Raw genomic sequence first — 72,089 nt, 5'->3', positions numbered from 1 at the left:
CTGAAATGAGACCTGAAATTTTCTTCTTGCAAGTGGATAAGGTATAGGGATAAAAATTGTGAAAATGTTTGCATTTAATAGACCCAATATGTAAATTTTCTTTTTAAAAATTTATTACTATTTTTTTATACCCCAGGCCATGGCAGATTTATTCTTTTTTCTTTTTCTTTTTTCTAATATGTAAATTTTATTCAGTCAAGCACATTAGAAAACTGAGCAAGATTTCATAGCACTGCATAAATGCATTAAATCACATTAAAACTTGATCTTGTACTGCTTTCACTTTTGTTGTAAGTAGCCTTACAATGAGCATCCTAAAATTGTGTTACTGTAATATGTTAAGGATTATGTTGTTTGTAAGGCAAATTACTGAGGAATTTTATTCCTTTGGATTTGGGGGGACAGCTGTAGAAGGTCCAAATGTTTAATCTCTTTTTTATGATGTCCACTAAGATATCATACACATTTCTATACTCAGTCACATTTGGAGTAGTTAGCTGTGTCTTTTTATGAGTGTTTATGTTGGTAATTTGATCTCTTAAAGGTTTAGTTTAGAAAGTTTGCAAGGGTAATTAGAAACCATTACACTAACTTTTAAAATTGCCTCTTATTTTTAGTAAGTAAAAAATTAGGTTATGACAACACTTAACATAGATTGTCTAGGTTTAGTTGAAAAAATATTTTAAAAACCTATGATTGTTGAACATGCCATAAAAAACAAAATATTAAAACTTGCGACAGATTTGTCTTTGGAAGGGAAGGAATGACTTGTGTAAGTGGGAAAGGATCTAAGGAGATTAATATTAAGGGGAATGTTTGCCAGGGCCATATACTTAAAGACCTTAAACATTTGAATTAGATACATTTGGAAGACTGGTACCAGTAGCCAACTGATAATGGGTTCCTGTGGGGTACTGCTGTTGAGTTACAGGAATGTATATGAAGGCAAAACTAAAATGTGATTTGGGAAGATTTTCTGGAGTCCTGATAGAAAGAATAGAACATTACAGTTTTTCATTTTGTTCACTTTGATTTTATTAAACCTCTAAAACAAATTGATATTTGAGAAGGCGAGACAAGGGTATGTAAAGGATGTAATGGTATTTTTGCTAATAATGCTAGTGTATGTGTCCTATAGAAAGTAGAAGTAGTATTTAGGAAAAGATGAGAGAAAAAGGGATGGCTTGCTTAGTAGCTTTTTTTATGATAACACTGAAAATTTCTCTCTTGAAACTTGAAATTTTGAAGTACTGTAATTCAGTATGGGTGAGTATCTTAATTTGGAAAAAAACACTAAACTGACTTGTAATACAAAGTAAATGATAACATTTTCATTCATAGCTAAATATTAAGTAGCAGAAAAGAATTATCATGGAAATCATTTTTTGCTTTTAAACTTTCAGGTCATCTATGTAAATAAAGTCTTATGCAAGTAAAATTTTACAGAAATAGTTATGTAATGATGAAGTAATTTCAGGGCTACCCATGACATTCAATGATGGAAACTATTTTTCTGATTTCCAAACCAAAACTAACATGCATTTTATAATTTAATAAGAAATGATCACCCGATTAGGTTCAGTCATATACCCAGCTGAACCAATACTCCATATGGAACTAGAATACAAAAATACTTTGAATGGTCTGAAAGTACTATTTGTTAAAAATGTTCAGTACTGAAATATCAGTTGGAATTTTGGCAGGTGAATGTGAGAGCAGAAATTCAATATATATGTAGAATTGCCTTTCATAAGTCAGTTATTTTGTTTATAAGCCAAGTATAGTTATTTAGATGATCAAGTTTATCTGTACTAAACTTGATCATCTAAATAATTGCATGGCTGATCAAGTTTAATACAGATAAACTTGATCATCTAAATAACTGTGCATGGCTTATAAAGTATGTTATTCATGTATTTGCTTTTTAATAAAATATTCAGAACAAATTACTGGTGACTGAATATATAAAATACACTTTCAGAGAAATACTAGCAAGAGCAGATGGTGGGGACATTGCTTTGCAATAAATAAGATTAATGTGTTTAGAGCTATTAAGATTGTGAAGAGAAGTTTAGCCTATCAATAGGAAGCACACTAGTGCCTGAACCTGAATTGAGTTTTGAAAAAGCTCATTTCTTAAAAACATTCTTAGAAAATTGGGCTTCACAGAACAGATATATTTGAAAATCTTGGTTCACATACGTATAAGGAATATCCAGTTTCTGTTTTCAAGAATAGCCACTTCACATCTTTTAGGTGGCTCTCAAATGTTGGACAGGAGCAGTTGTTAGGGCTTTTCAAATGTAAGTCAGAACTGTTGTTTGGAGAAAACAATTTTTTCATTTTGTAAGATTATAATTTCTAGAAATATCTATTGAAAGGTGGAAGTTACGTTAAAGATACTAAATAAATATATTGTATGTGAAATGAATTTTAGAAATGATCACCTGTATTATTTTAATAGAATAGAACAAAAATGTTTTAAACAGTTCTTGCTTTGGAAATGGATGTCTTAAAAATTCTGATATTGCCACCATTTGTTCTATGAAACTGAAGCATATTAATAGCTGGAGTTTATAAATAAATCTGTTTTAATCATACTTTCTTTTATAAATACAGCATCACTTGATTTTAAATTAGGGATGAAAAAAGATGTTTAGATAATTTTACAGTTTACTGATTTGATTTACAATTGTCTTTTGTAATAAAAGTTGGTTTCTTTTTTTTTTTTTTTTTTCTGAGAGGGAGCCTTGCTCTGTTGCCCAGGTTGGAGTGCAGTGGCATGATCTCCGCTTGCTGCAACCTCTTCTTCCCAGGTTCAAGCAGTTCTCCTGCCTCAGCTTCCTGAGTAGCTGGGATTACGGGCGCCCGCCACCACACCTGGCTAATTTTTGTTTTTTTTTTAGTAGAGACGGGATTTCACCATGTTAGCCAAGCTGGTCTCAAACTCCTGACCTCAGGTTATCTGCCCACCTTGGCCTCCCAAAATGCTGGGATTACAGGCGTGAGCCACCATACCCAGCATGTTTTTTTTTTAAGTGGAGGTGAGGTTTTGCTATGATGGCTAGGCTGGTCTCGAACTCCTGACCTCAAGTGACCTCCCGCCTCGGCCTCCCAAAGCACTGGGATTCAGCAGTGAGCCACCGTTCCTGGCCAAGAATTGCCTTTTGTAATAAAAATAAATTAAGCATTTTACTGTTACCAGAGGTAAGTAAACATAATTTATAACTTGGAAATGAATGACGTTCAGTTCTCCTCTTGATTTTAGTCCCAATTATTTAGTCCCAATTACATTATTATCCAAATTGAAACTTGATGGACAACTGCCTGGTTTTGCACTTACTTGGAATGTATTCTCTCCTCTATTTAGCTACTTTCAATCTCATGATTTTCAACTGCTCCTAATCTACCAGCTATTAAATTCACAAGTTGTGTATGTGTTAAATTAAGTATTAAGTGATGTTGAAGCAGAATGATTGTGGAAAAGAAAGCATTTCATAATCTGTTGAAATCTGATACATTAGTCATTAGTATATTGTACTTACTATATGGCAATCAGAGATAAAGCTAAATATATATATATTTTGGTACTAACATTTCAGTATATTACCTCCAAAACAAGACTAAAATATACATAGATGACTATTACATCATGAAAAATGTGCTATATGAATATAAGATTGTTTAGTGCTGGGACTCTCAGATTCTTCATTCCATAAAGTATTCCTTGGATCTTATCATCCTTAGAAGCTGAAAGGAAAGCAATACGGAGAGAGATGGCATGCACTTTTCATTAACAAACAATTCATCTCATTAGTCCCCTGCTGCTCTGATGTACATCTCAGTGCAAAGTTGTTTAGATCCTACCTAAATGCCCTCTTTGGTTGTCTAGGGCCTGGCTATGAAAGTGGACCAGCATCACTTATATGCAGTCTCAGCCTCACCCTAGGTCTTCTGAATGAGAACCTTCATTTTAGCAAGATGCTCTGGATACGTTACAATTTGAGAAGCACTGTGTTAAAACTCTTTCACTTATGCTCCAACACTCTCCTTGGCCTTCCTTTCTCCTCTCTCATCAAAATCCATTCACTTCCCATAGGTCCCTAATTCAAAATTCACTGGTTTAGTTTTACAAAACTAATCTACTGAGCAAATATCTGGGTGCCCATTATGTGCCGGTATTAGTCTAGGTAATAAAGGTGAAAAGAACAAAATTGAGTGTCTTTAAATTCTAATGGAGGAGCTGGGTGAACAAATACATCATATAATGTGGGTTAGGGTTAAATGCTAGGAAGAAAAAGGGACCAGAAAATGATAGTGAGATGTGTGCTTATTCAGATAGGGAAGTCCTGGAAGGGGTAACATTGGAGCAAAGAACCAAAGGAGATAGGAAAGTGAAGCTGGGGGAGGAGATTCTAGGGTGCCGATATCCAACCACGAGTATTTTAAAAAATGTATTATAATTACTTTTTTTTTTTTTTGAGATGGAGTCTTGCTCTGTCACCCAGGCTGGAGTGCAGTGGCTCAGGAAGGGAAGAGATCTGTTCTTGTCTAACGTACCACCGGTAAAATTGGTGAAACCCCTTAGTGATTGCAAATCTTGTGGGGTTTTTTTGGTGTGTGTGTTTAGTACTGCATTATGCCTTCTTTATTCAGAAGTCTTGTGGCCTTACAGAAAGACCTATGTAGCAAGTTTTATAGTTAGACCTAATTTAAAATCTTGGCTTTGGCATTGAATAGAAGTAAAGTTACTTCATCTTCCTGAAGCTGAACTTCCTCATCTGTAAAGTGGTGCTTGTAAGCACCCATTGCATGGAGCAAGGGCTCACACAGATCAGTATTTAACCGTTCCAGGGAATGCATGTGCACTTTAACAAGGGTCTTATGGGGGTAAAGACACCAAAGGGGTAACTAAATCAGTGGTTCTCAGTTGGGGGCAGTTTTGCTTCCAGGGGACATTGGGCAGTATCTGGAGACATTTTTGTTGTCACAACTTGGAACCAGATTGTGTGCTACTGGCATCTAATGGGGAGAGACCAGGGATGTTGCTAGCCATTCCACAGTGCCCAGAACAGCTCCTCATTACAAAGAATTATGCAGCTTATCAGTGGGTTTTAAGGAGACCCAGCCCTCTTACCCTCCTGGGCCTGACCAGCTATACTGCTCTGTCACCCCCAGCCACACACTCTGCCAAGTGTACTGCACAAGGACCCTCACCCAGGGACCCTGCACCACTAAATGAGGTAAAATACCGACTGTGGACCAAATGCAATAAAACCTCTGTTTTTAGGAACGAACAAACAATTATGCAGCCTAGAATGTCAGTAATGCTGAGGTAGGGAAACTCTGCTTTAAAAGATAAGCCACTATTGAAATAGTCGGGGAACACATAGAGATCTCACTTTTGGAATATTTAGGTAACCTGACCAGTCACTATTTAATAAATAAATACAAGGCTAGGTGTGATTAAAGATGGGCAATTTTTAGTGAGAAGCTTTTTTTTTTTTTTAAAAAAAAAAAAAAAAAAAAAAAACATTGTGCCTATCTGATTGAATTATTTAAGCTTGCTGGGTTCCCACTGTTTTATTTTTGATTATTTTATCTGACAACTACGTTAAGGAATTTACTGCTTCTCAAATTCTAAGTTAAAATTCACTAATGGAGGCCAGGCGCAGTGGCTCACACCTGTAATCCCAGCACTTTGGGAGGCCGAGGCAGGTGGATCACAAGGTCAGGAGTTCAAGACCAGCCTGGCCAAGACGGTGAAACCCCATCTCTACTAAAAAAAAAATAGAAAAATTAGCTGGGCGTGGTGGTGGGTGCCTGTAATCCCAGCTACTTGGGAGACTGAGGCAGGGAATTGCTTGAACCTGGGCAGTGGAGGTTGCAGTGAGCCGATATCGTGCCACTGCATTCCAACCTGGGCAACAGAGTGAGACTCCATCTCAAAAAAAAAAAAAAAAAAAATTCACTAATGGAATGTTAGAAGCATCAGTAGGTTTTACTCAAATCTCTAATAAACCTAGTATATACTGGATAATTTCTGGCTTAATTATGATGACAGATTTAGGATTATGTGGTATTTAGAGTTTGAGATCAGCCTAATTTCCTTTATGAGGACAAATCTATTTGCAGTTAACTAAGACTCCTTAGTTGTGTTAATTTCATATTTATAGTTAACATTTAAAAATTAAATTAGCCAAGCAGCCAGATGTGGCACACACCTGTAGACTCAGCTACTCTGGAGGCTGAGATGGGAACACTCCTTGAGTCCAGGAGTTTGCGGCACTATAATTGCACCTGTATGAATAGCCATTGTACTCCGACCTGGGCAACATAGTGAGACCCCATCTGTAAATAAATACTAAATTAGTCAAGGTAGGGGTAGCTAATCATCAAATCCCTCTTTTATTCCAGTATTCTCTTTCTTTCTTTCTTTCTTTTTTCTTTTTTTTTTTTTTGAGGCAGAGTCTCTGTCACTCAGGTTGGAATGCAGTGACATGATCTTGGCACACTGCAACCTCCACCTCCCAGGTTCAAGCAATTCTCCCACCTCAGCCTCCCAAGTAGATAGGATTACAGATGTGTACCACCACATATGGCTAACTGTTTTATATTTAGTAGAGACAGTGGTCCACCATGTTGACCAGGCTGGTCTCGAACTCATGACCTCAAGTGATCCTCCTGCCTTGGCCTCCCCAAGTGCTGGGTTTACAGACGTGGGACACCACACTCTCTTTAAAAAAGAAATCTTGGCCAGGCACACACCTATAATCCCAGCACTTGGGGAGGCCAAGGTGGGTGGATCATCCAAGGTCAGGAGTTCAAGACCAGCCTGGCCAACAAGGTGGAACCCTGCCTCTATAAAAAATGCAAAAATTAGCTGGACATGGTGGCAGGCACCTGTAGTCCCAGCTACTCAGGAGGCTGAGGCGGGAGAATAGCTTGAACCTGGCAGGCAGAGGTTGCAGTGAGCTGAGATTACACCCTGCACTACAGCCTGGGCGACAGAGCTAGACTTCCGTTTCAAAAGAAAAAACAATCTCAGCCATGTGCGGTGGCTCTACAAAAAATGCAACAATTAAACAGGTGTGGTGCGTGCCTGTGGTCCCAGCTGCTTCAGAGGCAGAGGTGGGAGGATCGCTTGAGCCTGTGAGGCAGAGGTTGCAGTTAGCTGAGATTGCGTCACTGCACTCCAGCCTGGGGGACAAAGTGAGACCCTGTCTCGAAAGAAAAAGAAATCTCCCTGACTTCCTGAAAGACAAGTCTTATTTGATATTCATTATCTGAGTAACACCTTTATGTGGCATACAACTGTGGCAGAGTGAATGAGTAACAATTACTGCTTCACATCAGTAGGAAAGGGGAGGAGAGAGGAGCCGTGTTACATTGTTAAAAGTGGTTTATATGTAAGTTGAAACTCTAGTCCATTGATTGGAATGCTGGCTTTTGGAGCTGCATAAACAGAGCCCCCTGATTGTTGTATGCCCTATAATATGGGAATGAATGTACTAACATATAAAACATAATTCCTGAGGAACCTGGCATTGCTTATGAAAGTTCCACAGGCTGCTTGTGGGAATTGTATATTATCATTTGTTGAACACCTACTTTGTCAGAGTGATTTTGGGCTTTGCCTCATTTGATTCTGACAAATTGAAAGGCAGGGTAATACTAATCTCATTTTACAGAAGAACAAATTGGGTTAGGAAACTTCCACCAGAGAAGCACCGGAAATAATAGAGCTAGAATGCAAATGCGGGATTAGTTTGAGATCCCTGAGACTTCCCACTGTGTTCAAGATCCAGCCTGGCACCAAGTTTTGGCGTAATGGTCTCGAAAGAGCTCAAGCCCAGGGGTCCTGCAGTTTAAGTTCTAGTCCTGACTCCAGAACTTTGGAGCAATATGATTCTGAAGAAACTACTAAACCTTTCTTGGCCACCTCTTTCATAAACATAAAGTGAATATAAAAAATACTTGCCTGCCTCATTCTCAGGACTGCTGAGTGGAGAACAGGAAAATGCCCCGTGATAGGTAAAGACCTATAGCCCAAGGAATCCTAACCTGCCTGTGTTACATAAAAGAGGGTGACTGGCAGAACTGGGCTAACTGAATGTCTAGGAGTGAAGGGTTTCTATTTTTACTAATTCTTTTTTTTAATGGAATCTTCTCATGTCCTATTTGTGATTCCTCAGTTAGGCAGTGTTGATGTTATTGGCCCAGCTGTTTGCCATTTTCAGTGAGTATAGTTTGTAATGCTAATGTTTGGAATTTGCATACTGGGAAAGTTGGGGTGTTTTGCAGAATGCAAATTTTATAATACCAAAAGGTAGATTATTTTCTATTTCTGTGACCAGATTATTGTTATAGTTTCCAATGGAAAGATGAATATAAGGAAATTACTATTACCACCTTCCTCATTTTGTTTCCTCAAAACATAACAATTTATAGAAACACTTGACTCTTCTTGTCATAGCATTATTCTTGCTTAATATGTATTAATAAGTAGATAAAAGGAAATATAATTTTATCAGAAATAGACATTTTATAATGGAGTCAGGGTGGTTTATATACCATGCAGTTTGATTTGTTCTGTTTTTAGAATAAATACTTTAGAGAAAAAATTTAAAATATAACAATAGATTGAAGAATAAACAACTCTAGTGCTTACATATTAACAAGACCTACTAACTATATCTTGGAATCATATCTGATTGAGGAACATTTTCCGAAGCAGTTTAACACAGTACTTGCCTACAGAATGAACTGAGAAATCGAAGAAAATTTGAAAATATTTTTAAATTTTTCTTAACAAAATTGCCTCATGATTTTCTACTACTAGTGTTTATAATCTGATGACTGTTTTCTTCTCATTGTTTAGTTAGCTCATTTATCCTTTTCTAAATAATAAGTAGAAAGGAAAACAAAATTCGTTGATTGTATTTGGGATTTGACTTAAATATTTTAAGTACATGAATGTCAAGCAAAAAACACAATTTGAGTACAGACACTTCTAAATGCAAGCACATACTTTGTTATTACCTCATTAAGATGTAACTCATACTTTTTTATTTTTATTTTTATTTTTTTAATTTTTTTTATTTTTTTTGAGACAGAGTCTCGCTCTGCCGCCCAGGCTGGAGTGCAGTGGTGTGATCTTGGCTCACTGCAAGCTCCGCCTCCCGGGTTCATGCCATTCTCCTGCCTCAGCCTCCCGAGTAGCTGGGACTACAGGCGCCTGCCACCTCGCCCAGCTAGTTTTTTTGTATTTTTTAGTAGAGACGGGGTTTCACCGTGTCAGCCAGGATGGTCTCGATCTCCTGACCTCGTGATCCGCCCGTCTCGGCCTCCCAAAGTGCTGGGATTACAGGCTTGAGCCACTGCGCCCGGCCATACTTTTTTATTTTTAAGGATTAAACTTGACTAGTACATTTGGTGATTTTTAGCAAAAAAATAAAAATCTGTATAAGGTTAATATATTTAACAGATTTGCTTCATTGTTGACATCTCACATTTTAACATGTTGATGTATACTAATCAGTGTTTTCCAGCAGGTTTTCTGCTTCTTAAATTCTAAATTTAGCGCTGGCATAAATGTTTAAGAGTAATTTTCAGTGTTAGCCCTTTTAAATAAAAATTTGTTGGCCAGGTGTGGTGGCTCACACCTGTAATTCCAGCACTTTGGGAGGCCTAGGTGGCCGGATCACCTGAGGTCAGGAGTTCGAGACCAGCCTGGGCAACATGGTGAAACCCTGTCTCTACTAAAAAGACAAAAACTAGCCGGGCATGGTGGCTCACACCTGTAGTCCCAGCTACTCAAGAGGCTGAGGCAGGAGAATCGCTTGAACTTGGGAGGCAGAGGTTGCAGTGAGCCAAGATCGCGCCATTGCACTCCAGCCTGGGCAACAAGAGTGAAACTCCGTCTCAAAAAAAAAAAAAATGTCAAAAAGGAACAAATGAGCGTTTATTATAGTCCCCATTTCAGATATTCTATGTAGCTGAATAGATCCTAACATCAGCCAAATGTGTTAAAGATTTATACCAATAGTCACAAGGACATCAAAAGAGTTGATTGATGTAAAATCAATTCCTGCTGGCGATAAGCAGATTTTATATTACTTCCTAGTGGGTCAGTGTTTCCTTTATATACAAAGGAACAAATAGGTAAGTTTAGTGAAAGACGAAATGTTATGATTTCACTTTTCTACTAAAAAATAACTCCACTTTTAATGTTTCAGCTTTTAAAATATGACATCACACCCTTAACAGTATTTGTTGAGTGCCAGGCATTACTAGCTACTGAATAGCGTCAAGAATCAGATATGGCCCTTTCCTCAAGGAGCTTCATTAAAGTCCATGACAAAGAAGGGCCAGAAGCAGAATGTGTATAGTTGGAAATTTATTCTAGTTTAGGAATCACTGAGACTTAAAAGATGAGAAGGAGTTAGGCAATGAATAAGCATAGAGAAGTGCCAGGTTGAGAGTGGCCATGACTGTATAGTCAGTGGTGCCAATTGGAATGGATTTGCCAGGGAGTGGGACAGGACAACAGTGGGAAATGGAGTGTTGAATACGGGGGTGGAATCTAAACTAGATAGAGGGGAGAGGACAGGGGAAAAGGAAAGTCCTGAGAGACTTAGAAAACAACTCTGGTGGGAATAGATGAGGAAGCTACAAGGAGAAAAGTTGCATTCAAAGTGGAATGTCAGATTTCATTTCAGTGATAGAGCAGGTTGGAGCCTGACAAGGTCTAGGATGCACCTGTGAGAGATATGACTGAAGTGGTACAGGGCAGGATAAAGTTGGAGATAGGGTGGTCAAGATAATGAGGGACAGAGTGATGATGGATGGCTGGTCCACTTAAATCTTGAGGATACTCAGATGGCAGGATGTGGGGAGGAGAGGAGCCCATTTCTAGTGTTCTTAGGAAATGGCCAGGTCAGCCAAGAGAAGTGGTGGAGAGGGTTATAGCCAAATGCCATGAGACTTAAAAAAACTAGTTTTACAAGGCCGGGTGCGGTGGCTCATGCCTATAATCCCAGCACTTTGGGAGGCTGAGGCGGGCGGATCACGAGGTCAGGAGATCGACACCATCCTGGCTAACATGGTGAAACTCTGGCTCTACTAAAAATACAAAAAATTAGGCGGGTGTAGTGGCAGGCGCCTGTAGTCCCAGCTACTCAGGAGGCTGAGGCAGGAGAATGGCGTGAACCCAGGAGATGGAGCTTGCAGTGAGCCAAGATTGTACCACTGCACTCCAGCCTGGGCAGCAGGGTGAGACTCCATCTCAAAAAACAAAAAACAAACAAAAAAAAGCAAAACAAACTAGTTTTACAAGAGGATAAAAGAAAGGAAGTATGTGGGTTGGGAAAGACACTGACCCCACCTAGCCCCAAACTCCAGACTTTCTTAATTCTCCAAATTTCAGTCTATTGGCAAATTCTATTGGTTGGCATCTAGAAAATATTTCCAATCAGTTTTCTTAATTTCCACTGTCACTACTCAGGTCCAAGCCACCATTATCGCTTGTTCTAAGACTGTTTTAACTTCCCAGCTCATCTCCCTATTTTCATTTTTGTCCCCATACAACCCATTTCCCTCTAGAATCATTCATGCAATATCACTCTGCTGTTCTAAACTTCAGCCTGCTTCAGTGTCTTCCTACTACTCTTAGAGTAAAATGCAAACTTCCTATGAGGCCTGCAGAGCCACTCTCCTGTTAACTTTCCTCAGATTGCATGCTACTCTCCTACTCACATGGGCTTCCTCTCTGTTCCTGCAGGAAGACCAGTCCAGTACCACCTCAGAACATTGCATTTGTCACTCTTGTTCATTAGTGTATACGTGGTGCTTTGCACATTGCCTGGTATCTGGAAGGTACTTAATATTTGTTAAATGCATGAGAAAACAGCCTTCTCTTGAGAGAACTGTGGGGAGAGAGAGTTTCAAGTTAATACCAGGAGTTTGAGGTTGCAGGAGTTTAATTATGGAAAATGAGTTCCCCAGGATACAAGGGAAGGCTTTAAATGTCAAAGAGGAGTGTGGCTAGGAGAGTGGAAGTACAGAGAATTTAGGAGTTTGCTGTCGTAACAGGCTGTATAATTATGTTATAACAAGTAAACTAAGTGTTAAGAAATCAATCAGTAATCAATGTGGCTGTACTGCCAACATTTTTCATATGATTTTGAATAACTCAAAACTTTCGAAGGTTTTAGATTGAGTTAGGGCATAACTATAGACTTCTTAAATTGCAAATTATTTTTCCATATTTCCCAGGAATACTTGACTTGGGGATTTAAGTTTTGATTGGAGGTGGGGGAGAATAGTTTGTTATTTCATTTTCATTACATTAGAATAGAAGCTTTAAATTTTTTTCTGTGACTCCATGATAAATAAATTTATATCACCTATAATGTAAATCATGAATTGATGTAAAGTTTCACACAAAATGTTGTTTTTAAAATTATTGCTCTTTGATACATTTTATTCTGTTTCATATTTTTTTAAAGTGCTGGATGGGACTCACTAAAAATCAATTTATAACTTGAAAAACACTGTTCTATAAGGTGGAGAGGATCACTTGCTCTTAATGAGAAGGGGCGTATACATGTCTGTCCTGATTTTGTCCCTTCTAGAGGGGAAAGAGATAGAAAGGGGAAAAAAATTTGTGACTCTAGTTGGTTTCTTTCTTTCTTTTTTTTTTTTTTGAGACGGAGTCTTGCTCTGTCGCCAGGTTGGAGTGCAATGGTGTGATCTTGGCTCACTGGGACCTCTGCCTCCTGGGTTCAAGCGATTCTCCTGCCTCAGCCTTCCAAGTAACTGGGGCTACAGGCATGTGCCACTACACCCAGCTAAGTTTTATATTTTTAGTAGAAACGGGGTTTCACCATGTTGGCCAGGATGGTCTCAATGTCTTGACCTTGTGATCCACCTGCCTCAGCCTCCCAAAGTGCTGGGATTACAGGCGTGAGCCACCAAGCCCAGCCAGTTCTTGCTATTTTTGAATGAATAAACAAATAATTCAAAAGGCCTCTCTGTCCCATCTCCTTTTTCTTACTGTTTACAAATGTCAGATAGTTGTGCAGGTAATGAAATAATGAAATAAATGACTAATTCTTTTGTTTTAATCTATCTTCTGTCACTCTTGTTTTTATTTGAGGGAAACATATTTTATTGTCACGCATGCTGAGGTGGGCCTTCAATCTCAAAGTTACTGTGCTGTTAAAAGCTAATGTAAATTATCCTAAAGAAAGGCAAATTTTTAACATTTTCTTGAACTATCCAGAAACCATGGGACAACATTTAGAAGCAAAAATATTTTAAGTTACAGTCCTTTTGGGCTGGGTGTAGTGGCTCACACCTGTAATTTCAGCACCTTGGGAGGCGGAGGTGGGCAGATCATGAGGTCGGGAGTTCTAGACCAGCCAGGCCAACATGGTGAAATCCTGTCTCTACCAAAAATACAAAAATTAGCCGGGTGTGGTGGCGCATGCCTGTAATCCTAGCTACTCAGGAGGCTGAGGCTGGAGAATTGCTTGAACCTGGGAGGTGGAGGTTGCAATGAGCCGAGACTATGCCACTGCACTCCAGCCTGGGCGACAGAGCGAGACTTCATCTAAAAAAAAAAAAAAGTTATAGTCCTCTTGATTAACAGTTTTCACTAACAGTATAAGCTAAGATGCTGAAGATCAAATTCCAATACTTAAGCTTTAGTAGCATTTTTACTGTACTTAGCAAAACAAAGTTCAGGGACTGCTACATTTTTATGTTTCTTTTGTATACCATGTTTTTTATTGTTAAGAAGTTGGGAGATACAAAAAAAGAAATATCCAGCACTCAGTCAACCATTGAATTAATGTTTTATTGTATTTCCTGTCTGCTTTTCCTGTGCATATACTTTTTTTTTTTTTCTTTTTAAGACAGGGTCTCACTCTGTAGGCTGGAGTGCAGTGGCAAGATTATAGCTCTCTGCAGCCTTAAATTCCCAGACTCAAGCAATCCTCCCACTTCAGCCTCCTGAGTAGCTGAGACTATAGGCATGCTCCACCGTGCCCAGCTAATTTTTTATATTTTCATTTTTGGTAGAGATGAGAGCTTACTATGTTACCCAGGCTGATCTCAAACTTCTGAACTCAAGTGATCTAACTGCCTTGGCATCCCAAAGTGTTGGAATTATAGGCAGGAGCCGCTGTGCCAGGCCCCTTTTCTCTTTTTATAAAAATGTATGCGTAGGAGGCCAGGTGTGGTGGCTTGCGCCTGTAATCCCCACACTTTGGGAGGCCGAGGAGGGCAGGTCACCTAAGGTCAGGAGTTCGAGACCAGCCTGGCCAACATGGTGAAATCCCGTATCTATTAAAAATACAAACATTAGGGTGGTGTGGGCCCTGTAATCCCAGCTATTCAGGAGACTGAGGCAAGAGAATCACTTGAACCCAGGAGGCAGAGGTTGCAGTGAGCTAAGACCGAGACATTGCACTCCAGCCTGGGCAACAAAAGCGAAACTCTGTCTCAAAAAAAGGAAAAAAAAAAAAGAAAGCATAGGAAAAAGCATAGGAAAAAGTCTGGAAGGGTTAACAATGTATTATTATATCTGGGGAATAGGATTGTGGTGTTTACTTTTAAGTTTTAGCTATATTTTCTATAATAATTTGTCTACAGTGACACATATATATGTAAAAAGTAAAGAAATAGAAAAATACAAAACATCAGCAAGGGCTGGGCATGGTGGCTCATGCCTGTAATCCCAGCACTTTGGGACGCCGAGGCGGGTGGATCACCTGAGGTCAGGAGTTCAGACCAGCCTGGCCAACATGGTGAAACCCCATTTCAACTAAAAATACAAAAATTATCCAGGTGTGGTGGTGCGCACCTGTAATCCCAGCTGCTTGGGAGGCTGAGGCGTGAGAATAGCTTGAACCGGGGACAAGGAGGCTGCAGTGAGCTGAGATGGTGCCACTGCACTCCAGATACAAACAGAAAAACATCAGCAAAGACTGTGGATGTCTACAGGATGCTAGTCTGTGAGGGACAGACATTATGAAGTCAGTGTGGCAAGAATGGAGGGACCTAAGAGAAGTGTTAGGATTTGAATCCCACCTTCCCTAATGGGGCCCAGTACTTAATGCTCTGCAGTTATTTTCCATCTGTGAAATGGATTCTGACCAAGAGATTTGTCAAATAGCATGTAGATCAGTAAGTTTAAGATACCATGAGTAGTAAAGAAGCAATTCTGGCTGAGCGCTGTGGCTCAAGCCTGTAATCCCAGCACTTTGGGAGGCCGAGACGGGCGGATCACGAGGTCAGGAGATCGAGACCATCCTGGCTAACATGGTGAAACCCCGTCCCTACTAAAAAATACAAAAAACTAGCCGGGCGAGGTGGCGGGCGCCTGTAGTCCCAGCTACTCAGGAGGCTGAGGCAGGAGAATGGCGTAAACCTGGGAGGCGGAGCTTGCAGTGAGCTGAGATTCGGCCACTGCACTCCAGCCTGGGTGACAGAGCAAGACTCCGTCTCAAAAAAAAAAAAAAAAAAAGAAGCAATTCTGCCCAGGTTACCTATGCGTAGTGAGTTCAAACTTCCTTCAGTCTTTATAGCACTCGTTAAACAGATTCTTTAACAAATGGTACCTAATACCTGCTTGGCTCTGTTTGAGGTCCTTGTGTAACAGTGGTGAACAAAATGGTTAAGGTCCTGGCTATCAGAATGTGTACCTAGCATCCTTAAATCTGATTTCTGAAAAGAACATGTATTTAGATAATTTATGAATAATTATTCTGAAATAGTGCAAAGAAAAACTAAGATGCTTTGGTGAGACATCTGAACTTTCACTGTCACAGGAAGCTACAACTTCCCACAATGTCCAGGGCTGGACCTACCAGTAATTGGATGTGGCTTCTCTCTTGTTTCTTTAGTGCTTTTTTTTTTTTTTTTTTTTTTAATATAAACAAAACCCACAGCATTTTAATACTTATTTTTATATTTCCCGGAATACTCATATTACTCATACCTCTGAAAACACACGTTTAAATCTGGGTTAAAATTTAATCAAGATGTGAAAATGCTCATTCTTTGACTTGGTAATACCAGTTTAAGAGTTTGTTTTAGAACCTAGTGAGATATACCAAAGTGTTATTTATGATCATCTCCCCCAAAACAAAAGAGAAATGCTTATGGTCCCACAAAAGGAGTATGAAAGAAATCATGGGATTTTATCAGATTTCATATGTAGCCACTGGATATTATAAATATGAAGTATCTAGCAACATGGAAATATATAACAAAAAGGACAAAACTCTAAATGTCATGTATACTATGAATGCAATTTAAAATTATGTTCAGGGCCGGGCGCGGTGGCTCAAGCCTATAATCCCAGCACTTTGGGAGGCCGAGACGGGCGGATCACGAGGTCAGGAGATCGAGATCATCCTGGCTATACGGTGAAACCCCGTCTCTACTAAAAATACAAAAAACTAGCCGGGCGAGGTGGTGGACGCCTGTAGTCCCAGCTACTCGGGAGGCTGAGGCAGGAGAATGGCATAAACCCGGGAGGCAGAGCTTGCAGTGAGCTGAGATCCGGCCACTGCACTCCAGCCTGGCCGACAGAGCGAGACTCTGTCTCAAAAAAAAAAAGAAAATAAATAAATAAATAAAATTATGTTCAGGCCAGGTGCAGTGGCTCTCACCTATAATCCCAGCACTTTGGGAGGCCGAGGTGGGTGGATCACTTGAGGTCAGGAGTTCCAGACCAGTCTGGCCAACATGGTGAAACCCCGTCTCTACTAAAATTACAAAAAGGAGCCAGGCATGGTGGTACATGCCTGTAATCCCAGCTACTTGGGAGGCTGAGGCAGGAGAATCGTTTAAACTCTGGAAGTGGAGGTTGCAGTGAGTTGAGATCAAGCCACTGCATTCCAGCCTGGGCGACAAAGTGAGACTCCATCTCAAACAACTAAACTAAACTAATGTTCAGGGCCAGGTGCTGTGGCACTTTGGGAGACCAAGGTGGGAGGATCACTTAAGCCCAGGAGTTTGAGACCAGCCTGGGCAACGTAAGGAGACCCCGTCTCTACCCAAAAAAACCCACAAAAACCAGATGTGGTGGTACACATACCTGTGGTCCCAGCTACTCAGGAGGCTGAGCCCAGCAGATTGAGGCTGCAGTGTAGCTGTGACTGTATCAGTGCTCTCCAGTCTGGGCAACAGAGCAAGATCCTCAGTCAATAAATAAATAGAGAGATTAGATAGATAGATAGATAGATAAAAATGTGTTCATGTATGCATAGAAATGTTTGATTTAGTACAATGGCATTATGATTTTCTTTTTTCTTAAATATTAATCTCTAGTAATGTTACTGTAATATTTGTGCAAAAACGAAACCAACTGAGTTAATACATCCTTGCTATACCTGTTTTGGAATGATTATTGGTGTGGGCAAAAATCTTATCTGTTATATTGAATCTAGTGTATGGAGAAGGTGGCCAAAGTAAGTAAACAGCTCAAATTGAATACTGAAACTTTGTTAGCCTAAATTAGCTAGGCTTTGAATTACCATGGAGATATTATGAAATACCAGTGTGTACTATGTCTGAATATATTGAAAAGAGATTGATCAAGTATGTATTCATTTAGGTTTTGGGGATCCTATATTCAACAAATTGTGTAGATAAATACCAACACAATCTTTTATCCCCAAGATTAGTCAAAGTAGATTCTTGCCATAGATGTGATGCACCCAGAGAACCTGACTGTTGTAAAACCATGTAATATTTCAGGGAATGCAAGCAAATGTACTGCAATTAGTTAAACTAGAATTGAACCAGGAGTAAAGTTAGAGGGGTCTAGATCTAATTTCATACTTATTGCTGATGAAAGAAGGCCCTGTTAAGTAAAATATTTTCCTGATAATCTAGATATAAGAAAAAAAAATACAGAGTATATTAAAGTTGCCACATTAAAGCAAAATGAAGAAATTAAAATGTCTTTAAATTTCTACATATTCACTGTTGAATTAGTGAATTGAATATTTTTATACTGTGAAAATTAAGAAGTCTGTCAGGAAACTTAAGAGTTAATTGTTAAAGTGAGTGGACTAAGAGATGGTGCTGTAGTTGGAATCTTGAGGTTTTTAATGTTTTTTTAGTTAGTTTTAGAAATATAGCCTTATATTTTGAGAGCAGTTTGAACTTTGAACTGTCAGAGTCTGTTTTAGAATCTATCTGGGGCCAGGTGCAGTGGCTCACACCTGTAATCCCAGTACTTTGGGAGGCCAAGGTGGGCGGATCACCTGAGGTCAGGAGTTAGAGACCAGCCTGGCCAACGTGGAGAAACCCCGTCTCTACTAAAAATACAAAAATTAGCTGGGTGGGGTGGCGCATGCCTGTAATCCCAGCTACTTGGGAGGCTGAGGCAGGAGAATCGCTTGAACCCTAGGAGGTGGAGGTTGCAGTGAGCCGAGATTGTGCCGCTGCACTCTAGCCTGGGCGACAGAGCGAGACTCTGTCTCAAAAAAAAAAAAAAAAAAAAAAAAAAAGAGAGTCTGTCTGGAACGGGAGGACTTGGATCATTCATCCGAGGATAATATATCAATTGCTTAGAAAGCCTTTTACCAAATCTTATTTAAAAACAGAATTATATGTTGTCATAAAGCAGCCTAGAGTAGAAGTCTGAGAACATTTTTCTTATACTTTTCTCTAGCCAGCAATAAACTATTTACATCATCCTTAGATTCTGGTCACTCATTTACTTGTTCATTCATTCCTAAAAATGTGAGTATGGGGTACCAGGCACTGTGTCAGGTGCTGGGATACAATGATAAACTAAGATAGTCAAAGTTCTTGCTCTCCTGGAAATAACATTCTAATGGGAGTAGGCAGACAGAAAATAGCAAACAAACAAGATAACTAGATTGTGCTAAGCACTGCAAAGTAAGGACACAGGATAATGAGCTGGAGAATAATGGGGGTGGGTGCACTTTAGATTGCTGCTCTAGGAAGAGTTAAAACACATCTTGGACTGTCTCTCGTTTCTAACGCTCCTAGAAGCAGCCTCTGAGCCCAATTAGTACACATAATTGAAATGGTGAATTAGGGAAGATTCAGGTGGAATGAGGGTGCTCAAAATCTGTTAGTCAATTTGACCAAGAAACGTCTGAACCTGTAACATGATTGACTCTACAGAGACAGTCTCGGAAGGGTCTTTTAGGATGGTCCCAATTGCTTCTATTAATATCTTGGCCAGCCGGGCACAGTGGCTCACACCTGTAATCCCAACACTTTGGGAGGCCAGGGCGGGCGGATCACGAGGTCAGGAGTTTGAGGCCAGCCTGACCAACATGGTGAAACCCTGTCTCTACTAAAAAAATACAAAAATTAGCTGGACGTGGTGGTGCATGCCTGTATTCCCAGCTATTTGGGAGCCTGAGGCAGGAGAATCGCTTGAACCCAGGAGGCGAAGGTCACAGTGAGTTGAGCGAGCCACTACACTCCAGCCTGGGCAACAGGGTGAGACTCTGTCTCAAAAAAAAAAAAAAAAAAAAAGGCCGGGCACGATGGCTCACGCCTGTAATCCCAGCACTTTGGGAGGCCGAGGCGGATGGATCACGAAGTCAGGAGATCGAGACCATCCTGGCTAACACGGTGAAACCCCGTCTATACTAAAAATACAAAAAATTAGCCGGGCGTGGTGGTGGGTGCCTGTAGTCCCAGCTACATGGGAGGCTGAGGCAGGAGAATGGCGTGAACCCGGGAGGCAGAGCTTGCAGTGAGCTGAGATCGTGCCACTGCACTCCAGCCTGGTCGACAGAGCGAGACTCCATCTCAAAAAAAAAAACAAAAACAAAAAACAAAATAAAACTTGGCCATATTTTAAATGTAGGATCCATACATAAATTTTAACGCCCAATTTTTAATTATAGTCAGTAGCAAACATGTTACTTTTGGGAAGTCTCTTTTCTGACTTGTTAAGGCAAGTATGCATGGCTCTAAAATTCTACAACGCAAATTGCGTTTTTGTTTTGATGAGCTCTGTTCCTTTATTCATACATTCATTCATTCAACAAATATTTATTCAGAACTTACTAGGTCCTGGGGATACTACAGTGAACAATAAACAGCAATCTATGCTCTCATGTGATAGCCTCTGGTTATACCGCTTGATTCCTTTTCTTTTTCTTTCTGACTTATATACTGCTACTTTCTGACTTATATACTACTTTCTTACTTTCTGACTTGTATGCTGCTAATATCACGGCTTAACCTAACACCAATTTGGGAAGATAACATTTATGCGATGTAAATAGATCTATTTTATGTTCTGCTGTTCTTAACACTTAAACATTATTATTGCGAGTGATTTTTGTATTCTTTTGGATGTGGGTAATTTAACTTTTATTAAGGTAATTTTAGTATGTTAGATGCTCAACTCTGTTGGCCATTAGAGTGCACTTCTTTATTTAGGAGCGTATAACTACTTGTCTCTGACTGATTGTGCAGCCATGACATAGCTGGAGTGAGGATCCAGCTTTAAACATTGTGAGATAAATCATTTCCACAGTCTTGCTTAAGTGGCCATTTTAGTGTAGAGAAGCACATTTTCTGTTGAAAGCCAATGTGAATGTCTCCTTGACCCAGGGTCTCAACAATTTTTGAGCAATGTAGATATGATGGTTTAGAAAAAGCTCAATAGATTAAAAAAAAGATTCTGTAAAATTAAAAATTTCCCTTTGAAGAATTATTGATAAAAGCATGCATTTGAAATGATATAATTAATATATATATCAATAATAAAAATGGGGTCTATTTGAGTTTACTAAGCATTAGCTTAGCAATAGCTACATTTCTCTAGACAGATTTCTGAGTTGCTATGAACATTTTGATCTCAAGACAATGAAACCTGTAGAAGTTACTAGTTCCTTTTTCCTTTTTAATGCTCTGTATACCAAACAAAAACTGTCTCCTTTCATGCATAAACATTAATGACCAATATCTGAGTGCAAAGCCTGTATATTCAAGGTTAAAACTAATTCCCTGCACTATTTGGGGAGATGATTAACTCTTCTTGGTAGCAGACCAGAAGCAAGAGGGGCAGCCCCCACCTCTTCATCTTTCTGTGGAGTGCTGTAGGGTTGTCTAGAAAACAGCTGCTCCCCACATGTACTGGGTGTGAAAAAATCCATTTTTGAGAAACAAAACATCAAAACAAAGACCTCATAGCTGTATATTTTTCTACCTTTAGGTCCAGGATCCAAAGTCCATATTGAAATCGCTTACTTGCCTTCCAGAGCTCAGGGGTGACCGCAGGAAGTAGACCCAGAGGTTTTCACAAACCAGGTCTTCCCTGGAAATAGTAGTAGAGGCTCGAGACCCAGATCCCCATGGCCAGGTGGCTGGTTTCTTTAGGGGAGGGCCTGAGCCAAGAGTTTTTCAGAGGCAGAGCCATGTGCCTTTCTGATCTGACTATATTCTGGGCTTAGGTGAATCTAGGTTAACTTTGGAATGGTCAGAGGGGTTGAAGCAAAACTGGCATGGATATCCTGCTGGTTGTCAAATGTTGGGCAAGTGTCCTGCTCCTAATTTTTAAAGGACAAATATTTGAAATGAGCTAGCTATTTTAGATAATTTAAAAATTATTTATGTGCTGGTTTATTGTATAATAAAAGGAATATGAAATATTGTACATAACTTAAAAACAGATTAAAACAAGCCTGGCACAGTGGCTGGCACCTGTATTCCTAGCTACTGAGGAGGCTGAGGTGAGAGAATTGCTTGAGCCCAGGTGTTCGATGCAATGAGCTATAATTGCACCACTGCACTCCAGCCTGGGCAACAGAGTGTTCTCTCTACATATAAAACAGTAGGTCAACATTACAAAATGTTAAGATAAAAAAACACCCATAATACTGCCATTCCATTTTTCCTCTGTGCAAATATATTTGAACATGGTTACATTCATAATGCACATATATCATTTGTATTCTGCTTTTCAATTTAATATCATCCTCAGTATTTTCTGTATATTTTGACAGTCTTCATAATTCATTTTTAATGATAATATAGAATTTCATTAGAAAGATGTACCATAATTAACATTTTTCTGATTATTGGGCATTCATATTTTGTAGTGAACATCTTTTCTTTTGGATCATTTCTTAGGATCAGTTTCCAGCAATAAGATTACTGTGTCAAAGGGAATAGACATTTTCATGACTGATACATGCTTTGCAAAAGGTTTGGCCTTTTTCTTTGCACAACTTTAAAGGTGAATCATCAGCCATGAGCCAGTGCTTACATTTTTGGACAGTTAATTATTATTCCCATATTAGGCAGAGAGAGAAAAGCTCTGTGCACATCTGATTTTCTTCTTATTGCTTTCGTTATGTAGAGCTGACATGTTGAGAAAAATGTCCTGGCTGTGAGACATTCCAGACAACAGAGCCATCACTTTGGAAAAGTTTGGACCAATCCCAATTTTGCAATCAGCTCCCAGAGTTTTTCATATTTCTTTTGGCAAAGATATCTGTCACTGTGGTCAAATGCAGCTGAATGGTTAAAGTCACAGCGTGAGCTGATCAAGGTGCCTATTTTAGTATTAGGTTGGCAGTCTGTGGCCAGGTGTCTGAGTATTTTGAGAGAAGTAATTTTGTAAAGTAATTTGCAATTCTTAACTGTGAACAGTGTCAGAAGACTCATATGCAGGTTTTCTGTGGAGATTATCTCCCTCTTCCAGACCAATTGGAAGGTAATCATTGGTTTTTGAATGAAACACACTGGGCCAGGCACAGTGGCTCATGCCTACAATCCCAGCACTTTGGGAGGCTGAGGCAGGCGGATTCCCTGAGGTCGGGAGTTCGAGACCAGCCTGGCTAACATGGTGAAACCCCGTCTCTACTAAAAATACAAAAGTTAGCCAGGTGTCGTGGCATTCGCCTGTAATCCCAGCTACTCAGGAGGCTGAGGCAGCAGAATCGCTTGAACCCAGGAGGCAGAGATTGCAGTGAGCCGAGACGTGCCATTGTACTACAGCCTGGGCGACAGAGCAAGGCTCCATCTCAAAAAAAAAAAAAAAAAAAAAAAACCAGAAAAAAAGAAAAGAAAACACACTGATTGCAGGGAAATTAGGACACCTTGGTCCTTGCTGAATGTGTCACAGTGTCTGTACTTTGCAGCAAATTGCTTCACCTGAGTTTTTTCCCTCTGAGAAGCAAAGATATTGGAAACAGGAGTGCCAAAATCCCTAAAATTTTTTAGGTTCTTTGTCTATTGGATGATTCTAATTGCATCCCCATTTTTGTAGCCAAGGATGTAACTTCTCTATTCATTGGGGCTTCTGTCAGGCAACAATGGAAAAGAATGGGATGTGAAACACAAACCAATGTTTATAGTTTGTAATTTCTACCAGAAGATACCATGGCATATATAATTAAAACCAATGGCAAAAATTATTTTGACTCTCTGTGGCTTGAATGTACTTACTCCATCCCTGCTCCTCATGAATATGTTAAACATAGAAAAAAAAAATAGCATTCACTCTTGCCCAGCAGGTTAAGAGGAATTCAATCCATTCTGTGGAACTGGTCTTGAATTTACCGACCATTACTTTATTTGCTGACTGTAAAAATTCTAGCTTAAAAAATAGCACTCTCAGCAACATCATTTTCAAACATGAAGACCAACAGTATTTTATTTAGCATAGCATTTTGAAAATCTCATGGCAATTTGGTAAGAAAAACTTAGGCCAGTTAGGGGAGGAGTAAAAATGAAAGTGGGAATAGCATTCATTTTCTTTTTCTATTTTTTCTTTTTATTTTTTGGGGGCAGTCTCATTCTGTTGCCCAGGCTGGAGTGCAGTGGCGCGATCTTGGCTCATGCAACCTCCGACTCCCGGTTCAAGCGATTCTCCTGCCTCAGCCTCCTGAGTAGCTGGGAGTACAGGCGTATGCCACCACGCCTGGCCAATTTTTGTGTTTTTAGTAGAGACAGGGTTTCACCATATTGGCCTGGCTGGACTCAAACTCCTGACCTGAGTGATCCGCCTGCCTCAGCTTCCCAAAGTGCTGGGATTACTGGCATGAGGCACTGCACCTGGCCATTTTCTGTTAACTCTCTGAAATTAATTTTCATTTAGTCTGTTACAAAAGTAGTTATTCTTATTTTCCCCTATGAAGGCATAGAGTCAGTAAAGAGATTTATAATGAAGCTACGTGGTCACTTTAATGCATATCTTTGTAGCTGCCCATAGAAGAATTTTCTATTGACCGTGGAAACCCCGTCATAAGAAACAGGCTCAGCGTCACCCTAGCTGAGTTCAAGTAGTTTACTTAACCCGTCTGTTTCCATACTGGTAAAATGGGTTATGGTGAAGATTAGAGCTGATACAGTTTAAGCACTCAGCTACCCTCTTGCAAGTGAGGATACTATATTTAGAGAGGAACCCATTCCCAACCTCTCCCCAGGGAATAGCAGCAGGAGGGTGCTGGGTTGTAGACCAGTGTTGAGACTTGCAAGTAGTCTTTGGCACCATAGGGCCATGCATATTCACTCATCAAATTCAGCCGTGTGTGTGTGTGTGTGTGTGTGTGTGTGTGTTTGTGACCCTACTCTGTGCCAGGTACTGTTTCAGGTATTAGGGATACTGCTGTGAATAAAACAGAGACGCTGATGGAGACAAGTAATAAGTAAAGAAACATAGATGGAGATCTGTGCTATAAAGAAATAGCAGAGAGCAGGCATGTTGGCTCATCCCTATAATCCTAGCGCTTTGGGAGGCCAAAGCGAGAGGATCACTTGAGTCTAGGGGTTCAAGTCCAGCCTGGGCAACATGGTGAGACTACGTCTCTACTTAAAAACAACAACAACAACAACAACAACAAAAACAGAGTATGGAGATAGAGAATGATCAAGTGGGAGGGAATTGTTTTGGATAGGACTTTCAGATCGAGTAAGGTCAGATCAGCCTCTCATCAGAAGACACTTGTAGCAGAGTACTTACTAAGGAAGTGAAGGAGCTCTGAGTTTGTCATATGAATATTGGGAAAAAGAATGTTCCAGGCAGTGGAAACAGCATGAGCAAAGGCCCTGAGGCAATAGCATACTTAGTGTGTTCCACTAAGGAGGGCAATGTTGTGTCTGGAGTGGAGTCAACAAGGAAGAGATTAAGCTAGAGACTGAGGTCAGAGAGAAGGGTGAGGTGGCCAGATCATATGAGGCCTTGTAAATCAAGATAAGGACTTTCTTTGGCTTTTGAGTAAAATGGGAAACCATAGAGATTTTTGAGCAGAGGAGTGACATCATCTGACTTCAAAGGAGTTTTTATAGTGTGATGTGGGCTTTTCTAGGCTCAGGCAAGAGGTGGACAGGGTGAACGGGGAATAGATCTTGCAGAGCTGAGCATTCCAACATGGAGGCCTCTAGCCATAAGTGGCTACTTAAATGTAAATTCATTAAAATTTTAAAAATTAAAAATTCATTTTCTCAGTTGCACTAGTCACATTTCAAATTCACAGTAGCCACATGTAGCAAGTGGCTACAGTATTGGACAGTGAGATGTAGATCATTTCCATTGCCACAAAAAGTTGTGTTGGACAGTGCTGGTAGGGTATTAAAGGCCTTTGTAGGGAGTTCGGCTTTTACTCTGAGTAAACAGAAAGCCATTGGAGGGTTTTAAGCAGAGGAGGAACATGCTCTGACTTATGATTTCAAAAGATCACTGTTGAGAATAGACTGTAACGGGACAATGGTGAAAGCTGAGAGACCATTAATAGTCTAGATGACAGATGACCATGTCTTTGATGAGGGGGTAGGAGTGATCATGATGAGAAATTATTGGATTTTGGATATATTTTGAAGGCAGAACCAATAGGCTTTTCTGATTAAAATGATGCGATATGAGAAAACAGTGACAAAAAGGTTGTGGGTGATGATGAGAGAAGAGAATGTAAGGCAAAAGAGAAGGGATTTCTCCTTGTGGAGGAGGAGTCTCATTCACCTTGAAGCAGGAGTGAAAGCAGGGATTTGGGTGTAAAAAGATTTAGAGAGTCCTCATCTAAGCAGAAGATGAAAGAGTAAAGAGAGAGAGATGGCTGTACTGGAAGTTTGAAGGTGATGGAGAAAGTTTCAAATAATTGTTGGAAAATGAGTTGTAAAAAGAAACATAACACAGTTGTTACAGCAGGGCATGCTTGCTTGTTCCTATAGTCCCAGCTACTTGGATCCTGAGGCAGGAGGAATTCTTGAGCCCAGGAGTTGGAGGCTGCAGTGAGTTGTGTTTATGCCACTGCACTCCAGCCTAGGCGACAGAGCAAGACTCCATTTCTTAAAAATAAAACAAAAATGCAGTTGTTAGTATTGAGGGCCCATAAGAAGTTGGTGACCATGAACCTATCTATGCTTTTGATCACCTCCAGCAGAGTGTGACAGTTGTGTGCAAGCAAAGAGAAAGGAGATGGCAGGGTTCAACGAGGGCTGTTGTTTTCCTAGATACGTTTGTAGAAAAAACAGAGAAGAAGGGAGTTTAAGGGACTGGTAAAAAGGATATTGTAATAACAGACCATGGACTAGAAATTGAATAAGAAGGAAAGTGAAAACAGCTGAAGGCTAATGAATTGGGAGAAAGCAGAGGGATCAGTAGACTGGAGGCCCCAATATTTCTAAGAGCAGTTGGAGTTGTTGTCATGCAAGTTGGAAGGAAAGATGCTTATCCAAAAGCTGAATGCCTGAATCAGTAATCTTGCCGGCAGAGCTATTGTAGGTGATGACAAAGTCAGTCCTTTGAAGTCTATGCATATATATCTTCATTATAGGCTGACTTGCCAAGTCTTAGAATTTTATACAATATAACCTCACTGTGGATCTCATCTAAGCAGGTTTGGTAACCAAAAGCTCAAGAGTGTGAGATTGGGAGCCCAGAGAGCTACCCTACAGCTCATAGCCTGTCACAAACCAGCCGTGTAACCATGGACCTTGAGGAAATGAACCTTATGGTCCCTTCTGTCTCTAATCTGTGACTCCGTAGCCCCATTATAATATAGCCTTTTCCCAAACACTGACCTTCAACATAGACCCTGGGGGATTTTTCTATTAACAATTTGCAACTCTGCACATTTTTATCTGCTGATGCCTCTTGGAATATTAAATGCTTAGAAAGCTGTCCTGGGGATCACTTTCTGGAATCTTGACCATGTAGTCATCTGAGTGGGTGTGACAGGAATTATACACCAGCAGCATTTGTATCTAAGTGTCCTTCAGGCACTGGGATGGCTGCACCTTTACCAATCCTCTCCAACTCTCTCCACCTAGAAAACATTCTTTTCTCTTAATTTTGTTAGAGCTATATAGGAATGCTCCTTCAGCCGAAATGACAGAGGCTGTTGCTCTCAGAATCAAATGCAATAATGTGACCTGTAAATTCCTATGAATATATTGATATTTTAGGGATATTTGTTTATTCAGAAGAGATTCCAGACACAGAACTCTCTTCCTCTCTGTTCCCTAACCCTGCTTTTTGCCATCGTTCTTCTCTCTCTAGGGCACAGAGAGAATTAAGAACAATCTAAGGTAAATTTTTAACAAGATGGTCTAGCTTGAGCTTTGTAGGCTTGAATGATTAAATAAGTAGCAGTTTTTTTGCTAAAATAACCACATTGTTTGCAAAAGTTTTCTCCTTTGAGTTTTCTACGGTTATTACAGTGATCTAACTGCCTTACCTGCTTTTGGACTGGTTGAGCCTCTTGTGGGACAGAAAACAAAAGGGTGTTGAAATGCAAATAGATAACTCTGGGTCCCAGTCCCTGACTGCAAAAGGAAGCCAAAACTGACAACAACGTTTCCTTCTCTACGGAGGTTTGTAGAAAAGCTGTACAAAAATCTCACAAGATGTATTTCTTCTCGTGGACTGGAGTCCCAAGGTAGGTAAGAAAAACAAAACAAGATAAAAACAAACAAAGGATTCCGTACTTGGAATTTGCTCAGTACCAGTTGAATAGCTAATTGTTTCTTGTGTTCTTCCCCTCCCCCCTTTTTTTCTGCCTGAATAGATAATCCTTACAAAACATCTATTCATTCTACAAGTGAAAATTTCAAGAATATTCGATACTGACCTTGGCAAGAGTAATGGACCGAGATTGAGTGATGAATTTGTGTGTGTTGTGGCTGATGTGCATTTTGGTGCTTTGTATGCAAGTTGAAGAATATCTTAGCAATAGGAAAAGAAGATTTATGACATTTTAATTAATGAATATAATGAAGGCTAAAACTTGTAGATAAATTTATAAGGTACACAATTATTTTTATTGCTTTTTTTTTTTTTTTTAGCACAAAGGTGATTGTATTTTGTTGCTTTAAGAAAGGACCTCCTGATAATACTGGCTTGCTTTTATATTTCAATATGACCAGTTTAATTGATATGCAAACAATTATTTTTTAAGGGAAATAAAATGAGGCAGTAGTACAACTTAGTGAAGAGGACACTGTGTCAGATTCTTAATTACTAGATTAAATTTGAGCTCTTATTTGGCCTTTACTACCAACTGACTGCATAACTTGGGTAAGTTATTTGGCTCTTTTTTTTTTTTTAATTTACAAAATTAGAATGAAAACTATGGATAGTGAAAATATTTGGAAAAGCTTTTTGAAATCCCACGTGAAAGGCATCAGAAAAAAGAGTTGGGTGATTTTTTTTTTTTAATGGGAAATAATCTGATATTGTCAGTAAACCTAAATTTTTTGTATATTAATTTATTTTTTAAGCTGTTATTTAATTTCAGGTGCTTAAGAGCGCTTCAATTTGTTAATGGAAAGAAACACCATTTACACCGGATGGCTACAAAGCAACCTTATTCTGGTAAAATAATCTCTTAAATCCTTATATACACAGTCACTAACTGTTGGCTTTATAAGGTCAGTACCAGCAAACTAGCCCTGTGGCAGTTAGAAGCTCAGCATGTCCAAGATAGCAGTAACTCGAACAAACACAAAAAACAGCAAATAGTTTAAACAGTACCATTTGATTTGAATTTAACCCAATCTTAAACAGAGGACTCTAAAAAAAACAATTACCAGCAAAGCTACATTAATTAGGGAGATTGTTAGGTTGTATCAATGCAGTTTAGCTATGTCTTTTAAAAAGTGAAGATGGATTGGAAGTGGTGGCTCATACCTGTAATTTCAGCGCTTTGGGAGGCCAAGGTGGGAGGATCCCTTGAACCCAGGACTTTGAGACCAACTTGGGCAACAAAGTGAGACCATCATTTCTACAAAAAATTTAAAAATTAGCTGAGTGTGGTGGGGTGTGGCTGTGGTCCCAACTATTTGAAAGGCTGAAACAGGAGGAGTGCTTGAGCCCAGGAGGTCAAGGCTGCAGTAAGCCATGATCGTGCCACTGCACTCCAACCTGGGCAACTGAGTGAGACCCTGTCTCAAAAAAAAGAAAAACATTGAACTTGCAGGCCAACATTTATTTCTGACTGTTGACTACTTTTGAAGGAGAAAGCTTTGGACACTAACATTCTGGTCTCAGAGACCTCAAAGAAGCACAGCCCTGTAAAGAAGAAAATTCTGCTGGGATTAGCAAGAGCCTAAAGGTTTTGGGAACTTGGAATGCCAGGCTCAGTATTCCGAGTTCCAATATTGACTCTGCCTGTGAGTCACCCTGAACTAGTCACCCTGTCTCTTGTGTTTCCCCCTTTAGAGAAGAGCTAAGACTGTTGACTTTTCAGGAGTTGCAAAACATGTTACAAAAGGATAGGAAAGTACTATGCAAACATGTAAATATCATGAAATATTGTGGGGGGTACATAATAAAGATAAGCTGCATTCTTCTGATAATTGGAAGTTGATAATCTTTATGTAGAGACAGGCAGCTTGATTTTAGAATAGAGGTTAATGCTTGAAATTTTAATTTGAACAGTGTAAATTTGGATCATTATTTGCTCTGTCAGTCAATTTTGCTTACTGAAAGGAAACTCTTAACAAGTTATCTTAGTAGAATGGCTGATTTTCAGAATCAGACCCCCAGGCTTTCTAGAAATGTGTATTAAAATTTAGTAACCTCACTTTCAATTGTTGAGTATAGGACACTGTGGTTGGGTTTCTATATATATTGTAAACAAGCCAAATACACAAAGTGAACTCTCTATGGACCTTAAAAAAGTCTTAAAAAATTTTTTTTTGAGGATATTGATTGAGGCACCTATTTTGTTCCTTATTTTTGCAGGATAGCTTGTCAGTGCCCGCTTGGGTTTTTGAATTCTGACTTTTTGCTGACCGTGATTTGGCTGTCTCATTAATAAGGTAAACCTTTCTAAAGTAGAGCTCATTGCTTTTTAGTTCTTTTAATGGTGTGGCTAGCCTCTAGAGAATATGATTTTTACTCTTCATTCTTTCTGGCAACTTTATACCCTCCACTAACCCACCCAGTCCTGAAATCCTGTTGGTTTTTCCATCTGTGTCTAGCGTCTCTCTTCTGATTCCCAGTAAACGCTACTATATTCCCATCATTCGAAATTAACAACTGCTATTATTATGGTCATATCTGATTCAACTTTTTTTTTTTTTTTGAGACTGAGTCTGGCTCTGTCGCCCAGGCTGGAGTGCAGTGGCCGGATCTGAGCTCACTGCAAGCTCCGCCTCCCGGGTTTACGCCATTCTCCTGCCTCAGCCTCCCGAGTAGCTGGGACCACAGGCGCCCGCCACTTCGCCCGGCTAGGTTTTTGTATTTTTTAGTAGAGATGGGGTTTCACCGTGTTAGCCAGGATGGTCTCGATCTCCTGACCTTGTGATCCGCCCGTCTCGGCCTCCCAAAGTGCTGGGATTACAGGCTTGAGCCACCGCGCCCGGCCGTGATTCAACTTTTTAATGAACTAAAACATTGATGATAAAATCAAGTTCCTTTGAATATTAATTCCATTTCCTCCTTCTGTCCTCATGTCCCAGAGCCCATGTTCAGTTTGTATACTTTTTAATATTTTATATATACTTATATGTACCCATAGTTAATATGTAGTATTGTTTTATGGATTTAAATATACATAAATGGTTTCTTTTTTAGAGAGATAAGATCTCACCCTGTCACCCAGGCTGGAGTGCATGATCATAGCTCACTGCAGCCGTGACCTCCTGGGCTCAAGTGATCCTTCTGCTCCAGCCTCTCAAGTAGCTAGGACTACTGATGTGTGCCACTATGCCTGGCTAATTTTTTTTTTTTTTTTGTAGAGATGGGATCTCACAATGTTGCCTGGTCTCAAACTCCTGGCCTCAAGAGATCCTCCCTCCTTTGCTTCCCAAAGTGCTAGGATTACAAGTGTGAACCACTATGCCCAGCCCACTGTTATATGATTTGTTTACTTTCTCTGAGTATTGTTTTTAAGGTCTAGCCATGTTTTTGTACAGACACACGCACACACACGTCTATACATATTCATTTTTTTTTTTTTTTTTTTGAGATGGAGTCTCACGCTGTTGCCCAGGCTGGAGTGCAGTGGTGCGATCTCGGCTCACTGCAAGCTCCGCCTCCTGGGTTCACGCCATTCTCCTGCCTCAGCCTCCTGAGTAGCTAGGACTACAGGCGCCCGCCACCGCGCCCGGCTAATTTTTTGTATTTTTAGTAGAGACGGGGTTTCACTGTGGTCTCAATCTCCTGACCTTGTGATCCGCCCGCCTCGGCCTCCCAAAGTGCTGGGATTACAGGCTTGAGCCACCGCGCCCGGCCATATTCATTATTTTTAATTGCTGTCTAGCATTTTTTTTTTTTTTTTTTTTTTTGAGACAGTGTCTTGCTCTGTCACTCAGGCTGGAGTGCAGTGGTACAATCTCAGCTCACTGCAACTTCTGCCTCCTGGGTTCAAGCAATTCTCCTGCCTCAGCCTCCCAAGTAGCTGGGACTACAGGTGCCCACCACCAAGCCCGGCTAATTTTTGTATTTTTAGTAGAGACGGGGTTTCACTGTCTTGGCCAGGCTGGTCTCAAACTCCTGACCACAGGTGATCTGCCCACCTCGGCCTCCCAAAGTGCTGGGATTACAGGTATGAGCCACCACGCCCGTCTATTTGCTATCTGGTATTTCATAGCATAAATAATACCACATTTTATCAATTTATTAGTGAATATATGATTGTTTATAATTTTTTCACTAATATATAGGCAATAGTTTCTTAGTCTTGATTCCTAGATGCAGGATTGTGCATATTTTGAATATGCACAATTTAACTTTTAAGAGATATTACCAAATTGATTTTCAACTGTTGGAAAACTGTTTCCGCAGATACTTTCCAACATTTGTCAGACTTCTTAATCTTTGCCAATTTTAGGGGTAACAAATGGTTTTCTCTGGGCTTTCTAGCTTAATTTCAGTTCATCCTATTCATAGTTGCTGGCCTAATCCTCTCTAACGACAGCGCTGCTCAAGGCCTTGCCTGATCAAACACTCTCAGAAGCTCTCCCGCTATCTACTCAGTCCAAACTGCATCAAGTTCTCTGCAAGCAACCTGTCCCACCTCATCCATCTGTGCCCAGCTGGACCAGAACATACAACTTACCACTTTCTCAAACTCAGCTTTTATTTTTCTGCCTCTGCAACTTGATCATGCTCTTCTGCATTCCTGTATTGATTCAATAAATATTTATTGAGCTCTTTACTTCCTGCCAGGTGCTGGGAATATAAGGGTGAAAAAGAAAGACAATATCTAGGCACTTATGTGACTTAATTTTTAGTAGAGGATGGAGATGGGCAGAAAATAATCCAGTAAAAAAATTGAACACGATAATTTTCCATAGTACTTTATAAGTACTATAAAGAAAGTAAAATAGAATGTTAAAGAGTTTGTGTGGAGGAGTGATGGGGGTGGATATGGGGCATGTACAGGTGGGAACTTTAGAGGGGCAGGTGCTCAGTGAAGGCTTTACAGAGAAGGTTATATTCCCCTTGAGACCAGCAGTGTGAAGCTCATTCACAGACCAGAAGTATTTCTGATCCTGAGCAAGTGCAGATGCCTGCATGTAGGGGTGGCCTCGAAGGATCCTGAGAGGAACAGAGCTGCCCTTGTGGCTGGCAGTCGGGGCTAGGAGAGTGGTGGATGCTGTAGGAGACAAAGGCAGGCAAAGCCATGCCTCTCAGGGCCTTGTGGATGCTGTCTTCCAAAGCCACTGCAGGAAACCGTAGTTTGCCCTTTAAAGCCCTGTAAAGCCGTGATCAAATCCTTTCTTCATAATCATTCCTGATCCAGCTGGCTGAGCGCGCTCTTTCTGGACCACCATTGCACAGTGGTGGTTCCTCTTACGGCATTTAACATAGAACTTTGGGATCTTGATGTCTGTTCTTCCCATGAGCTATCAGAATTTGTTTTCATGTTGCTATTTTGTTTCTACCTCTACTTTATTGTCTGGTATGAGGAAAGTAGGGGGAGAAAAGGTAGAACACAGAAGAAGCCTATCTTTTTTGATTGAGTCACTTTGGAACGAACTGAGTTTCAGTGAAATAAGCTTTCCTGTTGTATATTTGAGCTGATTTTCAGTGGCAAATATGACAAATTTAATTTTCCTTAAAAATTGATAAGACCAGTTGGAGTTCTAAAAGTGATTTTTTCCACCCCTTGAAGATCTTTTCTCAGAATAGCAGTCTGTAGGCTGTCACCTAAAGTGTCCTGTTTTCAGTGCCGCACCTGCTATGAGCTTCAGCTTTTTATGAAGACGTCATGGTGTGCTATCTGTACTGAGAACCTTTCCCCAGCATCAGCCAGCTCTTGAAGATAACATTGTCTGCTAGAGATTGTCATGTATGTGGATTTTATCTCTATCTTCACGGTAATTTTGGAGTTGTGTGTTAGACCTATCTTACTGGTGAAAAGAATGAAGGTTCGTAGAGGTCATTGCTTGTCTGTCCCCAGGTTACGGAATGAGAGAATAGTGAACCTGACACTTGAATCTGGGGCTACTGACCAATTCTCTATGAAGTGTCCATGCTTTAACTAGTAACATAGCAAAGACCAAGCACTTGCAATTATTTCTAGTTGTGCTGTGAACCACTGTGATCACTGTTGATCGCATTTTCCTTCTTGAACTCATTTTCTATTAATAGGAGCATTTATCACAGACAGTGAGAAGCAGTTTGTGCAGTGGGGAAGAGCATGGGCTGTCTGAAGCTAGACTGTCTGAGTCAGGGTCTTCTCTGCCAGCTTGCTAGCTGTGTGGGGGAAGTTACTTAACATTTCTGTGGTTAAGTTTCCTTATTTTTAGTATGAGGATAATAACAGCACCTACATCATTGGGTTGTTGTAAGGATTAAATAGGATAATGTACTTAAAATGCTTAGAACAGATCCTTGTACTTAATAAGTCCTCAGTTAATGCTCTCCTAGTCTCAGGTCTCAGCTCAAATGTCCTCTCCTAGGGAGGCCTTACCTGGCCCCTGTAGCTAGCCTGGGCCTCCCTCAGGCACTTACCATCTCCACACTCTGCCTGCACCCTGCCTACTTCCCTCGTGGTGGTTTCCCTCTTTTGGGGTACCAGGTTCATTATAGGGTTGTGTCCTCTGTGACAATGTGAGCTTTCCATGGGTTGACTTGTATGTTCCAGTTTCCAGCTCCAGGGCAGTGCCTGGCATGTAGTTTGCTCTCAATGTACATTTGTTTAATGGCTCTCTGTTTCTGACAATCCTGAATCAGAGCTTTCATTTTGAGCAAAGTAGTTGCTCCTCTGGTTTCTTCTCAGTATGCCATATGTATTAGTGTTCCCTGAAACTTCATTCCCACAGCTTCAGACATGATCCCAAATGGCTCATAAATTTGTACTTCTAGCCCTGACTCCTCTTTCTTTCCTTTCTTTTCCTTTTTTTTTTTTGTGTGTGTTTTTTTGAGACGGAGTCTCACTCCGTCGCCCGGGCTGGAGTACAGTGGTGTGATCTCGGCTCACTGCAACCTCTGCCTGCTGGGTTCAAGCAATTCTGCTGCCTCAGCCTCCCGAGTAGCTGAGATTACAGGCACCTGCCACTATGCCCACTAATTTTTTGTATTTTTAGTAGAGACAGGGTTTTACCATGTGTTGGCCAGGCTGGTCTCGAACTCCTGACTTCGTGATTCGCCCGCCTTAGCCTCCCAAAGTCCTGGGATTACAGGTGTGAGCCACCATGCCTGGCCCTGACTCCTCTTTCAATCTGTATTTCCAACTAACTGTTCATAAAACAAATTCTGGTAGGTATCCTTAGCACAACATGTTCAAAACAAATGTGCTTTTTTTTTTTTTTTTTCCAAAACCAGGTCCTCTTTCTGTGCCCCCAACCTGGTTGACAATGTGTGCCTTCATTCACCCGATTAGAAACCTTGGAGGTATCCTGTACTCTTCTATCACTTACCCTCAGCCTAAAGCCAGTCAGTCACTAAAGTGTTGTCTGTCATTGTCATCATCATCATCATCATCATTATCATCATCACCATCAATGCTATCACCACTGATGGAGTGAGAACCTTGTGCAGATGAGCATGAACCCCAATTTCATTTGCAAAATGACCCAGACAGCAGATTTCATCTCATCTGCAATAAGCAAGGTGAGGTTTTGATGACATTAAGGACATGGCTAAGAAGAGGTTGAGAACCAGCATTCAGCCCACCTGACTCCAAAGCTCATGACCCGAACCTCAAAGATTTCTCCAGTGAGGTCCTTTTTTTTAATGGCAGGATCACACCATTAGTCTGGACTGGATCCAACCTTGATTGTTGCAACAGCCTTTGATTTTATCCGTCAAACCCTGTGCCTTCTGTGCAACCCATTCTCTACCCTGGCATAAGCATTACTAAAATACCAATCTGGTCCTATGACTCCTCTGCATAAAAACCACTGCTGGGGCTGGTCAAGTGCAACAGTGTTTACAACTAATTGATCACAACCAGTTACAGATATCTTTGTTCCTTCTTTAGCCAAAACACACACACACACACACACACACACACACACACACACACAAAACCCCATTATTGGTTCCCTTTTGCATCTTTTGAATTCTAAACTCCTTACATAGCATAAAATCCCCTTCTGGGTCTTTTCCCAGCCTACACCCCACCTCCCCACCTGCCCCATTCCCCCTGTTGCTCCTACCTCTGGCCTTACTTCAGCCCCAGGGTCCCCTGCTGGACATGGCAGGCCTAGTACATTCTGCCCTGGGCCCTTTTACTTTGCTTTGTGACATATTTTTCATCCTTCAACCTTCAGCTCATAAGCCATATTCTCTGTGGAGGCATCCAGAGGGCCCCAGACAGCCCCTCCCACCTGTGTTCCTCAGAGCATTCTGTGCCCATAATTAGGATGAACACATTTCTGAATCAGCAGTGGAAATGTTTCAGTTCAGACAGCTACGCATGTGTCCCTGAAGACAATGGGACAGTTAATTGAGCAAAGTCCAGAAGAAGCTCTTGGAGGTGATTCCTCTTTGTCTGTGTGCTACCCTGTAGAGGGGTCGGGAAGGTACTTCCAGGGTAGAGAGCTGTAGGGGGTCCTTGTATTTGCCCACACCTGACACGATGCCTAACTCATTGTTTGCTGAATGTATGAAGATTATGCCAGGCCTGAGATTCTTTTGAACATATCCAAATGTCATGTGTTAGTTTCTCCAAATAACCAACCAACCAACAAACCCAGCTCTTTATAACAATGGACAACCTAGCATGAGTATTAGGACTCTGTTTAAGTCTCAGCTTTATCACTAGAACAATTCTCATAGCCACACTTCTTCATCTGTAAAATGGGGATAACAGTCGTTACTTACAGGAGTTGCAGTGAAGATTTTGTGAATGAATTGAAGGAAATTAGCAGGCACAGAGTCTGGCAAAGAAGTCTTTGTTTCAGGCACAAAGATGTGTAGCCCATCACTATAAACAGGAACTAGAAGGCAAGGTCATGTTCTAAAATAACTTTTAAAAGTTAGGATATCATTGGGAATTTTAAAAGGTAAGACAATTAAAAATACGACTAATATTTGTCAAGTTTTTTTTTTTTTTTTTTTTTTTTTTTTTTTTTTTTTTTGATACAGAGTCTCACTCTTTCACCCAGGCTGGAGTGAAGTGGTGCTCACTGCAACCTCTGCCTCCCGGGTTTAAGTGATTCTCCCTCCTCAGCCTCTTCAGTAGCTGGGATTACAGGCACCCGCCATCATGCCCGGCTAAGTTTTGTATTTTTAGTAGAGACAGGTGTTCACCATGTTGGTAAGGCTGGTCTTGAACTCCTGACTTCAAGTTATCCAACCCCCTCGGCCTCCCAAAGTGCTGGGATTACAGGCGTGAGCCACGCGCCTGGCCTTATTTGTCAGTTTTAACGTATGAAGAGACATCCTCCTAAATGTTAAAGTACCCTTTGATTTTTTACCCATGCATTTTACAGCTGGGCTGGGAGAGATGTGACTCCCGGTTTGTTTTGCCTCACCTTTGCATTTCATCAGCTGTGTCTGATCCCAGCCTAACCTGTGTGTCGGAATCACGTGGATGAGTGTTTTATAGACTCCTGGGCTCTACCCCAAACCCACTGAATCAGAATGGGGACAGGAAGGGAACTGTCAATCTATATTTATGAAAACCTCCCCTGTGGTTTTGATAGTCTGCAAGGTTTGGGAATCACTAGTTCCCAAACACACCAGTAGAAAAGCAGATAGTGCTTAACATTCTCAATTTCTCAACTTTAGAGTCTTTGTAATTTAACAAAATTTAGTTTGTTTGCTTTTTTGTAAGTAACATTAGCTTTCTCAATGTCTGTTTCACCTTCATTGCAGTCTGTTTATCCAGCCTGGGGAAAAAACTGGCTCCATTTAAACAATGGGACAAAAAAGGTGCAAACTTGACCAGCTTCCCTACCTTTTTTGCATTAGCGTGTAGGTATTTCCTCCATGTCCTACTGGGGCCATTTAAATGCTAATGTAGTTAAGGACAACAATCTTTTTAGCAATCAGATAAAATTGTTTTTACCGCAATCTTATTTCTCATTTCTCCAGTCCATACTTTTCTTTTTGGGGCAGGGTGGGGGTAGGGATAGAGGGGCATACATTTAAATTCTTTGACTTTTCAAACCTTAACAAAAATCCTCTCCTAATATCTTCTCAGCAGTTCTTGCAATGTATCTATCATCTAAACCTGAGCTCTGCAATTTGAATGTGCTGAGTCACCTTGTCTTTGCAGGGTCAAACATTTTGCATCCAGGAAAAGTACTGCAGAAAATCACACTGTGGGCAGCTATCTGGTATGCTGTTATTTGAATATTTGAATACAAATAGGAAGACTGGAAAGGAGAAAGTTACTGTGTACACAGATACATAGTAATTTATATACACTTAAAACAACTTTTTTTTTTTTTTTACAGATTTCTAATAGTCTGCTAAGTCCTCTTTCTGATTGATGATTTTTGTATGTGTGAAATTCTCTAAATATTTATTTGTATTCCTAGAAAGTGAAAATGAATATAAATGGTAAAGCAGTTGCCTTGCAATGTTTAATAAAAGGAGAAAATAGTCTTTGTCATTATTCTGAAGCTTTGCCTAATTAAGATTCTTGAATTAATTTTAAAGAATTAATAACAAAAAATACAATCATGAACCAGATATTCAGAGTTAATGTCTAACTTAAGTTCAACTTTTAGGAAGTCTGTTTTCCTATTTTGATCATGTAGTTGAATAGACAGTGAGGAGATGTTACTACAACTGTATTAATAGAGGAAGTGGCAGGAAGCTACAGTTTCCTTAGAATCAGAAAGAAAGTTTATAGAACTCACTGGAAATGAGGTTATAGATAAAGATTGAAGTCGGAATAACTTTTATTTAGAACTGCTGTTGTATTTTTGTAACATAAGAGTGGTTTTCTTTAAAGTAAGTATTTGGGGCTAAAGAGAATGCCAACACTCCTCTCACAGGGAAGTCGGAAAGCTTACCAGTATTAACAAACATCCGAAGTCATTTCACAAGGTGGAAATTTACTGTAGAACCAATGAACATAATCTTCCTTCAGGGTGTTTTGAGTCATGAATGGGGAGCAACTTGCTCCCTTTGTGGATGGAGCACTGGGGACAAGCTTCTCTGCATCAGAGCCTGTGAAATATCAGTAGCAATAGCTACTGTACTCTGAGTGCTCACTTCCTCTATGCCAGAGGCTGGCTCTGGTCTTTAATCGAATTCGCTCATTCCATCCTACAGCCCCTTATAAAGAAGGAACACTAATTTTCAATACCTTAAAGAGGCCAAATCATTCCCACAGCATCGGTGGCAGAGGGGGTATTTGAACCCAGGCAGAATGACTCGAACTCCCTGGTAATTAGCCATGGTGGAGAATGTCTCCCAGCTCACAAAAATGACTACTTACTGGCAAGTAACACTAAATACAGAAAGAACGTCATCAGTTGGTTGGTGTTCTTGCTTTCTCTCAATGAACAATTAAGAGGGAGCAGAGGTGAGATGGGGTGGGGTGGGATAAAGGGGAGGCCTGGAAGAAGGGACAGAAGGGTTGCAAATAATCATGCAGGAGCCCAGCGAGACTCAGAGAAAGATTCTAACCTAAAATGCGTTTCTGCTGTCAGCTATTCTGTAATTAACATCCACAGATGAAAACATGAAATATATTAAGAATCCTTTGCGGTTTTTTCCTTTTTTTTGAGATGGAGTCTTGCTCTGTTGCCCAGGCTAGAGTGCAGTGGAGCGATCTCGGCTCACTGTTAGCTCTGCCTCTCAGATTCACGCCATTCTCCTGCCTCAGCCTCCCAAGTAGCTGGGACTACAGGCGCCTGCCACCACGCCTGGCTAATTTTTTGTATTTTGTTTAGTAGAGACGGAGTTTCACCGTGTTAGCCAGGATGGTCTTGATCTCCTGACCTCGTGATCTGCCCACCTCGGCCTCCCAGAGTGCTGGGATTACAGATGTGAGCCACTGCGCCCGGCCATTTTTTTCCAATTTTGACTGATGGACATAATAAAATGACTTGATAATTAAAAAAAAAAAAAAATCCACAAAAACCAACAATCCCAAATCCTCAACTAACTGCTTTTCATCATTCTACTCCCTGATTAGACATGGAATTGGGCTCGTTGCTAGGGGTAGAATAATGGCCTATGTTGGGCAGGACAAGGGCATGGAGCTCTCCAGCAAGCAGCACAGTGGGACAGCACAGGCTTCTAGCATGCATGGTTTCAGTCTCAATTGTTTACAAGCCTTGGGATCTGGAACAATTGATTTGAGCCCTATAACATTATAATGGTTCCTTTTCTCAGAACCTAATATGGGGCCAGAGAAGGCACTCAGCCAGGAGGGTTTTTTCAGAGGCCAAGGAAGAACTAGTTAAGAGGCCAAGCCTCCTGGGAGACCACGTAGATGAGTAGGGTCAGGTGCCTGTGTCTGAGATCTAGCTCAGGTCAGGGCAGTTTTCATTGAGAAGGTGAGATTTGAACAAAGATTTGAAGTTGCTAGCCGTGTGGGAATCTCAACAGAAGAGATTTCCAAGCAGAGGAAACAACTAAGGAGAAACAGGAAATTGCCTTCTGGCAAGATCTAGGAACAGCAAGGAAGTAAGTGGCTGAAACAGAGTGAGTGAGGGGTAAAGTAGTTGAAAGTGAGGTCGGGGAGTAAGGGAGTCAGACTGGCCAGCATCATTTTAAGGACTCTGAGTTTTAACTATGAGAGCAACATGGAGCCATTGCAAAGTTCTGAGTGGAGGAGGATATGTGACTGAGAGTTTAAAAAGATTGCTCTAAGCCAGGTGCAATGGCTCATGCCTGTAATCCCAGCACTCTGGGAGACCGAGGCAGTAGGATCACTTGAGAACAGGAGTTCGAGACCAGCCTGGACAACGTAGCCTGACCTCGTCTCTACTAAAAGAGAAATAAAGCTGGGTATGCTGGTGTATACCTGTAGTCCTAGCTACTCAGGAGGCTGAGGCGGGAGGATCACTTGAGCCTGGGAAGTTGAGGGTGCAGTGAGCCATGATCAGGCCACTGCACTCCAGCCTGGGCAACAGAGCAAGACCCTGTCTCAAAAACAACAGCAACAACAAAAATCTAAAAATATTGCTCTGATTGCTATATTCAGAATAGACTGGGTTTGAAGCAGAAAGACCAGTTAGGAGCCATTGAGTAATCCAGACAAGAGATGATGATGGGTCTGACCAGGGCTCATAACAGTATGGAGGTGAATAGTAGGAAGATTCTGGGTATATGTTGAAGGTAGAACCAACAGGATTTATCCCTGGGTTGGATGTGGAATGTGAGTGGAAAAGAGAAGGTGAGGATTTACTCCAGGGCTTTTGGCATGAGCACCTGGAAGGATGGCGTTGCCAATACCTGGGGTGGGAAGGATATGCAGAGAAAACAGATTTGGGGGGAACACCAAGGGTTCATTTTTGCTCATGTTGAGTGTGAGATGTCCAATTGATATCCAAGTGGGGATCAAATGGAAGAGGGAAAGGGTCTGGTCTGGTGATACGCTTTTAGAAATTACCAGCGTATAAATATTTAAAGCCTGGAGAGAGAGAGATCATAAAGGGAGTACTGATAGAGAAGAGAAGGGGTCAACAGACTGAGCTTTGAGGTGCTACAATACTGTGAGTTCTAGAAAAAGAAGAGGGAGCCTCAGAGGGGACTTGAGATGGAGTAACAAATGAGGCTGTCTTGAAAGGTGGCATTCACCAGGCAGAGTAGGGAAAGAATTCTAGGTGAGGGGAAAAGTGGGTACCCAGACCCAGAGATGTGAAAGCCTGATTTGGGAGAGGGACAGGGAGGATAGTAAGTGGTGTGGTGTGGGGAAGAGTAGAGGAGAGGCTGCAAGATGGGCTTCTCTGACATGTAAGGGACTTGGACCCTCAATGGAAGACTTTAGGAGTTAATTTCATGATAATTATGAGGAAGATGATGGCAGCTAAGACTCACTGAGGTATTATTCTAACTTACCATGTGTCAAGCACTGTGCTAAGCAAATTAGGTACATTATCTCACTTAATCTTTACACCTGCCCTTTAAGAAGGATAGTATTATACTCTGCAGATGAAGAGATGGGCTCAGGGAGGTCAAAGTTATCAGTGAGTAAACTGCCTTTAACCCAGGTAGTTCCATTCCAGAGTCCATCCTTTTAACCACTAACCTGTCCTGTGTCCTTGAGGTCTGGCACTTCTTAACCAGGTCTCAGAGGGTCAGCCTGAGAGCATGTGTCATTTTCCCATAGAGGACCTGACTTCATTGTTTCTCAGATGAGGTGCTTTGCATGCAAAGGGTTAAGGTAGATTCTGAGCACCAGTGAAGGAGTTCAAGTGGAGCAGCAACTTGACAGGATTTGCTTGTGTAGGATGTTGATCTGGCAGCAGTGTGGTGAACAGAGTGCGCGGGGTGCCTGTTAGTAAGGGAGATACATTTGGGGAAGATTAGCTCAATGTGAGACCTATTGAGACCCCTATAGTGAGGGGCCTGAAGGTAAAAAAAAAAAAAAAAAAACCTCCGGGACCCAAACCTAGGGGGCAATTTCAAATGTAATGCATGTAGGAGAATGTGAAGGACTCGGCATGTGACGCTTCCTTTTCCAAGTCAGGTGGGTCTGGCTTCTGGCTGTTCGCTTTCAACGTACTTGAAGGGAGACCTAAACACCCACCCCCCCCACCGCCCCCCCCCACACACTCTCTCCCTCTCTCTGTCTCTGTCTCTCTGTCTCTCTTTAGAGATAGGGCCTTAGTATGTTGCCCAGGCTGGAGTGCAGCGGCTGTTCACAAGTGTGATCATAGCACACTACAGCCTGAAACTTCAAGTGGTCCTCCCACCTCAGCCTCACAGGATCGGTGGGATTACAGTTGCGCACCACTGTGCCTGGCTGAACATAAGCATAGATTACAAAGTGATTTGGGGCTATGACTTTCAAGGATTTCAAAGATTTGAGTGACATTGCTGTAGCTAAAATACGTCCATTCTTTTATTTATTTAAAAAGAGTTTATTACTTATTGTATCTATAAAAAGAAAAGTAGTGATATAATTATACCAAACTGTTTCATTATAATAATAAGTCATCCACAAACCCATTAACTAATAACAGGAAAATAAACCCGTTTCATCTCATTAATCTCATTAAAGAATGTATTTCTAATAAAACTTTATGTTGAATGATTGTCAAAGTTTATAATATACTTATGATGTTTTGATTAATTGTGTACTATGAATAACTGGAATTTACTACTACTTAATCCAGAGAAATTTTTCTTTGTATACCTAGAGGATGATGGTCACAATTTTTTTTCTATTTTAAATTTTAATTTATATCCATAGTTTTGTGGATGAGATATGTGAAAGGGTTATTAATAAAAGCTTTTTTTTTTGAGACAGAGTCTCACTTTGTCACCCAGGTTGGAGTACAGTGGCATGATCTCAGCTCACTGCAACCTCCAACTTCCAGGTTCAAGTGATTCTTGTGCCTCAGCCTCCCGAGTAGCTGGGATTACAGGTGCTCACCACCATGCCCAGCTAATTGTTGTATTTTTAGTAGAGATGGGATTTTCCCATGTTGGCCAGGCTGGTCTTGAACTCCTGACCTCAGGTCATCTGCTGGCCTCAGCTTCCCAAAGTGCTGAGATTACAGCCATGGGCCACTGTGCCTGGCCAATAAAAGCTTTTGAAGCGTAAAAACAAATTTCATTTATAATTGGTGGGTAAAACAAAAACTTGCATCCAAATGTTTATAGCAGCCTTATTCATTTATTTTTTTTTTTTTTGAGATGGAGTCTCGTTCTGTCACCCAGGCTGGAGTGCAGTGGCTCGCTCCACTCACTGCAACCTCTGCCTCCTGGGTTTACGCCATTCTCTGCCTCAGCCTCCTGAGTAGGCTGAAAACCATTAAGTTGCATTCTTTAAATGGAAAAATTATATGGTTTTTTTTTTTTTTTTTTTTTTTTGAGACGGAGTCTCACTCTATTACCCAGGTTGGAGTGCAGTGGTGCAGTCTCAGCTCACTGCAACTTCTGTCTCCTGGGTTCAAGTGATTCTCCTGCCTCAGCCTCCCCAGTAGCTGGGATTACAGGTGCACACCACCATGCCTGGCTAATTTTCTTGTGTTTTTAGTAGAGACGGGGTTTCACCATGCTGAACAGGCTGGTCTCGATCTCCTGACCCTGTGATCCACCCACCTCGGCCTCCCACAGTGTTGGGATTACAGGCGTGAGCCACTGCACATGGCCTGTATGTGTTTTATATCTCAATAAAGCTGTTAAAATATCTGTGGGAGGTTGGGCACAGTAGCTCATGCCGGTAATCCCAGCACTTTTTTTTTGTTTTTGCTGTTTTTTTTTGAGATGGAGTCTCATTTTGTCACACAGGCTGGAGTTCAGTGGCGAAATCTTGGCTTACTGCAACCTCCGCCTCCTGGGTTCAAGCGATTCTCCTGCCTCAGCCTCCCAAGTAGCTGGGACTACAGGAGCATGCCACCACGCCCGGCTAATTTTTTGTATTTTCAGTAGAGATGGGGTTTCACCGTGTTAGCCAGGATGGTCTTGATCTCTTGACCTCATGATTCGCCTGCCTTGGCCTCCCAAAGTGCTGGGATTACAGGTGTGAGCCACCATGCCCAACCTAATCCCAGCACTTTGGGAGGCCGAGGGAGGAGGATCACTTAAGGCCAGGAGTTCAAAACCAGCCTGGGTAACATAGTGAGAACCCAGTCTCTACACTTTTGTAAAAAAAAAAAAAAAAGTAAAAAGTTAGCTGGATGTGGTGGCACATACCTGTAGCCTCAGCTACTTGAGAGGCTGAGGCAGAGAATCTCTTGAGCTCAGGAGTTTGAAGCCGCATGAGCTGTCACTGCACCACTGCACTTCAGCCTGAACAACAGAACAAGACCCAGTCTCCCCCACCCTCCTCCCAACCAGAATTCTGTGGAGTAAGTGAATGAAAACAGAATTTAAAGCAGAAATAAGAATGATAAAGTATTCTGACTACAAAAGAAGATATTTATATTTACAAAACACATCAATTCATTGCAACCATTTAAATTTGGGATTATAGCTACTTGGGAGGCTGAGGCAGTTGGTTGGATTGCTTGAGTTCAGGAGTTCAAGACTACAGTGAGCCATAATCTCCCCACTGTACTCTAGCTTGGATGAAGAGTGAGCCCCTGTCAAGTAAATAAATAATAAAATAAATAAAATAAAATAAAATATTTGAATGTCAAATCAGAAATTGCATAGGAGGGCTCAGTGAGGTGGCTCACGCCTGTAATCCTAGCACTTTGGGAGGCCCAGGCGGGCAGATCATCAGGTCAGAAGATCGAGACCAGCCTTGCCAACATGGTGAAACCCCGTCTCTACTAAAATACAAAAAATTAGTTGGGCGTGGTGGTGCACGCCTGTAGTCCCAGCTACTCAGAAGGCTGAGGCAGGGGAATTGCTTGAACCGGGGAAGTGGAGGTTGCATGAGCCGAGGTCGTGCCACTGCACTCCAGCCTGGTGACAGAGCGAGACTCTGTCTCAAAACAAACAAACAAACAAAAAGAAATTGCATAGGAGTATGTAGTTTTGTTTTTGTGGGTTTTTTTGTTTTGTTTTTTGTTTTTTTGAGACAGGATCTCGCTCTGGCACTGAGGCTGGAGAGCAGTGGCGTGATCCTGGCTCACTGCAGCCTCTGCCTCCTGGGTTCAAGTGATTCTCCCACCTCAGCCTCCTGGGTGGCTGGGACCACAGGCCTACGGCCACAAAACCACTTGCCTCGGCCTCCCAAGGTGCTGGGATTACAAGCATGAGCCACCATGCCCAGCCTGGTAGTTTTTATTTTAGGAGATTCTTTTTTTTTTTTTTTTTTTTTTTGAGACGGAGTCTCGCTCTGTCACCCAGGCTGGAGTGCAGTGGCCGGATCTCAGCTCACTGCAAGCTCCGCCTCCCGGGTTCACGCCATTCTCCTGCCTCAGCCTCCCAAGTAGCTGGGACTACAGGCGCCTGCCACCTCGCCCGGCTAAGTTTTTGTATTTTTTTAGTAGAGACGGGGTTTCACTGTGTTACCCAGGATGGTCTCGATCTCCTGACCTCGTGATCCGCCCGTCTCGGCCTCCCAAAGTGCTGGGATTACAGGCTTGAGCCACCGCGCCCGGCCTATTTTAGGAGATTCTTAAGCAAAAAAGCCTGAAGCCCAGTGAATTGAATCTCCTAAAGAGAATGGCTAGATTAAATGAGAAAAGAGGACTAAAGAAGGAAAATTTCAGCCTAGCCAATGTGGCAAAACCCTGTCTCTACAAAAAGTGCAAAAATTAGCTGGGCATGGTGGTGTGTACCTGTAGTCTCAGGTACTCAGGAGGCTGAGGCAGGAGGATCACTTTGACCCAGTCTCATTTAAAAACAACAACAAAAACAAAAAGGAAAGACAGAAAATTAGGAATACTAGCATTGAAAGAAAATGCAGGAGAAATGGAGAAGTAGGACTGGAAACACAGAAGAACTGTTTCCAGCTAGAGGGTAGTGTCAAGCATCCCTCAGGATTGTGGAAGCTCAGGACTCAAACTCATCTGTGATTGGCAATTATGAAGTCTTTGACTCTGACACCACCCATTTCAGTGAATTAATTGCAGTCCAGTGCAGGGACTGATGGCTGGGAACAGGAGTTCAGAGAGGTTAGAGGCAAGAATCAGAGGGAGGAAGTGAAGACATCAACTGTGAACTACTTTCTTGAGAAGTTAGAACACAGAAATAATAGGGCAGTAGTTTGGTAACTTTTGGGAGAAGTGGTGTAAAGGTAGTTGTTACTACTTTGAAAATGGGATTGATTTGAACATAAACCAAAGGTAAAAAGCTGGTGAGTGAGAGAGTGAGTGAGAGAGAGGAGGGATGCTCATTTCTGTCATATGCAAAATGTTCTGCAAATCAGCTAGCCTTGGCTGTGACCCCCGGGAAGCCAGATGGGATGCCATCCCCCTTACTTCAGAATTGTGGCCTTTCTCTTCTGGTGAGTTAGGAATTTTACTCAGTACTTCTCAGGAATTTTACAAACTCTCATCTAGGCAGTGAGCCACTATCTTGATACTTAGTTTCCAAAACTGCTTGTTTCTACAGATCTCATTTTCAATGTTGCTAATGTTTAGTGCTACAATAGGGATAGGGGTGTGGATGGACCAACAGGCTAGCTCAACGTTCTTTTGAATTTGGGTAAGTGACTGATTTAGGGTAAGAGTGGCTCCCAAATTTCTTGGGTAGGAGCAAAAAAGAGATTTTAAGGTTTTTTTTTTTTTTTTTCCTCACCTTAGTTCTTTAGAACTATACTGGAAGAAACCAATTCACCTCAAATACCAAGGAAATGGGTGTGATGTAGGAGGCAGAAGAGTAGCCTTTTCCGTGCTGCCGGCAGAATGGAGACAGACCTGGGCTTGCACCCACCGCCCAGACCCAGGAGTGGATGGTTCAACGTGTACTGTAAGGCTAAAGAAGGTTGGCCAGGCATGGTGGCTCATGCATGTAATCCCAACACTTTGGGAAGCCAGCGCGGGCGGACCGCTCGAGCGCAGGAGTTTGAGACCAGCCTGGGCGACATGGCGAAACTCCATCTCTACAAAAATTACAGAAAAGCTGGGTGTGTTGGCACGCACCTGTAGTCCCAGCTGCTCTGGAGGTTGAGATGGGAGAATCACCTGAGCCCAGGAGGTGGAGGTCGTGTGAGCCCTGGTTGCACCACTGCCCTCCAGCCTGGGCGACAGAGACCCTGTTTCAATTAAAATAAAAGACTAAAGAAGGTCATGTGAAAGCTCACTGTGAACAGGATTTCTTTTTTCTCTGTAGGTGCTTCATTGTTACTTCAGTTTACTTGAACTCATTTCATTGTTTTCACACTCTTATGAAATGCTCTCAACAATAACTGCAACAATAAATAGAGAAGAAAGGAAGTATTTAGTAATATCAAGAGAGGGCCGTGGTTAGCATGAAACATCTTGCGTTATTCACCACTGCAATGAGAAGAAAGACTGAGTAAAGGGAATTTCATCCATTTCTCAAGGCTTTAGAGAGCTACATGCTCCATTTGAAGGTCATATTGTACATGGTGAGGTCACATTAAGGGAACTGACTTCCTCCTCTAAATCCCCCTGATCTTTATCTATTTCTTTCCTTGGTTTTATGCTAATACTTTGAAGAATTGAAGAATGTTATGAGGTGGCCAGGGAATGCTATGGTTCCAGGTAAATGTATTTTCAAGGTCTTTGGCAGTCGGTAAACCATTTTCCAGGACATACTTTGGTGTAAGCCTGCTAGTCGTAACAGCAACAAGTATTAGCAGGATAAACTATCTTAGTTTTTTGAATTTATACTTAATATTGTTATTGTTATTGCATTGTTTTGTAGCTGAGATATTAAGTTCCCTGCTGTGTGCCGAGAGCATTGAGAACCCAAAGATAAAGAGGACACAGCCCCTCTAATCAGCTGTTCTTTCTAGGGCCCTGTGGCTCCTTGTCCTTGGATGGAATTCAGGGGCCCATGAACTTTTATAGGAAAAGATTACAGTTTCACCACCCTCTAACTGCAATACAGTATTTCCTTCAGTTATCAATGGTAATGACAAGCCACAGGAATGGTAGCTATCCCCGTTTATACAGATCACTACTTTGAAATAATGGTAGTTATTTGACCTACCACTAGATCAATAACAAGGCGCATACGGTGTGACAGCCAATAAATGTTTGAATAGTTTGATAACTGTATTTCATAATTAGTTTTCTGCATATGCCTGTATCTATTTTACCTTATTTTGAGAAGACTTTAGGAGGCACACAAAAAAAGGCTAAGAACTCCTTTCTGTTTACTGTCTCATGAGGAAGACTAGACGCTTCAACAGATAAAATCAGTACAAAGTGGTGAGTGGCAGCTAGAAACATGCTCAGGAGCTGCGGAGCACAGGCTTGAGCTGAGATTCAGGGAAGGCTGGTGGAGAAGATTCCTGATCTGCATCTGGAATGAAGAAGAAACGGAAGCAGGAGGAGGTCATTTCCAGGGAGAGAACAGAACAGATCTTAGGACAGGAAATGGCCTGTGTGGAAGGCGGCTACTGAGAGTCAGGGCTTGCTTACTGTGCTAAGTCTTGGGGGCTCAAGAATGAATGAGGCACCTCCTAGGTGGTCAGTGTGCTCACTGTTCAGAACAATGTTTATGGGGACAGGGTGGAGAGGGGTACTGTTTGAAAAAGGAATTTTTTTTTTTTTTGGACACGGAGTCTCACTCTGTCTCCCAGGCTGGAATGCAGTGGCACGATCTCGGCTCACTGCAATGTCTGCCTCCCAGGTTCAAGTGATTCTCCTGCCTCAGCCTCTCGAGTAGCTGAGATTACAGGCGTCCACCACCATGCCTGACTAATTTTTGTATTTTTAGTAGAGATGGGGTTTCACCATGTTGGCCAGGCTGGTCTTGAACTCCCAACCTTAGGTGATCCACTTGCCTTGGCCTCCCAAAGTGCTGGGATTACAGGCATGAGCCAGCCACTGTGCCTGGCTGCCTTTCTAGAATTTTATATGAGTGGAATCATACACCATGTGCTCTTCTTTTTGGTCTGGCTTCTTTCACATGGCATAATGCATTTGAGATCTGTTCATGCTGTTGCAAATCAGTTCATTCCCATTTTTTTGCCAAGCAGTATTTATTATAGAATTATATACTTTGAAAAGGGGAAAAAATCAACCTTTGTTTTCATAAAACAAAATTTTAAAAAGGAGTGAGATTTTTAATGCTTATCAAATGGGAATACGAGTTAAAAATTGTTGAGAAATGCTGCTCCAGCGTGTGGTCAGAGTGCATTCCAGCCCAAGATTTTCTTACCGTCAGTGCTAAATTTGAGCACATTTGGAAGTATTTTAGACCTGAAAGAAGGCAGGACATCAAAACAACCACTAGAGCCGAGTGGGTCTTTGTAACCACAGACTCTCTGACGAAAAGATTTGTAAAGACTGCCTAATGAAGAGTTCAAAAAGCATTTTGTGTGTCATCTGTTTTCCTTACAGTCTCCTCACTTGGTAGATAAGGGGCAAGAATTATTTTCCATGTTGCATAAATAGGAAATGAGGTATAGCGAGTTTGAGATACTTATTACCCAAGATCCCAGGGAGTCAGAGGCAGACTGAGGACTGCAAAACGATCCCTCCCGGTCCCGAATCCTAGCCTTGCCAGTAGGCTGGGCTGAAAGCTTTAAAAAGAATACAGTAATTTCACTTTCACTTTCACTTTTGTTCTTGTTTGAGTTGTGATAGAATCTTTAATTTGAAGGAATGAAGGGTTTTCCTTTCCTTCTTTGTTTTTAAACTTCCCCCTCTTCTTGGTAAACACCAACATGTGTGTTAACTCTATCCAGTTGAACTCAACTGTTTTGTACCAGGCTCTTTTCCAGGCACTAAGGAGGCACTGATCTGGATAAATCCTGGAGGTTACTGTGAAGCAGGTAGGACAAAATGACCAAATGAGAATTAAATTACTTTTTTGGGGTCATGGAAGATTTGAAAATCTGGAGAAGCATGTGTGTCCTCTTTCCTCCCAAAACTGCACATAGTGTGTGTACACACACACACACACGTGTGCGTGTGTGGGCCCACATGATTTTGCAATGATTTTAGGGTGTTTAGAGATCCCCCTGGAGCTTGTGTGTAGGATTGGCCTTTGGATGAGTATTTTTGGCATAGAATGAAATAGTAATGCCTTGAAGGCAGCACAAAGTCATAGTCACTGAATAGAGAGAAAGATTCAGAGGATCCTGTGAGATGGGTGGGGCTGTTAGAGTTAGTGTTAGTGTTTTGATAGACACATGTACTGAGTTAGGAGGGTACTAATCTCTGGAAGGCAACATTCCAAGCAGAGGGCATGTCTGAGAAAGGTAGGAGGGGAGGGAAGCAGAAAAATGCAAAGCAACCTGAGAAACCCAGTTTGGCTGGAGGACAGATTATATGAAGAGGAATCTTCAGAAACACCCATAGAAAGGTAGGCAGGGGTCATATTGTGAGCGATGCTGTAAGCAAGGTGAGTAGTCTTGTATTGTTTTTATCTAGATTCACCAGTTAACATTTTGCTGTATTAACACTGGTTCTCCCTCCCAAACCCCCTTCCTAAACCATTTGAAAGTAAGATGCAGTCACAGTGGCCTTTACAGTTAAGTAACTGAAGAATAAGAATATTTTCCTACATAATCATAATAGAATTATTACTTAAAGAAATTTAACCTTGGTTTTATACCATTACCTAACATACAGTCTATATTTGCTCTTCATAGCTCTTTTTTTTTTTTGATTCCCGGATCCAGTTCAAAATCAGGCATTGCATCCAGTTGTCATGGCTTTAATCTTAATGCCTTCCCTGCACTGTTCTGGGAATATCTTGATACTGATATTTTTGAAGAGTCCACATCAGTTATTCTGCAGAATGTCTGTTGATTTGGCTTTGACTGTTTCCTCATGAGTAGATTCAGATTATACATTTTTGTTGATGTTGGGTTCTTCTCAGTGAATCACGTCAGATGATGTCAGCACAAGGCCTGCTCGTTTGGTTTAGGCAGCTTTCACTAGACTTTTTCATTGTAAAGGTACCTATCCCTTTTCTAATTAATAAGTAATATGTTGGGTGATAGTTTGTGTGTGACTATCCTTTTCTCCAGTGACCTTTCACCCAATAGTTTCAGCATCTTAGATGATCCTTGCCTGAGACAGTAGTTTCAGTGGTGGCTGCAAACTTGTGGTTTTCCAATTCTATCATCACTTTTACATTTATTAATTGGCAATCTATGACTTCTTATAGCCACATAAAGAGAATCCAGGAATTATCTGAACCTATGAATGTTACTTTATTTGGAAAAAGAGTCTTTGCAGATACAATTCAATTAAGAATCTTGAGATGAGGAAATTATCCTGGATTATCCAATGGGCCCTAAATCCAATGACAAATGTCCTCGGTGGAGGGAGATTTGAGACAGACAGGAGAAGAGAAGACACAAAGGAGGGAAGGAAGCAATGTGACTACAGAGGCAGAGGCTGGAGTGATGTAGTCACAAGCCGAGGAACGCCAACAGCCACCGGGAGCTGGAAGAGCCCAAGAATATATACTAATAGCTGGATTTAGGACTTCTGGTCTCTATAAATAGGAAAGAATAAATGTCTGGGTTTTTTTTTTTTCTTTTTTTTTTTTTGAGTCAAGGTCTTGCTCTGTTACCCAGGCTGAAGTGCAGGGGCGTGATCACGGCTAACTGCAACCTTGACCTCCTGGTCCCGAGCAATCCAACTTATCTCAGTCTTGAGTAGCTGGGAGACCAGCCACCACACCCGGTTAATTTTTGTATTTTTTATAGAGATGAGGTTTCACAACATGTTGCCCAGGCTAGTCTCGAACTCCTGAGCTCAAGTGATCTGCCTGCCTTGACCTCCCAAACTGCGGGGATTACAGGCATCTGTTATTTTAAGCCACTCAGTTTTTACTATAGCCACAGGAAACCAATACAAAGGTCAAGGGAATTTTTTGTTTTTAAAATATACAGGCCAGGCTTAGTGGTTCATGCCGGTAACCCTAGCACTTTGGGAGGTCAAGGCGGGCGGACCACTTGAGGTCAGGAGTACAAGACGAGCCCGACCAACATAGTGAAAGCCCCCTCTCTACTAAAAATACAAAAATAAACTGGGCGTGGTGGTGGGAGTCTGTAATCCCAGCTACTTGTTCAAGAGAATCACTTGAACCCGGGAGGTACAGGTTGCAATGAGCCGAGATAGCGCCACTGAACTCCAGCCTTGGTGACAGAGCAAGACTCCATCTCTCTCTCTCTCCCTCTCTCTCTCTCTATATATATATGTGTGTGTGTGTGTGTGTGTGTACGTTTGTGTATGTGTATATATACACACGCACACATATATACGCATATGTATATACACACACATACACACACACAAACAAAAGGTTTCCAGCACACCAGAAAGGCATTCTTTGTTTTTTCTCTCTCTCTCGTTTTCTCTCTCTATATATACACACACACACACATATATAGATACACACACACATATATACATATATATGTATACACATACACACACATACATAGAGAGAGAGATACACACACACACACATACACACGCACAAACAGAAGATTTCCAGCACACCAGAAAGGCATTCTTTCTGGTTTTTTTTCCCATTTATGTATCTCAGACAGGTCCAATAATTGAACCTGGAGAGATTGGAAATCTTCCTTTTGTCCCTCCCTTTCCCCTCTCCACACTTCTCCACCCTGACCTCTCCTGGGGCAGTCTGGCCCTTGTGAACCACACCAAAGGATCCTCTGGCTTCCGCTTGGGTTTGACCAGCTGGGAGCCTCAGCAGATGGAGGGAAGGTAGACAGCTTGGCTGTGTCCTCAAGTAGAAGGTCACTGGTTCTCTCAGCACGTCCTCTCTACATGCATGTCAGGGTCCCCATGACCACTCCCTTGCTGCACCCTTGAGGCCTTGGAATAGACACGCTGCTTGCCAGCCCCAGGAACCTGCACTTTTCCTTGGGGTTTTCTGTACCCCGTCTATATTTACAAATAGCCTCTTTATTAAATCCTCTTGGAATTATGCAGAGTTGAATATGCCATCTACTTCTCTGTGGGGACTCTGACTGGTGGTGATACACTTTGAAAGGACGGAAAACCTTGAGTCTCTGGACATTTCTATGGTGTTTCACATTCAGCATTGCTGGTATTATAGATAAATACCTGTCGGATAGTTGTATCATTTTCACACTCAATCATTTTTCAGTAAAAGTGCTTCGGACTACCATTAATATTCAAGGTCCTTGTGTTTTTTCTTAGACCTCCCTAAGTCTCATATCTTATGCTATTTGCTAAATGATTGTATTTTTTAAAAAAATTTTAATATTTTAAATTTTTTCTTATTTTTTCATCACTCTCAGGATGTGATTACATTCTTTATTAATATATTCTTTCTTCCACTTCTTGCCCACAAGTACCATCTTGATCATGAGTAAATAATAGCATTAATTTAAAAATTTCATCTCATAGTTGTATGTTTTTTTCCTCCTAAGAACTTCAGGAAACAACATATGTTTTAAGTTATTTGTATACGTGTCACGGTCACTTGTTTGGTAATTAAATACTGTGTCCTTTGAATGCCTGTGGAAAGCTGTCTTCCCTGATACCTCTCTCTCAAGATAGCCATGAGCCACAATTCTGATTATCAGTGCAGAGTGGAGCTCCAACTTTTTATTTTTTATTTTTATTTTAGAGATGGAGTTTTATTCTGTTGCCCAGGCTGGAGTGCAGTGGCACAGTCATGGCTTACTGCAGCCTTGAACTCCTGGGTTCAAGCAATCCTGCTGCAGCCTCCGAGTAGCTGGGACTAAAGGTACATGCTACCATACCAGCTAATTTTTTTTTTTTTTTGAGACAGAGTCTTGCTCTGTAGCCCAGGCTGGAACATAGTGGCATGATCTCAGCTCACTGCAACCTCTGCCTCCCAAGTTCAAGCAATTCTCCTGCGTAGCTGGGATTACAGGCATGCACCAGCATGCCTGGCTAATTTTTGTATTTTTAATAGAGATAGGGTTTCACCATGTTGGCCAGGCTGGTCTTGAACTCCTGCCCTCGTGATTCACCCATCTCAGCCTCCCAAAGTGCCAGGATTACAAGTGTGAGGCACCGCGCCCGGCTAATTTTTGTATTTTTAGTAGACATGGGATTTCACCACATTGGCCAGGCTGATCTTGAACTCCTGACCTCATGATCCGCCTGCCTCGGCCTCCCAAAGTGCTGGGATTGCAGTTAATTTTTTAAAAAAGTTTTTGTAGAGACAAGATCTTGCTATGTTGACTAGGCGAGTCTCAAACTCCTGGCCTCAAGTGATCCTCCTGACTCAGTTTCCCAAAGTGCCGAATTACAGGTGTGAGCCCACTGTACCTGACCCAACTTTTAAAATTTAGACTAAAAAATATTGTATATAGTCTTTACTACTGCATAGCTTCCTAGTCATATCACCTTTTAGGTTTTGTTAAATATAAGATAAATATAGACAATGGTGAAACAAGAATATTACTGACATTGGGATCTTCCAGCCTTGGCCTCCTGAACTATTGCGATTACAGGCATGAGCCACTATGCCACTATGCCCAGCCTGTTTATCATTTTCAAATGAAAATCCTGACATAAGACCATTTCCAAGCTCTAACTCTGGTGAGGCGTGGCAATCTCCAAACTTGGCTGCCTTGTTTTGTGGGTGAGGTTGACTCCTGCAGTATGAAACCTCCCCGCACAGCCTTCCATGCTTAGTTTGCAAAGCACATGCTATGAGCAACTCAGATTGATTGTAATCAAAATTAAACGTAGACAGTGCCAACTGGGGAGCCAGAATACACGATAGTTTGGGGTTGCCTTAGTCAAGGATGGCACACTGCAGATGAAGAGGACAACTAGGATTACTTGGGAAAAAATAGAATAGATTCTAAACATTCACGGGACATCTGCTGTGTGCCAGGCACTGTTGTCTAATTTTTTCATAGGTTCTTTTATTTTTTAGACAGAGTCTCACTCTTGTTGCCCAGGCTGGAGTGCAATGGCATGATCTTGGCTCACTGCAACCTCTACCTCCTGGCTTCAAGCTCCTGCCTCAGCCTCCTGAATAGCTGGGACTACAGGCACCTGCCACCATGCTCAGCTAAGTTTTGTAATTTTAGTAGAGACGGGGTTTCACCATGTTGACCAGGCTGGTGTGAAACTTCTGACCTCAGGCGATCCGCCTGCGTCAGCCTCCCAAAGTGCTGGGATTACAGGCGTGAGCCACTGCGCCAGCCTTTTTTATTTTTATTATTATTATTTTTTGAGACAGAGTCTTACTCTGTCACCCAGGCTGGAGTGCAGTGGTGCGATCTCAGCTTACTGCAACCTCCACCTCCCGGGTTCAAGTGATTCTCGTGCCTCAGCCCCCAGAGTAGCTGGAATTACAGGTGTATGCCACCACCACTGGCTAATTTTTTGTTGTTGTTGTTCTATTTTTAGTAAAGACAGGATTTCGTCATGTTGGCCAGGCTGGTCTCAAACTCCTGAGCTCAGGCAATCCGCCCACTTTGGCTTCCCAAAGTGCTAGGATTACAGGCGTGAGCCACCGCTCCCAGCCCATAGGTTCTTACATAATGTTCACAACCATCCCGATTATCTTCTTTTTCCATCTTTGAAACTGAAGCTTTAAGGAGTGAAGCATGGAGTGAGGATTTGGACCTGTGACTCCTGACCCCTTACCTGGCTAATCTCTCCAGCCACCCACAGAGCACAGCACTTGCAGACAGGCCCTGGGTTTGCTGCCTGGCTTCTTTAGTGACCAGCTGCGAGGTTTCAGACATCATTTTCCCGTCTCTAAAATAGGGATGATGCTCCACAGGGTGTTTAGCAGGTTGAATGTGGTCATGTATGAGAAAGCACTGAGCCTCTTGCCTCTCTAAAATGACCTCCCCTGGTCAATTTCATTATCCTGTTTGTTTCCTCCATGCCAAGCACCCAGTCTGCAATTATCTTGTTTGTAATCAGGTTGTCCTGTTTAAAACATGTGCTTCCTAAGGGAAGGGACTCAGCCTGTTTGTCTTCCCTGCTACATTCTCAGCAGCACTTAACACAGTCCTTGGCACACAGTAAATGCTCAATAAATATTTTGTTGTCTCCCTACCTCCTCATCTACTTATCATTTTCTTTCTTTTTTCTTTTCTTTTCTTTTTTTTTTTTTTTTTTTGAGACAAGAGTTTCACTCTTGTTGCCCAGGCTGGGGTGCAATGGCACGATCTCAGCTCACTGCAACATCTGCCTCCTGAGTTTAAGCGATTCTCCTACCTCAGCCTCCTGAGTAGCTGGGATTACAGGCATGCACCACCACACTGAGCTAATTTTGTATTTTCAGTAGAGACGGGGTATCTCCATGTTGGTCAGGCTGGTCTCGAACTCCTGACCTCAGGTGATCCACTTCCCTCGGCCTCCCAAAGGGCTGGGATTACAGGCGTGAGCCACTGCGTCCAGTCTTGCTTATTTTCTAAAGCAGGGGCCCGCAAACTGTAACTCAAGGGTCACCTCTGCCTGTCACCTGTTTTTACGTGACTTGTAAGCCAAATGATTTTTACATTCTTTTTTTTTTTTTTTTTTTTTGAGACAGAGTCTCGCTCTGTCGCCCAGGCTGGAGTGCAGTGGCGCGATCTCGACTCACTGCAAGCTCCGCCTCCTGGATTCTCGCCATTCTCCTGCCTCAGCCTCCCAGGCAGCTGGGACTACAGGCACCTGCCACCACGCCCGGCTAGTTTTTTTTTTTTGTATTTTTAGTAGAGACAGGGTTTCACCGTGTTAGCCAAGATAGTCTCAATCTCCTGACCTCGTGATCCACCCGCCTCGGCCTCCCAAAGTGGTGGGATTACAGGTGTGAGCCACCGTGCCCAGCCGGTTTTTACATTCTTAAACGGGTGGGGAAAAAAAGAATTTGTGACATGAAAATTGTGCAAACTTCAGATTTCTGTGTACGTACGTAAACTTTTAATGGAACACAGCCGTGTCCATTGACATATTGTCTATGGCTGCTTTCAAACTACAGTGCAGAGGTGAGTAGTTGCAACAGAGATCATATGAACCACAAAGCTTAAAATATTCACTATTTGGGTGTTTACAGAAAAAGTTTGCCTATCCTTGTCCTAAAAGATAAATAGAAATTGTTTGAAAACTAATAGTCACTCTGTTTCTTTACCCTCAGTTATTCATGTGCTTACCTTATTGTCTTTCATTCAGACATTTATTTATTCAACAAATATTTATTGAGCATTCACTTCTTCTACCAAATAGATCAAGGGACTCAGTTCTGTTTGCCCTCCCATAGTTGGGAGGTGTGTCAGAGAATTGGGGGAATGTAGCCCTAGTGATGGTGACTGAATTTGTGTTAACCCATCAGCTCCGTACCCCTTTGTTATAGTGGCATATGGTGGCTGTTGAATAGAAAGAAGCCACATACATCCCACGGGGCTTGAACCGAAGCTTTTGGCATGATGAATATTGAAGCGCTAGGCAGGGTCTCATAAATGGAGGCCTGTTCTTTTAGATCAGGATTTTCTTTTTCAGTCTGGGACTCACCTGTTACTCTAGGCTCTGAAGCTCTGATCTCTGCTTTTGTCTCTCTGTCTTCTGCATCTCACAGTGTAAATATAACTAAAACATCTGCGGGCGTCCTTCTTCCTCTTCCCCTATGGTTTCCATTTCCTCTGTCCTCTGTCCTGGCTGTTAAAACTACATTAGCTACGAAGGGGATCAGAGGAATGAGAAATAGTAGTTATCAATATTTGTTAAGTGCCCAGCACAAGCATTTTCATTTTTAATCTTTTCTTTAAAAGGTGGGTACTTTTATTGTTCTCCTGTGTTACAGATGAAAAAACTGTGGCTCAGAGGGGCAAAGCAATTTGCCCAGTGTAACATACCTGTGAAGCAGTGAAGCCTGGAATTTGAACCCAGGCATTGTGACTCCAGAGATGGAGCTCTTAAGTATGGTGACAGATCAGGCATATCTGCATATTCTATGACAGGAAAGCAGTGTGGGTGGAAAATAGGGGTGCCTTCCTTTTTTTTTTTGTAATGGCATTTTGGCAACTCCCTCAGGTAGATATCAAAGAGAAAATTGGTAGTCAGACCAGTCGCCCTGCATCTCAGAAAAAACATTTTCTACCAAAGGGACTTGGAGGTGCTAACAGGCCAGAAAAAAACTGGATGAGGGACAAAAAAGACTGACACATGTGCTTTCTGCCGGTGTGGAGTTATCATGACTTTGCAAAATCAAACATCTTGAAGAAACATCAAAACATCTTGACATCTGACAAACCAGGTTGTTTCTCAGGATTGACTCAGACAATGATTGTCCAGAATACCAGGCCATAAATTTAACAGAACTGACCCAACCAGCAATGCCCGAAGTGCCTGTGGAATGTTAATCATGTTACTAGAAAAAAGGAGTGGTCAAATAAGTGTGGGGACGTAGAGTTAAACAAGGGTAAGCAGGATCTTGATTGTGTGAACTTCTGTGACCCTCCAAGAGGGTCAGATATGGATGGCAAGATATGGATGGCAATTATCAGACCTTGGCCATGTGTCAATGGCTATCTCAGGGGACTGGTGTTCTGAGTGTTCCAGGGAACTCCTTTTGGGCAATGCTGCTTTAAAAAGCCTTTCCCTTTTCCTTTCAGCTTAAGAAATCCCAAACTTGTTTGTGATTTCAGAGCAGTGTCTTGTGTCAATTCATTGCTGCTTCTAGGCTAGGAAGGGAAAAGGGTTGCCATGTTTCCAGTGATGAAAAAACTTTGTTAGGAAAGATGTTGAGATTAATAATACAAAATTAGATTGGAGTTTTTTGAGAGCCTTTCAGTTATTCAGCAGTGATGTCTCAGTAAAAGTGGAAGTCAACTGGGAACATGTAAACCTTTCTGGAGTGTTAATGTTTCACATAGTTTAGTTTGCTTAGTCTTTTACATATTGTTCAAACCATTAAGTTAGACCTCAGAATATAAAGCATGTTTATTTTCTAATGATAAAAGAAACACACATTTATGTGACTAAGATGTGGGATTTGTAGCCCTGGGCTCTGGTTATGTAAACATGGGAATGTGTGGAATTTACTCATAGTTTACAGGAAGTAAGGTGTCATTGTTTGGATAGTTTCTCGTCATAAAAAATTATCTAATTCGATTTTAAAATAGTAACCTTAGATGTTGTTTTTCTACTCAGAAATTCATAGGAAACCCAAAATTGTAGTTTTTTTCTTTTCCTTTTCTCTGTTTTTGTGAAAGAATTTTCTGTATTTTCTACCGAAAAGAAATTAGATGTTCCTGTTCCTGGCAGTGCACAATGTAATGATGTATATATTTACCACATGCACATGTGTAGGTGACCTGACATTAAACGTAGGGAAACTCTGTGTTGATTTCAGTGATGAGCTCCACGTACACAAAACCGTCCTCCTTACTTGGTCATTTCCACAACTTCCAGTCCTGAGAACTGGTCACTCCAGCAGGTTTCAAGTAATAATCTGTGGCTGTCAAACGATTTTACTTGAAGCATTTTTGGCTTGTACTTCATTATAAGCTTGCATTTAAAACCAGAGGCAGGCCGGAAGCAGTGGCTTATGCCTGTAATCCCTAAATTGATTTTTGGGGATTTTGGGGAGGCCAAGGCAGGTGGATCACCTGAGGTCAGAAGTTCGAGACCAGCCGGATCAACTTGGTGAAACCTCATCTCTACTGAAAATAAAAAAAGTTACCCGGGCACGATGGTGGGTGCCTGTAGTCCCAGCTACTCAGGAGGCTGAGACAGGAGAATCACTTGAACCCGGAGGTGGAGGCTGCAGTGAGCCAAGATCACACCACTGCACTCCAGCCTGGGCGACAGAGTGAGACCTTGTCTCAAAACAAAATAAAACAAAAATAAATGAAAATTAAAATTTTTTTCTTTCCTCCCTCCCTCCCTCCCTCCCTCCCTTCCTTTTTTTTGCAACAGAGTCTCGCTCTGTCACCCAGACTGGAGTGTAGTGATGCGATCTTGGCTCGCTGCAATCTCTACCCCCCAGGTTCAAGTGATTCTCCTGCCTCAGCCTCCTGAGTAGCTGAAACTACGGGCACATGCCACCACGCCCAGCTAATTTTTGTATTTTTAGTAGAGAGGGGGTTTCACCATGTTGTTCAGGCTGGTCTCGAACTCCTGACTTCGTGATCTGCCCATCTCGGCCTCCCAAAATGTTGGGATTACAGGCATGAGCCACCGCGCCTGGCCAAATTTTTTTTTTTTTTTTTTTTACTGTGGTACAACGTAAAACATAAAATGTACCAATTTTACCATGTTAAAGTGTACAATTGAGTGGCATTTACTACATTCACAATGCTGTACAATCATCACCACAATCTAATTCCAGGGTAGTTTTATCGCCCCAAAGGGAAACCTCACACCTATTGAGCAGTCTTCCCTGTTTTTCTCCTCCCTCCAGCTTTGCTCTCTCCACGGATTTGCCTATTCTGGAAGTTTCAAACAGAATTGAACAATATGTGGTCTTTTGTGACTGGCTTCTTTCACTTAGTATACTGTTCTCACAGTTCATCCACACTGTAGCACGTATCAGCATTTCATCCTTTATATGGCTGAATAATATTCCATTTTTGGGGGGTATTACCGTTTGCTTATCCCATCATCAGTTGATGGATATTTGGGTTGTTTCCACCTTTTGGCAATTGTGAATAGTGTTACCATGAATGTTTCATGTACACGTTTTTATTTGAAAACCTGTTTCTAATTCTTTTGAGTATAGATCTAGAAGTGGAAATGGTGAGTCACATGGCTATACTGCTTACCTTAGTGAGTCAACACTGACCTGTTTTTCTCTTATCTTTTTTTTTTTTTTTTTTTTTTTTTGAGATGTGGTCTTACTCCATTGCCCAGGCTGGAGTGCAGTAGCACAGTCACAACTCACTGCATCCTCAACCTCTGAGCTCAAGCAGTCATCTCACCTCAGCCTCCTGAGTAGCTGGGAGTATAGATACACACCACCATGCCTGACTAATTTTTATTTTTAATTTTTTTGTATAGACAATGTCTCACTTTGTTGCCCAGGCTGATCTTGAACCTCTGGACTCAAGCGCTTCTCGCATCTCAACCTCCCAAAATGTTGGTACTATAGGCCTGAGACACCATGCCTGGCCTCTCTTATCTTTTAAATGCCTTTCTAAAAATAAAAATGCACCACAAAATATCAATCATGAGACCAGGGTTAAAGAATGTTTATATTTCTGGACTGAATATTAAAAGCCTAAGATGTTTCCTTGAGGTCAAAATTCATTCAGAATACTTTGCTAAATGAACAGACAAAGAAGGCAGAAGCCACTTATATTCATTTGCTTCTTGCCATCCTTGGCTTTTTCCTAAAACATTTGGCCTTTCACAAAATTCAGTATCTCGAAAGATGATGGTTATAAATAGATGATACCGTCACTCTCCACTTTGGTTTTGTGCTTTTTCTGGGTCAGACGGAAGCTCTCTAATCTCTTTTGTGATTTGGTTAAATGTAGAGTAATCCAGCGGCAAATCCGAGTTAGCTGCTCATCTTCCTTTTTATGTTTACTTTTGCTTAAATATCATGGTTCCCTAGGGCAGGGTAAAAGGATGACAGATAATGCTGATAATTTCCCAGCATGAAATTTGCTGGTGAGGATCCTAGTCCCAGCTAAAAATGAACAATAATGCAAAGTCTGACTGCCACAGACAGTGAGCTCCACAGAAGGGTATAAGAGCTAGTGAAAAACAAAGTGTTTTCCTATTCACACCCCCCACAGCACAGAGCTCCCCAGTCACCAAAACGTGTGGGGTTTCTTCCCCCACCAACCAGGCAATTCCCCAGCAGACACCAACGGGCTGTCCTATGATTCAATTTAATTCTGGAGTTAGAATCAGATCCTGCGGGTTAAGGGCTCCGTCCCACAGACTGCTCCTATTTCAGATGCCAATTGCAAGTCCATAGCATGTTGTCACCTGTACTTCTGGGTTTGTTTGTTTGCTTTTGTTTTTTTTTTTTTGAGACAGGGTCTTACTCTGTTGCCCAGGATGAGTACAGTGTTGGCTCACTGCAGCCTCAATCTCCTGGGCTCAAGTGATCCTTCCACCTCAGCCTCCTGAGTAACTAGGACCACAGGTACGTGCCACCATGCCTGGCTAATTTTTTATTTTTTATAGAGATGGGGGTCTTACTACATTGCCCAGGGTGGTCACAAACTCCCGGAACTCAGCACCCACCTTGGCCTCCCAAAGTGCTGGGATTACAGGTGTGAACCATTGTGCCCAGCCCACCTATGCTTCCAACCTACCGGCTATAAATCAAGTTACCAGAACCCCTTTCTCAGGTTCCATTAATTAGCTAGGATGTCTCACAACTCAGGGAAACAGTTACTCACATTTACTGGCTTGTTATGTTAATAAAGGATGCAGACGAGCAGCCTGATGAGGAGATGCACAGGGCAAGGCAGGTGGAGAGGAGCACAGAGCTTCCTTCCATGTGCTCCCAGGTGCTCCACCCTCCAGACACCTTCACACGTCCAGGAGCCTGGAAGCTCTGCGAGCCCTGTCCTTTGAGTTTTTACAGAGGCTTCATTACAAAGACACAATTGATTACATCATTGGCCATTAGTGAATAACTCAGCCATCAGTACTCTCTCTCCCGCTCCCTGGAGGTGAAGGTGGGGTGGAGATAAAAGTTCCAACCATCCAATCACATGGTTGGTTCCCTTGGCAACCAGCCCCCTTTGGGAGGCTACCAGAGTCCCCAACCATCAACCATCTCATTAGCATACAAAAATACTTATCCCTGCAGAGATTCCAAGAATTTTAGGAGCTGTGTGTGCCAGGAAACTGGGACAAGGACCAAATACATAGTTCTTACATAAATCACAACATCACAAGGGTATGTAGCCCATTCATGAATATGCAGCTCCTCATTGGTTAACTGCTCTTTGGTGGCCCAACCTTCCCAACACTTTCCAGGTTTAGGGAAATAGTTTAGGAATTTTTCTCCATGAGAGGTCTGCTCTCACCTAGGACTTAGATCCCAAATATTGAACAATCAGTATGGTGCAGGCATCAACCAGTCTGCGCACAGGACCTGGGCTATGGTATAATGCAGCAGGTTCTGAATTCCGTCCCCCATCCCACCACCCCACCACCAGGCTCAATGCTGTAGTTGCTGGAACATGAAGTTTCTGGGTCCTGGGATTGGGGTTAAAGAGGCAATGACCATGGAAGGGCATGTTAGGGTATCGGCTATTTACCAACTGATACAGAAGTAGAAGTATTTTATTTTCTATTTATTTATTTAATTTTGTTTTTAAGATGAAGTTTTGCTTTTGTTGCCCAGGCTAGGGTGCAATGATGCAATCTCAGCTCTCTGCAACCTCTGCCTCCTGGGTTCAAATGATTCTTCTGCCTCAGCCTCCCAAGTAGCTGGGATTACAGTTGCCCACCATGCCTGGCTAACTTTTTGTATTTTTAGTAGAGACGAGGTATCACCATGTTGGCCAGGCTGGCCTTGAATGCGCCCGGCCCAGAAGTATTTTAATGTTTACACAGCCAGTATGACTGCACTGATGTGCTACGAGGATTCTATTACTAGAACTATCTTTCCCCACCATCCTTAACCATAAATCTTCAGGATCAAGATTCTGCTATCTTACTCTACTGTCTTTCCACAAGTAGTTACCCCTTTTCCTATTCGAGAAGGCATCATTGTGCCTCCGTAAGAGATGACCCTTCTACCTACAGCAGTCTAGGAACGTTACTGTTTCTTGGTTTCTGTGGTTCCTTGTTCTTTCAGGAATATCTTCCTCTATCCATTTTACTTGATATCGCCATCAACTTTTTTTTCTAAAGCCTCAGTTACACTTGGTCATTGTCCTGCTTAATAGCCATCAGTGTGTGTCTGATGCCTAAAAATAAACAATCCCCCCACTTCCGGCAAGGGAAAGAAAATCACACATATAACTTTAGAATGACATTCTAGGCCTCGGTTTCATTCCCAACATCTTTTTCAGTGACAACTTCTCTTTGAATCCTTCTCCCTATGCATGGGAATGCATATTCTCCAAATACACCCTGGCAATCACCATCTCTGTCTCTCAATTCCCTCCAAGTATTCTCTTGCTAAAATCCTATCATACTTGCTGGTTATTCCTTCCGTGTCACACCCTCTCCTTTTTTTGGAAGCTGTGGAGGAAGCATGTGAGCTAAGCTGAGCAGCCAGCCTTTTTCCGGGGTTGATGTGAGCATTTGGGGAAAGACCGTGACCGTCTGTGTGAGCCTGGAGGCTGTGAGGCTGTGTGAGCCTGGAGCTGCCACGACCATTTATTCTACGGTGTGGCAAAACCTGTCGGAGAACAAACTCAACGCGGGAGCAGGGCCAAGGAGTCAAGGGATTTCAGGAATGTGCCCTGATAGGCATCAGTGAAACCCTGAGATCCCTCCTTGGATTTCTCTTCTGCTGGGGACAATACATTCCCTTTTTTTTTTTTTGCCTAAATTAATTTGAGTTAGCCTTTTGTAGCCTGTGAGAACGAGGTGGCCCTTCTTCCAAGACGCGTGTCATATGCCAACTCCTTCTTATGTTCCTGCCTCATTTTTCTCTGGCCTTTATTTGCACTGTTCTGCCACTGCCTTGGGGTGCGTTGTTTTGCACATGCTTCATCCTGCTAGGACGTAAGGGACTTCAGGAGGACAGATTCCTGGAGTGTCAAGGCCAGATTACATGGTTAATTAGGGAGGAAGTGGATGGTGGGTACTATGAGTGAGTTGCTCTTTTGTGAGATTAGACAGGAAGAAAGAAAGGCTGGTAGGAAAAGGCATAAGGGACGAGGCTCAAGGCTGGCTTAAGACTAACTCTAGAAGGCTCAAGAAGAAAAAAATTCAGCTCAGAGTAGATATGAGCATTCATGCTTTTAAACAAAAGGAAGTCAGGGAAGAGGGAGGAAGAAGGTATCAAAGAAAGAAAGTTCACTGCAGAAATTCCATCTCAGGATCAGCAGGAGGGCTGGGAGAAGAGCTCAGAGAGGTTGGGGTTTGGGAAAGAGAAAAGGGTATTTATTCAGACATATGAATGGAGAAAATAATGTGTTAAGGTATGGTGACAATGTAACATGAAGAGGAGTTGAAGGAATACATACTTTATGATATTAATCTTGGCAAAGCAGCAAATCCTCAGTTTACTGGACATGTTATCTAAGGGTTTTAATTTAAGGCTATTTTCCTTAAAACTGCCTTAAGGATTTAACAGCTGTGTCTTTATTTTTCCTCATCACTTGTGGAGGTCACTTCTCATCAGCTTCCTAAAGGGTCTCCTTGTCTGTATTCTCTTTCCATATTAATCTCTTCTCTACTCAGTGTCAGGCATTCTGAAGTGTAAATCTTATCTTGTCACCTTCTCTCTTGAAACACTGCAAATCTTCTCAGAAATTCTCGAATGAAATTTTCAGTCCTTAGCTTAGCACATAGGCCCTATATTCTGGGGATACAGATGTCATAGCCTAGCATGGGGATATATGTGGCAAGCAGGCCCTGCCCACCTGTCCAGAACACCTTCAGCCACCTCTTTCCTGTCCCCTTGCTTCCCTAATCCCCACCTCACATTTCACACCTCCACGATACTGAAGTTACTTGGTATTTTCTGCCAAACTGTGTGCTTTTCCATCCCTTGAAATCTTTCTGTATGTTGCTTCAACTTAATTCAATAACATTCATTGAGCACAAAAAAGGTGTCTGTTGCTGTAGTGGGAGCTATAATAATCTTACTCAAACTGATTTACTAGGTTAACTCCTAACTTAGGTTAACTGCGGTGAAGGGATTGCACTCCCTCTGTTGGAAGCCCCCCAGCCCGTCCCAGCTGGCAGGAAGGGGGCAGCCTGCAATCCCCAAGGGCAGGTCTGGGGCTGCCAGATGCTCCAGGCAGGAGGCCTGAGGGGGCTCACCAAAGCTTGCCCTGCAGGAGATGACAGTGCTGCCCCTAGCTTGTCTGCCTGGTACAGTGGTCCTTGACCTCCTATAGACATTTGCTGGTAATTCATGCAGGATCCCTGTCAGCTTCTTCTTGATGGCATCCTTGGAGCTGCCGTAGATCATTCTACTCTTAGGGGTGCAGACTGAGGTGCTCAGAAGATAAACACCAGGTCCTCCTCTTGGCTCTCTTTGGTCTCATAGGTTGCGTCACAGAGGACATAGTGGCAGTCCTTGTCTGGCAGCATCTTGACAATTGTGGTGTAGGAGTCGTCAACAGCCTACCCCACTTCACCTGCCAGGGTCCCCCTGCCCTCCTCAAGGATAATGATCTCGTCCCCACTCAGGCAGAGAGCACGACCTTCTTACGTGTCTTCACCTCCTCTGCTGTTGAAGACTTGTGCTCCTTCTTGTTATCATGTCATTGAACACCTTTTTTTTTTTTTTTTTCTTTTTCTCTTTTTTTTTGTTTTTGAGACAGAGTCTTGCTCTGCCATCCAGGCTGGAGTGCAGTGGTGCGATCTCGGCTCACTGCAACCTCCACCTCCCAGGTTCAAGCAATTTTTATGCCTCAGCCTCCCGAGTAGCTGGGATTACAGGCACGTGCCATCACGCCTGGCTAAGTTTTGTATTTTTAGTAGAGACAGGGTTTCACAATATTGGTCAGGCTTGTCTGGGACTCCTGACCTCAGGTGATCCACCTACCTCAGCCTCCCAAAATGCTAGGATTACAGGCATGAGCCACCACACCTGGCCTCATTGAGCACCTTGATGATGCCATAAGAAACAGCCACACCCGATGCCATGATCCTGGAAGTAAGAAGGAGATGGCAGGGAGAGCCCCAGAAGAGGAGAATTGCTGCAGCTGCTGCCGGGATCAGAAGGAACCAAAAATTCTTATGAAGGCGCTGGGTTGAAGCATGAAATTCAAATGCAAGAATGGTACCTTTTACCTTTTGCTCCAGCGTTGGAACAGACTGTGGCTTTTTTTTTTTTTTCAGTTGAGCATGAGGTGAAGTAGTTGGCTTATGTTTTGGGGCCAGGAGTCTCTTGAAATTCTCCACTTACTAATGCTGACTGTCCCAGAGGCATTTAGGAAATGCAAGGCATTTAGGAAATCACAGACACATTCACTACAGTCCTCATTTTGTGGAATGGCCTGGGCTATTTGTTTTGTTTTATTTATCTTGTTTAAAAGAAAATTACTGAATGAGTATATTTGAATTCAATTAAGTCAGATACTGATATGATGTGACCCCACTGTACTGGTCTGAGTTCTCCAGAGAGTTCTAGTCTGGGAATGCATTTGGAAAGTAATCAGCATGTAGTTAGTTAGTAGTTAAAGCTGTGAGTGCGGATGTGTTCACTAACGGGAGTGTGTGTGAAGAGTAAGAGGTGGCAGCCTAGGGGAGAGCCTTGGTGAACATGGATGTTTATGGGGCTGGAGAAGGAGGAACCCAAAAAGGAATCTAAAAAAGGTATGAGCCTGGAAAGTAACATGGAGGCCAAGGACAAGAGTTTCAAAGAAAAGAGAGTGGTGAAAAGTGTGTAGTACTACAGAAAGAGGTATTCCCCTATCTTCTTTAATTCAGATAAGCCTGGAGGGTATCCTTTAGATTTAACAGCTTCTCCAAAGCGGCCACCATTGAGAGGCATAGTTGGGGAGAGAGCAGATTGCAGAGGAAGGAGCTGGGAATGGGAGACTGATTATTTCAAGAGTTAGAAGTGAGCATGGAAGGTTACTAGAGAGGGGGTTGTGGAGTAAGAAAACACTTTAAACATAAATAGAGGGGGAAATTCTTGAGCCTGTTTTTATGATGAAGAGGAGAACTAGTTAAAAAGGAGAGCTTACAAATAAAAGTGCATGGTGGTGGAGATGATTAATGGAACAAGGTCCTGGAGGATTTGGGAGGGGGTGATCTGAAGGCCAGGTCCAACATTTCACCTTGGACTGGAGGAAGGAATAGGAAAAGCAAATGTTTTGCAAACCAGGAGCATGTCTTATTTGTGTCTTTGCCCCTGTGCAGCATGGTGCCTGTTTGCTGGAAGGTGAGGGAGGTACAGATGACTGTGCTGTAGGTGAGGGATGAAGGGTCAAGTGAACACTTGCCTGTTTTCAAAGAGGAGCAGTCAAGACCCTCTATTGAAGACACCTGAGAAAGTGGGGGGGATTCGGAGAGAGAGTGCAGGTTGGGAGGACCCCAGAAGGAGGTGGAGAGGAGGAGGGAGAAGTAATTGTGCTGCTGGGAAGGCTCGCTAAGATTGGGGACCATGAAGTTAGAAGCCAAATCCGTGGGACTGGGGGATCTTCTCCAGGAGTGTGCAGATGCCCATGGGTAGGAATCGAGAAGGCAGCACCTGGCTGGGCGCAGTGGCTCACGCCTCTAATCCCAGCACTTTGGGAGGCTGAGGCAGGAGGATCACCTGAGGTCAGGAGTTTGAGACCAGCCTGGCCAACATGGCGAAACCCCGTCTCTACTAAGAAAAATACAAAAATTAGTTGGGCTTGGTGGCGGGCGCCTGTAATCCCAGCTGCTCTCTAGGTTGAGGCAGGAGAATCATTTGAACCTGGGAGATGGAGGCTGCAGTGAGCTGAGATCATGCTGTTGCACTCCAGCCTGAGCGACAGAGTGAGACTCCATCTCAAATAAAGAAAGAAGTAAGAAAAGGAAGGAAGGAAGGAAGGAAGGAAGGAAGGAAGGAAGGAAGGAAGGAAGGACATGAAAGTAAGCAAGCAGGCAGCACCTATCAGAATAAGTCATCCACGTGGGAAGGGGATGAGGGGCTACTCTCTACTTTCTGGCATTAACTTTCCATTTCTCCCCCTGAAAGCTCAGCACCTGCTCTGTCCTCAGACACTGAGGTGGAGAGAGTTAAGCTCCTCCAGGCTTTCCCTTGGGGATTTGCATCCGTTTAGTGACCTGTGCTGACCATCACCAGCCCTTGAACCAGCCTGGGTTGGGGGTTATGATTACTGCACTTCTGTGCTGCCCAGTTCCACCACACCCCTACTGTGTCTGTTCCTTTTTGTCACGTTCCTGTGCTCCCTAAATATATCCTAGAATGGTTAAAAATGTTAAACAGTCAATACCAAGTGTTATTGAGGATGTAAAACAACTGGAACACTCAGACGCTGCTTGCGGGAATGTAAATGGAAAAAAACACTTCGAAAATTCTTTGGCAGTGCTGACTGTAAATATACCCAATGACAGTAATTCTACTCTGAAATATATGCCCAAGAGTAAATGCACTAAAAAATAGATACAAGAATGTGTATAGCAGCATTATTCCTAAAAATAACCTAAGATTAGAAACAACCTAGATGTCCATCAGTGGTAGAATTGATAAATAAATTTGCTATGGTCCTGCAGTTGAATACAATTTGGTAGCGAAAATGAGCTATTGCTACACGTGAAAACATGGATGCATCTCACAAACATAATGCTGAGTGAGAGCAGGTGGATGCAACACACATGCTGCGTGTTGTAATTACAGATAAATTTCAAAAGCAGACGAAACTAATGGTTGAAGCAAGGACTGTGAGGGGACGTGAAGGAAGTTGATGGGTCACTGAGAATGTTCTCTATCTTAATCTGGGTGGTGGTTACATGAACATTTTTACATTTAAAAGTTGTCTAATTCTTTCATAGGTTCTTTTTTTTTTTTTTTTTTTTTTTTTGAGACAGTCTCACTCTGTCGCCTAGGCTGGAGTACAGTGGTGCAATCTTGGCTCACTGCAACCTTTGCCTCCTGGGTTCAAGCGATTCTCCTGCTTCAGCCTCCCAAGTAGCTGGGACTATAGGCGCATGCCACCACGCCCAGCTAATTTTTGTATTTTTAGTAGAGACAGGGTTTCACCATATTGGCCAGCTGGTCTCAAACTCCTGACCTTGAGATCCGCCTGCCTCGGCCTCCTAAAGTGTTGGGATTACAGGCGTGAGCCACCACGCCTGGCCACGTAGACGTTGCTTTTGCCGTGCAGCATCTATTCCCCATTTCTGTGACAACAGCACTCTGTCTTTGCTTTTGTGGGTACATTAGTTACCTGTTGCTGTGTAGTAATATTATCACAGACTCAACAATATATTTGTCATCTCACAGTCTATAGGTCAGGAGTCTGGGTGCAGCTTCACTGGGTTCTCTCCAAGGCTACAACATGGTGGCTGTGGCTGTGTTCTCATCTGAGGCTTCACTGGGGAAATATCTTCTTCCAAACTAACATGGTCATTGGCTGAACTCAGTTCCTTGCAGGCCACTGGAATGAGGGCCTCATTTTCTTATTGGCTATTATTATCTGGAGGCCAGCCTCAGGTCCTAGACCTCAGTCCCTTACCACACAGGCCCTCAACACAGCTGCTTGCTTAATGAAGTCAGCAAGGGAAAGAAAAACTCTTCAGCAAGACAGGTTCTACAATCTTTTGAAACAATTATATATACCCCGTCACCTTTGCTGTGTTCTGTTGGTTAGAAGCCAGACACAGGTTATGTTCATTCTTAAGTGGAAGGATTGCACAAGAGCATGAATGCCAGGAGGTGGACTCGTGGCAGCCACTCGTGTGAGTATTATGAGTCTATCCACCACAGTAAGGAACAGTCTGTTTCTCATGCCATGTTTCAGGTCCAGCAGACTCCATCCCTCTCACCTTGGCTAAGCCAATCACCACATTCCATTCTCTGGCCACAGTGATTGGATCAAGGTTGGGCATACCACCAAGGTCAGGCCAACTGGGGTCCATGTGACTCAAGTGCTCAGAAAATATAATGTTGAAATGTTAGTAAAGCTGACTCACCCTTCCACAGGAGAGGAAGGGAACCCAGGATTCAAAAACAGTGGTGCTGGAAGGTAGATTCTGGAGTTACTATCTGTGTCCCAAATCAAGCCCACCTGAGGTAGTCCCTATTTCTGGTTTTTGAGTAATGGACATGTCACACTTTGGAAATCATTGCTCCAACCAATTGAATACATACTTTGTGTGTTTGCCATACTCAAGTAGAGATTAACATGGTGTCAAGCACATAAACTTGCCTTATATTAAAAGAAAAAAAGTCAAGTGCCAAAATGAGTGGGCATAGCATGTAATATGACCAAGGTTGATATTATGAATTGCATCACAATCTAAAGAAAAAGTAGATTCTACCTGTTTGTCTGTAACTGTCAGGCTAAATGTCTGAGTGGATTTTCACTACATTTGGAGATCGTATTTGGCATGGCTTGACTTAAAGCATAGGTTTTGAGTAAGGTAACTGTGAATTCTGATTTGCCCAGAAAAGCTCCAGTTCCCAGTATAATTATCACTAGTGTTTCCTTTCCCTCTCTAAAGTGTCGAGTTTGGGCAATAAATTACATGATTGCCCCAGCTCAGCAGTGTGTTCCAGATTCACTTGGATAGCCTTAGAGAGGGTCATTTCCATTTCCAAGAGACGGCCTGTTATTCCCTACAACGGCAGTCAGAGGAAGAACCCCTGTGACTGCTGATTGAGAGAGACATGCGCGGTATGTAGTTATTAAGATACTGTGTACAGAACAAGCAGGGATTCTAACTGAATATGCACCCAAATTCTTAATAAAAGAGTTATAGGTGTTGACTTGCAATTTAGATGCTTCTAACATGAGCACGATATCTTGAAC

At 42.0% G+C, this 72,089-nt stretch overlaps 1 long non-coding RNA gene across 6 annotated transcripts; it reads left to right on the top strand.

Moving 5' to 3' along the window:
* The first annotated feature begins 27,784 nt into the window (after positions 1–27,784).
* LOC102120920 (uncharacterized) lies at positions 27,785–47,695 on the top strand. 6 transcript variants are annotated; one of them, XR_012431117.1, is made up of 6 exons: positions 27,785–27,899; positions 28,029–28,266; positions 28,419–28,537; positions 28,758–28,834; positions 30,206–30,282; positions 47,197–47,695. It is a non-coding gene; the product is annotated as an uncharacterized lncRNA (long non-coding RNA). The 6 variants fall into 6 exon arrangements; XR_012431118.1 differs by lacking the exon at positions 28,419–28,537; XR_006698944.2 differs by lacking the exon at positions 28,419–28,537 and having other exon boundaries at positions 28,582–28,834.
* Positions 47,696–72,089: the final 24,394 nt, after the last annotated feature.

The sequence above is a fragment of the Macaca fascicularis genome, chromosome 1 (genome assembly GCF_037993035.2).
Source record: "Macaca fascicularis isolate 582-1 chromosome 1, T2T-MFA8v1.1".
Classification (NCBI taxonomy): Eukaryota; Metazoa; Chordata; class Mammalia; order Primates; family Cercopithecidae; genus Macaca; species Macaca fascicularis.
This window is presented reverse-complemented; position numbering and strand designations above follow the sequence as displayed.